The sequence below is a fragment of the Cricetulus griseus genome, chromosome 4 (assembly GCF_003668045.3).
Source record: "Cricetulus griseus strain 17A/GY chromosome 4, alternate assembly CriGri-PICRH-1.0, whole genome shotgun sequence".
Lineage (NCBI taxonomy): Eukaryota > Metazoa > Chordata > Mammalia > Rodentia > Cricetidae > Cricetulus > Cricetulus griseus.
This window is the reverse complement of record NC_048597.1, coordinates 33,392,887-33,464,975: the sequence shown is the minus strand read 5'-3', so window position 1 is coordinate 33,464,975 and position 72,089 is coordinate 33,392,887. Positions and strand designations below refer to the sequence as shown.

General features: G+C 37.4%; 6 protein-coding genes and 1 pseudogene across 6 annotated transcripts; 3 read left to right on the top strand and 4 right to left on the bottom strand.

Moving 5' to 3' along the window:
• The first annotated feature begins 7,666 nt into the window (after positions 1 to 7,666).
• Positions 7,667 to 8,431, top strand: LOC103162058 (annotated as a pseudogene).
• Positions 8,432 to 16,807: 8,376 nt separating this feature from the next.
• LOC100751637 (olfactory receptor 183) lies at positions 16,808 to 17,737 on the top strand. The gene has a single exon (XM_027413348.1). The coding sequence runs from the start codon at positions 16,808 to 16,810 to the stop codon at positions 17,735 to 17,737; it is 930 nt and encodes a 309-aa protein (XP_027269149.1).
• Positions 17,738 to 36,001: 18,264 nt separating this feature from the next.
• Positions 36,002 to 36,949, top strand: LOC100767927 (olfactory receptor 183-like). The gene has a single exon (XM_027413347.2). It carries the CDS (start codon positions 36,020 to 36,022, stop codon positions 36,947 to 36,949), a length of 930 nt encoding a protein of 309 aa, XP_027269148.1. The 5' UTR covers positions 36,002 to 36,019.
• A 4,736-nt stretch (positions 36,950 to 41,685) lies between these two features.
• On the bottom strand, positions 41,686 to 42,615 carry LOC100767642 (olfactory receptor 5H2-like). Its single transcript, XM_027413346.1, has one exon. It carries the CDS (start codon positions 42,613 to 42,615, stop codon positions 41,686 to 41,688), a length of 930 nt encoding a protein of 309 aa, XP_027269147.1.
• Positions 42,616 to 47,880: 5,265 nt separating this feature from the next.
• LOC100768217 (olfactory receptor 5H8-like) lies at positions 47,881 to 48,834 on the bottom strand. The gene has a single exon (XM_027413345.1). The coding sequence runs from the start codon at positions 48,808 to 48,810 to the stop codon at positions 47,881 to 47,883; it is 930 nt and encodes a 309-aa protein (XP_027269146.1). The 5' UTR covers positions 48,811 to 48,834.
• A 4,130-nt stretch (positions 48,835 to 52,964) lies between these two features.
• LOC100767352 (olfactory receptor 186) lies at positions 52,965 to 53,948 on the bottom strand. Its single transcript, XM_027413344.1, has one exon. The coding sequence runs from the start codon at positions 53,946 to 53,948 to the stop codon at positions 52,965 to 52,967; it is 984 nt and encodes a 327-aa protein (XP_027269145.1).
• Positions 53,949 to 65,898: 11,950 nt separating this feature from the next.
• Positions 65,899 to 66,828, bottom strand: LOC100767071 (olfactory receptor 187). Its single transcript, XM_027413343.1, has one exon. It carries the CDS (start codon positions 66,826 to 66,828, stop codon positions 65,899 to 65,901), a length of 930 nt encoding a protein of 309 aa, XP_027269144.1.
• Positions 66,829 to 72,089: the final 5,261 nt, after the last annotated feature.

Genomic DNA, 72,089 nt, shown 5'->3' with positions numbered 1-72,089 from the left:
AAATCTGGCACTAGGAGATTCCCAGAGATCTATAAAGATGACACCAACTGGCAATCTAAGCAATAGTGGAGAGGCTACCTTAAATGCCCTTCCCTAATAATGAGATTGATGACGATCTTATATGCCATCCTATAGCCTTCATCCTGTGGCTGCTGGAAGCAGAGGCAGATGCTAAACAGTTCAGAGCTAAACACTGAACTGAAATTCCGGAACCCAGTTAGAGAGAGAGAAAGGAGTGATCAGCAAAGGGGTCAAGACCCGGGCTGGTGAAACCCACAGAAACAGCTGACCTGAACAAGGGGGAGCTTATCATCCCAGAATAATGTCTGAGAGGCCAGCATGGGACTGATCCAGACCCCCCTGAATGTGGGTCTCGGTGAGGAGGCCTCGGCAATCTATGGGGCAATCTATGGATAGAAGATCAGTGTTTATCCCTGGCGTGTGAATGGACTTTGGGAGCCCATTCCACATGGAGGGATGCTCCCAGCCTGAACACATGGGGGAGGGCCTAGTCCCTTCCTGGGATGATATGACAGACTTTGGAGATCCTCCATGGAGGGCCTCAACCTCCCTGGTAAGTGGAGGGAGGATGGGATGGGGATTTGGGAGGGCTGTGGGGACAGGGGAGCAGGTGAGGGAGAGGGAGCTAGGTTTAACATGTGAAGCAATCTTGTTACTAATTTAAATAAAAAATAAATCATAAAAGAGTATTTATTTAAACTGTAAACTAAAATAAATCCCTCCTTCCATATGCTGCATCTGGTAGGTAAGTAAGTGATGTACATTCCCCCTCCACAGTGATCAATGTCACCATTGACTAAAGCAATGGGGAATTGAACATGTGATAGCTCTAATTTGCTAAACATTCATGTGAATATGCAATGTGTGTGTGAGTGTGTGTGTGCATGTACAGGAGTGCACACATGCATGTGATTACAAATATGCACATGTATTCTCTCTTTTGGGTTTCTAGCTTGCCACCATGCTTGGCTTTCTGTGTATTCTAGGGAAATCAATCTAAGTATTACCTAGCAAGTACTTTGCCAACAGAGCCCCTCCACCCAGACAACTTCAAAGTTTGAGCTGAAGTAAACCCATCTTTTGATGTTGAATTTAAATAATGTCAGTTGAAATTTGATTAACAAAATAATTCACAATTTTTTCATAATTTTTATTAAAGAAAGAAATCGAACATCTTATTTAAAAATTTCTGTATGATGCCAGAGTCTATCTGGAGATTGTCCCAACTCATCCTGAGCACCTAGGTTTGCCCATAGGAATTTTCTTTGAGTGAGGCAACATGGGGTTCTGTCCAGTGCAGAGTTCAGTTGTAGTAGCCCTAATATTGGCATACAATGCAAAGTTCTCTGTTACTTCTCTTTTCATCTCTCAAGAGAGTATTATTTCTTTCTTGATATGCCATCTACAATGAATGAAGGGGACACAAGTAATATGAAATCTCTTACCTGCTTCATTTTTTGATTATGCTATAACCAGGGACTATAATCCTTGACTTGTTTCCTTGGTTCCTAGGAAGATGTTTTCACTTGTTTAAAAAAAAGTGTCCCTGTTGAATTTTTTTCAGGAGGATGATTGCTGAGTCCAGTCTGCCATTTTATTTCAATTACCTCATGGAATCCAGAATCTTTTATTGTCCCTTTCTCAATCGTTCATATCTTTTCAGTGCCTGATTTTTTTCTCTATTGTTTGATACCATTTAAATTAAAATTTTTGTTTTCTGATTAAGATTTTGATTATTTTAATTACATGAAAAAATAAGAAAAGTGGGCAGGGCATGGTGGACACACTTCTAATCACAGCAGTCAGGAGGCAGAGGAATGCAGATATCTGTGAATTTGAGGCTACCCTGGTCTACATAGTGAGTTCCAGGACAACCAGAGTTATACATAGGAACCTTACCTAGAAATCAACACAAAACATAAAAACTGTGGTATTAAATAGTCATCTAATAACACAAACATAAACTGGACTACAACAAAGCTTATCAGTCAATGCAAATAACATCACAGGAAAATCACAAGTCAATTACTCAAATTACTGGGCGTTGGTGGTACACGTCTTTAATCCCAGCACTGGGGAGGCTGAGGCAGGCAGGTCTCTGTGAGTTTGAGGCCAGCCTGGTCTACATAGCGAGTGCCAGGATAGGCTCCAAAGATACACAGAGAAACCCTGTCTCGAAAACAACAACAAAAGACTACCCATATTGGTATATTCAATGTAGACTTTTGACATCAAAAAAAGGTAAAAAACATAAGACAAAATTTATGTAAATTTACACAAGGGTTTTTGGTCATAGTAATAGTTATCTAGGTGACAGAAGTTTTCAACTGTCACCATGACCAGTAGCTAGAAACAGAGCATTGAAACCACTGGCAAAATTGTTTCACTCTGTCCTCTAGTCCTTGAAACAACAACATTTCTTCCCTCATAGCCACTGTAACAGTAAGCACACAAGGCATGGAACCATGGACCTAATTGACATCCCTTCTAGGTTGGAGGTTATCTTCGGATGGGTCCTCACTTTCACCTAGTTTGCAAACACACAAGCACCTTTAAGCCCTGTAGATATTTCTTCTTCTTTGGAAGCCCACTTTCAGATCCTTACTCTGTTGCCAAGAGCTTTACCTTACTCTTAATAAATCTGCCTTGCCAGCCCACACCAACTCCACATCTGATAGAGGGCTGATCCCAAAATATACAAAGAACTCAAGAAGCTAGTCTCCAAAACACCAACTAATCCCATTAAAAAGTGGGGTACAGAACTATATAGACAATTCTCAATAGAGGAATCTAAAATGGCTGAAAGACACTTAAGAAAGTGTTCAATATCCTCAACCATCAGGGAAATGCAAATCAAAACAACTCTGAGATACCATCTTACTCCTGTTAGAATGGCTAAAATGAAAAACACCCATCAAACTTTATGCTGGAGCGTATGTGGAGAAAGGCACTCCTCCACTGCTCGTGGGAGTGCCAACTTGTACAGCACTTTGGAAATCAGTATGGTGACTCCTCAGGAAAATGGGAATCAATCTACTGTGAGATCCAGTAATTCCACTCTTAGGCATATACCCAAAAGAAGCACATTCATACAACATGGACATCTGTTCAATGATGTTCATAGAAGCATTATTTGTAATAGACAGAACTTGGAAGCAACCTAGATGCTCTTCAACTGAAGAATGGATAGAGAAAAATGGATGGAACTAGAAGAAACCATTCTGAGCAAGGTAACCCAATCACAAAAAGACAAATGTGGTATGTATTCTGTCATATATGGATTTTAGACATAGAGTAAAGGAATACCTGCCTACAATCCACACTGCCAGAAAAGCTAGTAAACAAGGAGGACCCTAAAAGAGACATACATGGTATCCTGGAGAAGGGGAAAGGGACAATATCTCCTGAGCAAATTGGGAGCAAGAGAGGAGCGGGGAGGGAGCTAGGAGAATGAGAAGGGAAGAAGAAGAGGGCTGAGGAGGACATGAGGGAGCAGAAAGGTTGAGTCAAGGGAAGAATAGAAGAAAACAAGAAAGGAGATACCATAATAGAGGGAGACATTGTAGATTTACAGATAAATCAGGCACTAGGGAAATGTCCTGGAATATACAAAGATGACACCAACTAACAATCTAAGCAACAGAGGAGAGACTACCCTAAATGCCTTCCTGTAATAATGAGATTGATGGCTGTCTTATATGCCATCCTATACCCTTCATCCAGCAGCTGATGGAAGTAGAAGCAGACACCCACAACTAATCATTGAATTGAACTGGAATCCAGTTGCAGAGAAGAACGAGTGATGAGCAAAGGAGTCCAGACCAGGCTGGTGAAACCCACAGAAACAGCTAACTTGAACAACAGAGAGCTCTTGGTCCCCAGACTGATAGCTGGGAAACCAGCATGTGACTGATCCAGACCCCAGGAATGTGGTTTCAGTGAGGAAACCTCAGAAATCTACAGGACCTCCTGTAGTAGCTCAGTACTTACCCCTAGCATAGGTGTGGACTTTGGGAGCCCAATCCACATACAGGGATACTCCATGAACCAAGACACTCGGGGTGAGCCTAGGCCCTATCCCAAAGGATATGATAGACTGATGACCACCTATGGAAGGCCTCACCCTCCCTGGGAGCAGAAAGGATTTGTGATAGGTAGAGTTTTAGTTAGGGGAGGGTGGCAGGGGAGGAGGGGAGGAAGTGGGAACTGGGATTGACATGCAAAACAATATTGTTTCTAATTCAAATTTAAAAAAGTAGAAAAAAATAAAAAAATAAATCTGCCTTATTTCACTTACTCTGTAGTCTGTGTACCTCATCTTTCTTGGTCATAAGATAACAGCCTCGTGGAGAAGAATGTAACATAGTCATCTTATGTCATACATATTTTACACCAACTCTTATCTGCATTATTTTTTGCATAATTGTTCTCTGCTTGAAAAGTTGCTTCAAGCCAACTGATTGATTATTGAGTGTTCCAAAAATATAGGCCATGTTTTGCATCCTATTTTTGTAGTTGTGGGCTGAGCAGGGATGAACATTTATATACACAAGATGGATTTACTCTGAAGACAATTAAAATCAGTTTTCAGTGGTCAAATCTTAATGTTGTTTATAGGAATGTTTGGGTTTTTTGAGTAAATATTTGTCTTTGAGATGATTTATATTACTAGTTATGGAATTTGAGTATGTAGTCAACTTGTTTATAGTATTAGGAAGAAAGTCTCAGGGCTGCAGATAGGGCTCAGAAGGACACATATTGCTCTTTAGAGGGACCAAGATCAGTCCTCAACACCCCCAACTGATGGTTTACTGGTTCCTGCAATTGTAGCTCCAGCGGAGTAAACATCCTGTTAAGATCTAAGGGCACAAGAGTTATGCACTAACTCAGACATATATACACATAGATTTTAAAGAAATAAAAAATTTACAAAAAAGAAGAAACTTTCTGACTCAACTCCCAAGAGCCAAGGCAATCACTAAAATTCTGAACTCTTAGTCTCTAGCGTATGATACAGCCTATAGACTTATGAGCCCACATTCTAAGACTCTAGTAGAACAACTTTACTTTGTCCTGCAGGGAGCTATCTAGTCCTCAAGGGGATGTCACATTTCCACTCCCTCTGTCTTTGGATAAGGAGAGTGATACAGCTGTTGTTTTTTGTACTTCAAGCTTATATAAGCCACATTTACTGAGACTTGGAAATAAAGCCTCTAAAATGAAAGATTGCGGGAAAAGATTGCTACCTTTATTGCTGTCAGTCCTCTGAATTTATAGTTTTTTTGTGTGTTTTATGAGGACTATTATTTGTAAAATTATTATTGAAAACATTCTTTTTACTTTTTAAATTAAAGCACAGTTATCTTGTGTTTCCCTTTTCTTTCCTTCCTCCAACTCATCCTGAGCATCCACTTGTTCTCTTTCAAATTCCTGAAGGCTAATACTTTAAAGGATCTTCACAATCCCTTTTGGTGTTTGAGTAAGATAGAAATGATTACTATACTTAAAATCCTTAGATAAAGTATATATATACATATATATATATATATATATATATAGTATTAATGACAGTAAATTAATACCAATGAACCAGGTAAAAATGAGAAAATACTGACTAGATTCTCTTTCTTGCTTTTTAAATTCTAAATAAAATCAATGCTATGATAGTGACTGGTTGCTTGAGTGACCTGTCTCTTATTGACCTAATCATAATGACACTATTTGATGAGGTAGAATAAAAAAAAGAGAAAAACTTTAAAATCAGGTTTAAATAACAAAGCCTTGACTTTTACATGAGAAATATCCCCCATTATTTTGATTAATGACCCACTGTGTCTAGTTAATCATGTATTCTGATTACATTTTTGACTTGACTAAAAATTAGTTTTATATTTTTCCTGCACATGACAATAGTTTGACAAATGTATTTAAAAAAGATACATAACTCATATAAATGTACATTTGTCAGAAAAAACTAGGAAATGTTTGGCTGTTCTTTCCAGAACTTAAAACTTAACAAACCCACCTATGAAATGAAGTGAATTAATGTCACATGTTCACTGCTCAGAATTGTATAGAAGGGAACAGCACTCCAAGTGAAACATACTGACAGTGGAATTATTGCTGATGGTCATTTATATTACCTTCATTATGTTTCTGTTGAGGAAAACACTTTTGTGTAATCCCACTTTAAGATTAAATCTACTTCAACCATTGTCACAAAACCATAATTAAATATAAATATTTGTTCCATAAATACAAAACTGACCTCATGACTGTTGGTATGTAGTGTATGTATGAACAATGACATATTACCAAAGTTGAGGAAGTTCATATCCCATTGTCTGTTCTTCAGTTTTTATTAGTGGTGGCATAGTATTTGAAATTTATGATTTTCACAAATCCAATGTTATATATTATCCAGTATTCATGCTACCTTCATGTCCATGATTAAACAACCTTAAGTATTGGCTGGAAAGGATAGCCAGCCAATACCATATATTTATGAACAACATAATTTATAAAGCAAAATTTTAAATCTCTCTCTCTTGTACTCAGAATTCATGGGAAAACCATAGCTAATAGAGGAAATGAACTGACTGTCAATTTTGATCAACTTTAGGGTTAAGATAAACATACACTCCCCACTGCCAATGCCTTTCTTTTTCCACATATTTAGAATATCCTGGACACTTTGATTTGTTCCTTTGGCCTTTACGAACTCACCCACACACCCCTGTTCTTCCCTGTCTATTTTATTACTTCCCTTGCTTTTCTTCAACTCATTGCAAATTGCCTTCCATGTTTTCTTGTCCCATTATCATTTCTATTATCTCTCCTCTGCAACTCTAATAAAAATGGTCTGGAGTAACATGAGTTATTTGAAACTCAGGCAGAAAGCAAATTCTTATTGCTCCCCATATTAGAGTACATTCTTCACTAGGCTATACTAAATTTGGCTTTGGCTTCTGCAAAGGAATATTTTAAGAATGTTATTCCTAATGCATTCTTGTGTACTGACTCTATTACCAAAGAACTACTTCATCATCTATATTTTATATAAAACATCCTTCTGGGCCACCAATAAGGTAAATATGTTTGGGAATCTTAGGACAGTAAGTTGTGTCTTGATTAGGACCCTTCAGCCCAATATTTTTCCTTAAAGACTGCTTTTGTAACTTGCAAATATTTACTTAAAAGTGTATATGTAAAAATCATCCCATATTGTGTAAATCCTATTAGAAGCCTATTCCTAAGGGATAAAGTACAAATTCCTTTACAAGGCACTCAATGTTGTTTAAAATCCAGTGTATTTACACAGCTTTTCTTATGTTCATTCATCACATCCAAGACACAAATTTCCAGTGTCAGTGTTTTTCCCAATTCATGTATCACAAGCTTTGAAGGTCTCCCATTCATTAGTCTGTAACTGCTTACTCATTACCATGGGGAATCAATTGAAAGAAATGTCATTCTTAATTTGTAGAGTATTACTTCTGTTATAGTATTATGTAGACTATGAGAAAATTACAATATATTATCTCATCAGTCATCAGTAGAAGCCCCTTCAATATTCACATAAATCCCTCCCAGTGACACCTTTCTTATATTTATTAAATATATTTTCAGGAGATATTCAATGAACATGGAAAAGCAGAATGAAACATTATGGACAGAGTTTGTTCTCACAGGTCTCACATGCCAACCACAGTGGAAAATTCCTCTGTTCCTAGTGTTCTCGGTAATATACCTCATGACTATTATGGGGAATCTTGGTCTAATCACTCTTATCTGGAATGACCCCTGACTTCACATCCTCATGTACTTATTCCTTGGTAACTTAGCTTTTGTGGATACTTGGTTATTATCCACAGTGACACCACAGATGCTAATCAATCTTTTGGACAAGGGCAAGGTGATTTCTGCCTCTGTTTTTTTTTTTTTTTCTTTTGTAGTGTGACCACAGAATGTTTTCTCTTGGCAGCAATGGCTTATGATCGCTATGCAGCTATATGCAATCCTGTGCTTTACCCAGTAATTATGACTAATAGACTATTGGCTTTGTCATTTTTAGGTGGTTTTCTTCATGCTGTAATTCATGAAAACTTTTTACTCAGATTAACCTTCTGCAATTCCAACATACTTTATCACTTTTACTGTGATGTTATACCAATGTTAAAAATTTCCTGTACTGATCCTTCTTTGAATTATCTGATGCTTTTTATTTTCTCTGGTTCAATACAAGTGTTTAGCATTATGACTATACTTATCTCTTACACTTTTGTGTAAAGATATGATCTTTTCTCTGTTTTACACAGTTATAATCCCAGTATTAAATCCAATTATTTACGGCCCCAGAAATAAGCAAGTCATAGATTCTTTGAAAAAACTGTTAAAAATAATAGTTTAGGTCTCAATGATATCTGTTAATGTTATTGAGAATAGTAGTTTGTGGACAAATTTTTGATTTAATGTTTCCACTTCTTTCCCCACAATTTTCTTACTGGAACATATTTTATTCCCATGATGAGAACATTTGAGGATGTAATTTCACTGTGTCTAGTAAATGGTTTGCCTTCTACTACTGTTTGTCAGCACCAAATCCCACCTTCTCCATCTGTCCCATCTTCACTTACAGTGGTAATGGTCTGCTTTCTTTGAGGTTTATCTCAAATATTACAACTTCCATGATATATTTCAGATTTCCACAAGAGTATATACTTGTTCTGTAATTCATAACATCTAATAAAGTCATCCTTAGGTAAACAATTTCAGGTACAATAGGCCTTTTATAGTAATATTTGTTTTATATTATATTTATATCATAATTGAGGAATTTTACTGTTAGCATCTATCCTCTATATATCCCATGGTTTATGTGCATCATACCTGAAATAAATATTTGTGAACTCTGTTATACCAAAAGTGCATCATGTACAAGTATCCATGTTCTTTTTTTAGTTTCATGTGAAACCAGACAAATTTCTGGGCCTGCAATGCTGCTTGGTGTCATCTCTTCTTAGGATTCTTTAATAAAGACAGTGTTCAACTGGTCCACATGGGTCTGCACCAGGTTCTCTGTGTATATAACATGGCTTTTTGTTTGGTGTTTTTATAGGATTCATGAGTGTGCATAAAAGTGGGTCTCTGATTCTTGTGCTTTTTCCTTATGTTTGTTTGTCTTGTCCAACTCAAGTGTGATAGTTTGTGTTTTATCTTTTCATATTTTATTATTATATTATATTCCTTCTTTTTGTTCATTTTTTTCATACAATGCATCCTCACCATAGCCTTCATTCCATGAACTCTTTTCAGACAACCCAACCTCTTCACCAGATCTACTGTTTCTGCATTTCTCTTCTGGTAGGAACTGACCTGCCAGGGATATCAATTGAACATGGTTTATCATCATGAAACAAGAATAGTTACACCCTTATATCAAGGCTGGACAAAGCAACTTATTAGGAAGAAAAGGGTCCCAAGAGCAGTCAGAAGAGTCAAAGGCAACCCCTACTTCCACTGTTAGGATTACCACAGAACACCAAACTATACAACTGTAACATATATGCTAAGGACCTAGTGCAGACACAAAGGTGCTCTCTGATTGTCCCTTAGTCTTTGTGAGCCCTGTTTAGTTGTTTTATGGGCTGTGTTTTCCCAGTCTCCTTGACTCACCTGGCTCCACAATCCTTTCTCCCCCTCTTCCACAGGGGTTCCCCCAGATCTGCCTAATGCTTATCTGTGAGTCTCTGCTTCTTATTCCTTAGAAGTCTGATCTTCTCTAACAAGAGGCAGAAAGGGAGTAGATCCATTTTGGAGACAGGTGGGGAGAACCTTGAATGAGCAGAAAGAAGGGAAACCCTAATCAGGCTATGTCATGTGAGAAAAGTGTCTGTTTTCAAAAGAAATGAAAAAATGTTTTAAACAAAAAAGAGCAACATACATGTAAAGTACATATACTCTTATCACAAGGTTTGAGTTTTTGAATATACTATGGCAAAATACTAGAAATGGTTATATTTTTGATTAAAACACAAAACAATACATATTTAAAGCGATTCTCATCATTCCTTATTTCTGAAAATCTGCCTAGCTCGCAGGACTGCAGTGCAATATCTGACCACTCTCTGTTCCTTAAGAGGGAAGCTGCAATATCCCGGAGATGGAGGGAAAATTATTCTTTCTTCCTAAAGAACCCATTTTATTACATGTGTGTAGTTTGTTCATTTCTACTGTTGTATAATGTTCACATTGTATTGATGGTTTTCTGTCAAGTACTACAGTTTTCACTTGTTCATTCATTGTTATAATACAAAGACAAAACTGATAACATAGCAAAGTAAAATCTATTTCTTCTTCTATTAAGATCTATGCATGTTCAGAAAAAAATAAGAGCTAAGGGACAAGATCAGTTGAATCATTGTCCTGTCTAGAGCAGTGGCTTCCAACCTTCCTAATGCTGTATCCTTTAGGACAGTGCCTCATGTTGTGGTGACCCCAACGATAAAATTATTTTTGTTGCCAATTCATGGCTGTAATTATGCTACTCTTCTGAATCATAACATAAATATCTAATATGCAGGGGAGAGTCATTTGACCCCCCAAATGTATCACTACTAACATTTGAGAACTGCTGGCCTATAGGAAGCATTTCTTCCTTAGAAGTTAAGACTCTAGACAAACATGACAAAAGTTGCTGTGAAAAAGAAATAATTTTTGTTAGTGTGTCGATTTCTTAACTTGGCCCAATGAATTTGTGTTACTGATTAAATAACTACACATGTAAGCATTGTTATGTAACACATGCAAAAAATGCTGCCACTCCTTTCACTGGTGCTACAATTCCAAAAATAATGACACACAGATTTATTACTAATTATGAAAGCTTTTGATTAAACCAACCAGAAGATGTCTTTTACACAGTGTGATCAAATACCCCACAAAATAGGGCAGACAACTATAGAAAATTCTTAATCGGTGTGGTTGAGGCACAGTCACCATAACACTTTAGCCAAGAAAAAAAATTACCATATCACAGGGCTACTGTAGGAATTTCACTAGTAGATGAATGTCCAGCAGGATTATGGAGATGAAATCAGAATTGGCACCCACAAATGTTAGAGTCAGTGCTGTATGATTTATGCGTGTTGAAGTCATCACACCTGAATAAAAAGTTTGGAGAATTATGACCAACAGATCTTGGAATCCAGAAACACTTGCTTAACCTCTGCAACACTGTGTCAAGAAGCAAGGCATGCTATATAAAAGGAGTAGTGTTTATGAGATTTTATTGAAATAATTTGTGTTTTATTTTAAAAAATCATTTTTCATTTTATATGCCAATCCCAGTTCCCCTTCCCTCCCCTTCTCCCACCCCTGCACTTTACCCCCTTCCTACCCCAATCCGCTCCTCAGAGGAGATAAGGCCTTCCTTGGGGAGTCCACAAAGAGCAGGACCAAGCCCCTCCCTACTGTATTAAGGCAGAGCAAGTTCTCCCACCATAGAGAATGGGTCCCAAAAAGCCAGTTCATGTCCCTGCATTAGGTCCTGGTGCCACTACCAGCAACCCTCCCACCCCAACACACACACACACACACACACACACACACACACACACACACACACACACACACAGAGAGAGAGAGAGAGAGAGAGAGAGGAGAGAGAGAGAGAGAGAGAGAGAGAGAGAGAGAGATAAGGTCAGATAACTGTCACCCAAATACAGAGGATCTAGCTTGGTTCCATGCAGGATCTTCAATTGTCCATAGTCTGTGATCTCCCAGCAGTTTGGGTCAGCTCTCTTTGTGGTTTTCTCCATCATGGTCTTGACAGGCTCTTGTTTGTATGACCCCTCCACCCTGTCTTCAACTGAACTCCAGGAGCTCAGCCCTGTGCTTGGCTGAGGATCTCTGAATCTGTTTCCATCAGTTTTGGATGTAGGTTCTATGATCACAATTAGGGCAGTCACTAATCTGATTAAAGAAGGTCCATGCTCACTATTATTGCTAGAAGTCTTATCTGGGGTCATCTTTGTGCATTCCTGAGACTTTCTGGTAGAATTCTGCACTGAAGCCATCTGGCCCTGGGCTTTTTTTTTTTTTTTTTTTTTTTTTTGGTTGAGAGACTTTTGATGACTGTTTGTATTTCCTTAGTGCTAAATATAGGAAACTTATCTTGAAAATTAAAGCAAAACATAAAAATGTGCTATTAAATACTCATTAATAACACAAACATAAACTGGACTACAGCAAATTGTATCAGTAAATGCAAATAAAATCACAATAGGAAAATAACAACTAACTTACAAATATTAAAAAGACTACCTATATTGGTGTAGTCAGTGTAGGTTTCTGCCATCACAGACAGGTAAAGAAAGCCAAAATTTATCTTCATTTGTATTGCTTTAATTCTAATTGGTCTTAAAAAGGAAAAATCTGGAGTTAGTTATGGGGTAAATGCTGGAAGATCAGAGAAGTAAAGGAGCCAGGCACTAGAGAGACGTTTTACATGTATCTAATTCTCCACCTTCCTATTGCTGAGATTAAAGGTATGTGAGTCCCACATACTGGGAGTAAAGGTGTGAGCCATCACTACCTGGCCCTGTTTGTCTTTTAGACTGTATCAATCTTGTGAATTCCAGGATGGCCTTGAACTCACAAAGATTTGCCTGCCTTTGCCTGCATTGGGATTAAAGTTGTGTGCCACCACAGCTTGGCTTCTATGGCTAACTAGTAGCTTGGCTCTGTACACTGATCTTCAGGCAAGTTTTATTGGTTAGATCACAAATTATATATCACCATATATTTAATTCAGGGTTTGGTCACAGTAAGATGTATCTATGTGACAGAAGTTTTCAACTGTCACCATGACCACTGGGTAGACAGTGCATGGAAACCACTGACAAATGTTTCACTCTGTCCTCCAGCATTTGAAACAAAGACATTTCTTTCCTCATACCCACTGTAACAACAAGCCTGGACAGGCATAGAACCATGGACCTAACTAACATCCCTTCTAGGTTGGGGGGTTATTCTCTGATGGGTCCTCACTTTCACCCAGTTTGCATACATACATACATGCACCTTTAAACCCTGGAGATACTGCTTTTTCCATGGCAGCCTACTTTCATATCCATTCTCTGTTGCCAAGAGCTTTACCTTACTCTTAATAAATCTGCCTTGCTTCACTTACTCTGTGGTCTGTGTGCCTCATCCTTCTTGGTCTTAAGATAGCAACCTTGTGGAGACGAATGTCAGTAACATAGCTCATGCCATACTGATATATTTTACCCTGACTCTTAACTGCACTTTTCTGCATATTTGTTCTCTGATAGAAAAGTTATTTCAAGTCAACTGATTGACTATTGAGTGTTCCAAGAATATAGTCCTTTGGTTTGGATCCTATTTTGGTAGTTGTGTGCTAAGCAGGGATTAACTTTCTTTTCTCTCTCTCTTTTTTGTTTTTTTTGAGACAGGGTTTCTCTGTGCAGCTTTGGAGCCTATCCTGGCACTCGCTCTGGAGACCAGGCTGGCCTCGAACTCACAGAGATCCACCTGCCTCTGCCTCCCGAGTGATGGGATTAAAGGCGTGCACCACCAACACCCGACTGGGGATTAACTTTTATATTCAGAAGATGTGTTTATCCTGAAGATAATTACAATCAGTTTTCAGTGGCCAAATCTTAATTTTTTTATAGATATGTTTGGGTTTTTGAGTAAATATCTGTCTTTAAGCTGATTTATTTTACTCGTAAAGTAATTTGATTATGTAGCCACCATGTTTACAGTGTTAATAAGAAAGTCTCAGGGCTGAAGATATGGCTCAGAAGGACACATACTGCTCTTTCAGAGGGACCAAGTTCAGTCCTCAACACCTGCATCTGATGGTTTGTTAGTTCCTGCAACTCTAGTTCCAGGGCACTCAACATCCTGTTAAAGTCTAGAGGCACCACAGTTGTGCATAAACTCAAACATAAACATATATACACATATACACATAATTTTCAAAAGAAATAAAATATTTACAAAGAAGAACTTTCCTAACCTGACTTTCCAGAGCCTGTGCAAATCCCTCAAATTCTGAACTCTTAGGTCACTGGCGTATGATACAGCCTATACTCTTATGTGCCCAAATTCTCAGTCTCTAGTAGAACAGCTTTACATTGTCCTGCAGGGAGTGTCCTGCAGGGAGCCACCGGTCCTCAAGGGGATGCCACATTTCCACTCCCTCAGTCTTTGGAATAAGGAGAGAGTGACACAGCTGTTGGTTCTTGTACTTCAAGTTTATATAAGCCACATTTACTGAGACTTGGAAATGAAGCCTCTGAAATGAAAGATTGTGGGGAAAGATCGCTCGCTAACTTTATTGCTGTCAGTCCTCTGAATTTATAGTTTTTGTGTGTTTTATGAGGACTATTACTTGAAAAATAATTATTATTGTAAACATTCTTTTTACTTTTTGAAATTAAAACACACTCTTCTTGTGTTTCCCTTTCCTTTCCTTCCTCCCATCCATCCTGAGCATCCACTGAAATTCCATTCAGGAATTTCAAATTCCTGAAGGCTAATACTTTAAAGGATCACCACAATCCATTTTGGTGTTTGGGTAAGATAGAAATGATTACTATACTTGAAATTCTTAGATAAATTAAAAATAATATATATATATATATATGTGTGTGTGTGTGTGTGTGTGTGTGTGTGTGTGTGTGTGTGTATTAATGACAGTAAATTAATACCAAAGAACCACGTAAAACTGAGAAAGTACTGACTGGAATCTCTTTCCTGTTTTCCTAAATTCTGAATAAAATCAATGCTGTGATAGTGACTTGTTTGCTTGTGTGACATGTCTCTTATCCAATTGACCTAATCATAATGATGCTATTTGATGAAGTAGAATTGTCAAAGGAGAGAAAAACTTTAAAATCAGGATTAAATAATAAAGCCTCGACTTTTACATGAGAAATATCCCCATTATTTTGATTGACCCACTCTGTTTAGTTAATCATGTTTTCTGATTAAATTTTTGATTTGACTAAAAATTAGGTTTATATTTTCCTCCACATGACAATAGTTTGACAAATGTATGTAAACAAGATACATAACTCATATGGATGTACATGTGTCAGGAAAAACTAGGAAATGGTTGGCTGTTCTTTCCAGAACTTAAAATTTAACAAGACCCACCTATGAAATGAAGTGAATTAATGTCACATGTTCACTGCTCAGAATTGTATAGAAGGGAACAGCACTCCAAGTGAAACATACTGACAGTGGAATTATTGCTGATGGTCATTTATATTACCTTCATCATGTATCTGTTGAAGAAAATACTTTTTGTGTAATCCCACTTTAAGATTAAATCTACTTCAACCATTGTCACAAAACCATAATTAAATATAAATATTGGTTGCATTTAAACTCACCTCATGAACTTTGGTATGTAGTACATGCATGAAAATGACACATTACCAAAGTTGAGGAAGTTCACATCCCATTGTCTGTTCTTCAATTTTTATTAGTGGTGTCACAGTGTTTCAAACATATGGTTTTCACCAATCCAGTGTTATATATTATCCATATTAGTATTCATGCTTCCTTCATATCCATGAATAAACAACCTTAAGTATGGAAAGGACAGCCAGCCTATGCTGTATGTTTATGAACAACATGATTTATCAAGCAACATTTTAAATTGCTCTGTCTTGTACTCAGAATTAATGGGAAAACCATAACTAATGAAAGAGATGAACTTGGCTGACAATTTTGATGTACTCTAGGGTTAAGAGAAACATGCATACCACACCTCCAATGCCTTTCTTTTTCCACATATTTAGAATATCCTGGACACTTTGATTTGTTCCTTTGGCCTTTACGAACTCACCCACACACCCCTGTTCTTCCCTGTCTATTTTATTACTTCCCTTGCTTTTCTTCAACTCATTGCAAATTGCCTTCCATGTTTTCTTGTCCCATTATCATTTCTATTATCTCTCCTCTGCAACTCTTATAAAAATGGTCTGGAGTAACATGAGTTATTTGAAACTCAGGCAGAAAGCAAATTCTTATTGCTCCCCATTCTTCACTAGGCTATACTAAATTTGGCTTTGGCTTCTGCAAAGGAATATTTCAAGAATGTTATTCCTAATGCATTCTTGTGTACTGACTCTATTACCAAAGAACTACTTCATCATCTATATTTTATATAAAACATCCTTCTGGGCCACCAATAAGGTAAATATGTTTGGGAATCTTAGGACAGTAAGTTGTGTCTTGATTAGGACCCTTCAGCCCAATATTTTTCCTTAAAGACTGCTTTTGTAACTTGCAAATATTTACTTAAAAGTGTATATGTAAAAATCATCCCATATTGTGTAAATCCTATTAGAAGCCTATTCCTAAGGGATAAAGTACAAATTCCTTTACAAGGCACTCAATGTTGTTTAAAATCCAGTGTATTTACACAGCTTTTCTTATGTTCATTCATCACATCCAAGACACAAATTTCCAGTGTCAGTGTGTTTCCCAATTCTTGTATCACAAGCTTAGAGCATCCTACGTTCAGACTTAGTCTGTTACTGCTTACTCATTACCATGGGAAATCAATTGAAAAAATTGCCATTCTTAATTTGTAGAGTAGTCCTTCTGTTATAGCGTTATACAGACTATGAAAAATGTGAAATATATTATTTCATCAGTAGAAGCCCCTTCAATATTCACATAAATCCCTCCCAGTAACACCTGTCTTACATTTATTAAATCTAATTTCAGGAAACATTCAAGGAACATGGAACAGGAGAATGAAACATTATGGACAGAGTTTGTTCTCACAGGTCTCACATGCCAACCACAGTGGAAAATTCCTCTGTTCCTAGTGTTCTCGGTAATATACCTCATGACTATTATGGGGAATCTTGGTCTAATCACTCTTATCTGGAATGACCCCCGACTTCACATCCCCATGTACTTATTTCTTGGTAACTTAGCTTTTGTGGATACTTGGTTATCATCCACAGTGACACCAAAGATGCTAATCAATCTTTTGGACAAGGGCAAGGTGATTTCTGTCTCTGAATGCATGGTACAGTTTTTTTCCTTTGCAATCAGTGTGACTGCAGAATGTTTTCTCTTGGCAGCAATGGCTTATGATCGCTATGCAGCTATATGCAATCCTTTGCTTTACCCAGTAATTATGAACAATAGACTATGCATTCGCCTATTGACTTTGTCATTTTTAGGTGGCTTTCTTCATGCTGTAATTCATGAAAGCTTTTTATTTAGATTAACTTTCTGCAATTCCAACATAATATATCACTTTTACTGTGATGTTATACCAATGTTGAAAATTTCCTGTACTGATCCTTCTTTGAATTATCTGATAATTTTCATTTTCTCTGGTTCAATACAAGTGTTTAGCATTATGACTATTCTTATCTCTTACACTTTTGTTCTCTTTACAATTTTAAAAAAGAAGTCTGACCAGGGTGTAAGAAAAGCCTTCTCCACTTGTGGAGCCCACCTCTTATCTGTGTCTTTGTACTATGGGCCTCTTCTCTTCATGTATGTGCACCCGGCATCTTCAGAAGTAGATGATCAAGACATGATCCTTTCTCTGTTTTACACAGTTATAATCCCTGTATTAAATCCAATTATCTACAGCCTCAGAAATAAGCAAGTCAAAGATTCTTTGAAAAAAATGCTGAAAATGACAGCTTAGGTGTCATTAATATTTGTTAACTTTATTAAAAATAATATTGTGTAGAAATTTTGATTTAATGCTTCAATTTCTTTCCCCACAATTTTGTTACTGAATCCTATTTTATGTATGTGATGAGAAGCTTTGAGGATGTAATTTCACCGTGTCTAGTAAATGCTTTTGCTTCTACTACTTTTCTCAACACCAAATCCCACTTTTTTCATTTACAGTGGTAATGGTCTGCTTTCTTTGAGGTTTAACTCAAATATTATAGCATCCATGATACATTTTCTTATTTCCCCAAAGAGGATAAAGTTTTTCATAACATCTAGCAAATTCAACCTTAGATAGTACTCCATTTCAGTTACAAAACACCTTTTATATTAATATTTATGTTATATTATATTTATATTATAATTGACAAATTTCACTATTCTTAGCATCTATTCTCTATGTACCCCCATCATTTATGGGCGTCAGACCTGAAATATTTCTGAACTATATTACACCAAAATAAACTTGCTGGCACTAGTGCATCATGTACAAGTATCCATGTTCCTTTTATAGTTTGATGTTAAACCAGACAAACTTCTGGGCCTGCAATGGCTGCTTGGTGTCATCCCTCCTTAATTTTGTGTTTTACAAAGATCCTGACAATAACCTTCATTTCCTGAACTCTTCTCAGTCACCTCAACCCTCCACCAGATCCACCATTTCTCTATTTTTCTTCAGGTAAGAGCAGCCCTTCCACGGATATCAACTAAACATGGTATAACACCATGCAATAAGAGTAGTTACAATCCCTCATATCAAGGCTGGACAAGGCAACCTAGTAGGAGGAAATGGGTTCCAAAGAGCAGTCAAAAGAGTCAGAGGCAACCCCTACTTTCACTGTTAGAAATTCCACAGAACACCAAGCTATACAACTGTAATATACATATGCCCAGGTCCTAGTGCAGAACCAACAGTGCTCTCTGATTGTTTCTTTAGTATTTGTTTCCATGGGCTGTGTTTCCCCAGTCTCCTTGACCCAACTGGCTCCACTCTCCTTTTTCTTCCACATCTGTTACCACACTCTGCCTAATGCTTATCTGTGGGTCTTTGTTTCACATACCGTAGAAGCCTATTCTTTTCCTACAAAAGTCAGAGAGTGTATCCAGTTAGGAGAGAGAGGGGGAGAAACTTGACGGAGCAGAGGGAGGTGAAACCCTAATCAGGATATGTTACGTGAGAAAAATATCTCTTTCAAAAAAATGAAAAAATGCTTTAAACAAAAGACAGCATCACACATCTAAAGTAAAATAATGTACACTTACCACAAGGTTTGAGTTCCTGAATATACTATGACAAAATACTAGAAATTGTTATATTTTTGATTAAAGCACAGAACAATATATATTTAAAGCAAATCTCATCATTTCCTATTTCTGAAAGTCTGCCTAGCTCCCAAGACTGCAGTGTAATATCTGACCACTCTCTATTCCTTGAGAGGGAAGCTGCAATATCCCAGAGATGTAGGGAAAATTAGTCTTTCTTCCCATAGAACCCACTTTATTACACGCGTGTAGTGTGTTAATTTCTATTGCTGTATAATGTTCACATTGTATTGATGGTTTTCTGCCAATTGCTACAATTTTTGCTTGTTCATTCATTGTATAATACAAAGACAAAACTGATAATATAACCAACTAGAATCTATTTCTTCTGGCATTAAGATCTACACATGTGATTTTTCCTTTGCTTGAGATGGTAAACATTAAAATATAAGCATATCAACAGTCAATGTAATCTATTAACAATTTACTTTGGTTGTATATGGAACTAGAGGTTGGGGCACATTCAGAAACCCCATGTCCTTTATATTCTTGTCTTATATGTGTTAGTTTTATAGATTTCAGAACTCTGGTTTTTCTTCAGCTCAATTCCCCTACTTTACACACTCATCCTCAGGTACAAGCCCTTCTTCCATTCTTTCCCTCCCTCCTACTCCCTCCTCTCTCTCTCACTCTCCCCCCCTCTCTCTCTCTCTATATATAATATATATATTATATATATATGCAGATTTTGTTATTTCAGTTGACAAATAAAAACAATGTTCTGTCTTAGAGATAAAAAGATCCCCACCTGTCTGAAGTGTGGTCAAGATTAAATAAGAGAGCATACATGGAAACTTTTATGTCATGGTTCTTTTATAGGTAATTGAATAAATGGTTCTCAGAATGTATCTAGAAATTAGCATAGTACTCAGATGAGATGTGTAGAGGTTTGTCAGTTGCACACTCAAGTTTCATTGTATCTCTATTATTATTATTATTATTATTATTATTATTATTATTATTTTAATTTTTTATTTAAAATTAGAAGCAAGCTTCTTTTACCTGTCAATCTCCATTCCCTCTCCCTCCCCTCCTCCTCTGGCCCCCACCAACCCCTAAATCCCAACCCCTTTCTGCTCCCCAGAGAGATGAGACCTTTCATGGGGATCTTGAAAGTCTGTCATATCATTTGGAGCAGGGCCTAGACCTTCCCCAGTGTGTCTAAGCTGAGAGAGTATCCCTCTATGAGGAGGGGGCTCCCAAAGTTCATTTGTGTACTAGGGGTAAATACTGATCTACCAGTGGCCCCATAAATTGCCCAGACCTCCAAACTGACTTCCTCTTTCAGGGGGTCTGGAAAAGTCCTATGCTGGTTTCCCAGCTATCACTATGGGGTCCATGAGCTCCCCCTTGTTCAGGTCAGCTGTTTCTGTGGGTTTCTCCAGCCTGGTCTTGACCCCTTTACTCATCACTCCTCCCTCTCTGAAACTGGATTCCAGACTTCAGCTCAGTGTTTAGCTGTGTCTGTGTCTGCTTCCATCGCCTACTGGATGAAGGCACTAGGATGGCATATAAGGTAGTCATCAATCTCATTACCAAAGAAGGGTTTTTAAGGTAGCCTCTCAACTATTGCTTAGATTGTTAGTTGTGATTGACCTTGTAGTTCTCTGGACATTTCCTTAGTGTCAGAATTCTCTTTAAAACTATAATGGTGTGAGTTCCAGGCCAGCCTGGTCTCCAGATCGAGTGTCAGGATAGGCTCCAAAGCTACACAGAGAAACCCTGTCTCGAAAAACAAACAAAAAACTATAATGGCTCCCTCTATGATGGTATTTCTTTTCTTGCTCTCCTCCATTCCACCTTTGGCTAGATCCTCCTGCTCCCTCCTGTCCTCCTCTCCTCTCCCCTTCTTTCCTTCTCTTTCTTATAACTCCCTCTCCCCTTCCCCACGATCCCCATTAGCTTAGGAGATCTTGTCTCTTTCCCTTTCTCTGGGGGACCATTTGTGTCTTTCTTAGGGTTCTCTTTCTTTCCTAGCTTCTCTGGAGGTGTGGATTGTAGGCCGCTACATTTTGCTCTAGATCTAAAATACATATATGTGTGAGTACATACTATTTTTGTCTTTTTGGGACTGAGTTACCTCACTCAAGATGGTTTCTTCTAGTTCCACCCATTTGCCTTCGAATTTCAAGATTTCATTTTTTTTCCTACTGAGCAGTACTCCATTGTGTAAATGTACCACATTTTCTCCATCCATTCCTCAGTTGAGGGACATCTAGGTTGCTTCCAGTTTCTGGCTATTACACATAATGCTGATATGAACATGGTTGAGCAGATGTCCTTGTTGTATGAATGTGCATCTTTTGGGTATATGCCTAAGAATGGAATTGCTGGATCTCATGGTAGATTGATTCCCATTTTCCTGAGGAACCACCATACTGATTTCCAAAGTGGCTGTACAAGTTGGCACTCCCACCAGCAATGGAGAAGTATTCCCCTTTCTCCACATCCTTTCCAGCATAAACTGTCATTGTTGTTTTTGATTTTAGCCTTTCTGACAGGAATGAGATGGTATCTCAGAGTTGTTTTGATTTGCATTTCTCTGATGGCTAAGGATGTTGAGCACTTTCTTATGTTTCTTTCTATCATTTTGAATTCCTCTATTGAGAATTCCCTATTTAGTTCTGTACTGCACTTTTTAATGGGATTAGTTGGTGTTTTGGAGACTAGCTTCTTGAGTTCTTTGTATATTTTGGAAATCAGCCCTCTGTCAGATGTGGGGTTGATGAATAACTTTTCCCAGTCTGTGGGCTGTCGTTTTGTCTTGCTGACTGTGTCCTTTGACTTATAGAAGCTTCTCATTTTCAGGAGGTCCCATTAATTAATTATTGATCTCAATGTCTGTGCTACTGGTGTATTGTTCAGGAGGCAGTATCCTGTACCTGTTCATTCAAGGGTACTTCCCACTTTTTCTTCTAAGAGGTTCAGTGTGGCTGAATTTATGTTGAGGGTTTTGATCCACTTAGACTTAAGTTTTGTGTGTGGTGATAGATATGGATCTATCTCTGGTCTTCTACATGTCATCATCCAGTTATGCCAGCACCATTTGTTGAAGATGCTTTCTTTTTTCTATTGTATAATTTTAGCTTCTTTGTCAAAAATCAAGCGTTCATAGGTGTGTGGGTTAATGTCAGGATTTTTCAGTTCCATTCCATTGGTCTACCTGCCTATTTTTGTGCCAATATCAAGCTGTTTTCAGGACTATAGCTCTATAATAGACCTTGAAGTCAGGGATGGTGATGCCTCCTGACATTCTTTTATTATACAGGGTTGTTTTGGCTATCCTGGGTCTTTTCTTTTTCCATTTAAGTTGAGAATTGCTCTTTCAAGGTCTATGAAGAATTGTGCTGGGATTTTGATGGGGATTGCACTGAATCTGTAGATTGCTTTTCACAGGATTGCCATTTTATTATGTTGATCCTATCTATCCAAAAACACGGGAGATCCTTCCATTTTCTGGTATCTTCTTTGATTTATTTAGAGACTCAAAATTCTTATGATACAGGTCTATCACTTTCTTGGTAAGCCTCATCCCAAGGTATTTTCTGTTGTTTGTGGCAATTGTAAATGGTGATGTTTCTCTGATTTCTTTCTCAGTGAATTTATCATCTGTATATAGTAGGGCTACAGATTTTTTTGAGTTAATCTTATATCCTGCCACTTTGCTGAAGGTGTTTATCAGTTGTAGGAGTTCCCTGGTAGAGTTTTTTTTGGGGGTCACTTATGTAGACTATTATATCATCTGCAAATAGTGAAAGTATGACTTCTTCCTTTCCAATTTGTATCCTCTTGATCTCCTTGTCCAATTGCTCTAGCTAGAACTTCAGGCACAATATTGAAGAGGTATGTAGCGAGTGGCCAACCTTTTCTTGTCCCTCATTTTAGAGGAATTGCATTGAGTTTTTCTCCATTTAGTTTGATGTTGGCTGTCAGCTTCCTGTATATTGCTTTTATCATGTTAAGCTTTGTTCTTGTTATCCCTGATCTCTCCAAGACCTTCATCATGAAGGGGTGTTGGATTTTGTCAAAGGCTTTTCCAGCATCTAGTGAGATGATCATGTGGGTTTTCTTTCTCAGTCTGTTTATATGGTGGATGACATTGATGGATTTTTCATATGTTGAACCATCCCTGCATCCTTGATATGAAGCCTACTTGATCATGGTGGATGATTTCTTTGATATTTTCTTGGATTCCATTTGCCAGTATTTTATTTTCATCAATTTTTGCATCAATATTCATGAGGGATATTAGTCTGTAGTTCTCAATCTTAGTTGTGTCTTTGTGTGGTTTGGGTACCAAGGTTATTGTAACTTTGTAAAAAGGAGTTTGGCAATAACCCTTCTGCTTTTATTGTTTTGCAATACTTTGAGGATGGTAGTGTTAGCTGTTCTTTGAATGTCTGTTACAATTCTGCACTGAAGCCATTTGGCCCCTGGCTTTTTTTGATTGGGAGAATTTTGATGAGGGCTTCTATTTCTTTAGGGGTTATAGGTCTATTTAAATTGCTTATCTGATCTTGACTTAATTTTGGTAAGTGATATGTATCCAGAAAATTGTCTACTTCCTTTAGATTTTTGAATTTTGAGGAATACAGATTTTCAAAGTATGACCTGATGATTCTCTGGATTTTTTTTAGTGTCTGTTGTTATGTTCCCCTTTTCATTTGTGATTTTATTTATTTGCATGTTAACTCTCTGCTGTTTGGTAAGTTTGGATAAAGGTTTGTCTAACTTGTTGATTTATTCAAAGAACCAACTCTTTGTTACATTGATTGTTTGTATTGTTTTCCTAGCTTCTATTTTATTGATTTCAGCCCTAAATTTGATTATTTCTTGGCATCTACTCCTCCAGGGTGCATTGGCTTCTTTGTGTTCTCTAGAGCTTTCAGTTGAGGTGATAGTTCTCCAGTGTGACTATTCTCCAGTTTCTTCATGTGGGCAGTTAGTGCTATGAACTTTCCTCTTAGCACTGCTTTCAAAATATCCCCTAAGTTTGGGTATGTTGTGCCCTCATTCTCATTGAATTCTAGGATGTCTTTAATATTTTTTATTCTTCCTGGACCCAGGGATGTTGCAATTGGACATCATTCATTTCCCATGAGTTTGTAGCTTTTCTGCAATTTGTGTTGTTGTTGAATTCTATCTTTAAAGCATGGTGGTCTAGTAAGATACTCAGGATTATTTTATTGTTTTTGTACCTGTTGCGTTTTCTATGTTGCCAAGTATGTGGATGATTTTAGAGAAGGTTCCATGTGGCACTGAGAAGAAGGTACATTATTTTGTGTTTGGGTGGACTGTTCTATAGTTGTTTGTTAAACCCAATTGGGCCATGACTTCTCTTGGTTCCTTTTTTTTGTTTGTTAAGTTTATGTCTGGTGTTCCTGTTTAGTGGTGAGAGTGGGGTGCTGAAGTCTCCCACTGTCAGTGTGTGAGGTTTTATATATGATTTGAGTTTTAGTAATGTTTCTTTTATGAATGTGGATGCCTTTGTATTTGGGACATAGATGTTCAGAAGTGAGACTTCATCTTGATGGATTTCTCCTGTGATGAATATAAAATGATCTCCTTCATCTCTTTTGATTGATTTTAGTTTAAAGTCTAATTTGTTAGATATTAGGATTGCTACCCCAGCTTGTTTCTTGGTCCATTTGATTGGAAAATCTTTTCCTAACCCTTTACTCTGAGGTACTGTCTGTCTTTGAAGTTGAGGTGTGTTTCTTGTATGCTGCAGAAGGATTTATTCAGTCTTCTTATCCATCATGCTAGCCTGTGTCTTTTTATTGGCCAGTTAAGACCATTAATAAATATTGAGGTATATTAATGACCATTGGTTGTTCATTCTTATTTGTTTTGGATTTCTGGGTGTGGAATTGTGTATGGATTTCCACCCCATTTTTCTTTTGGCTGTTGGTAAAGTGGGTTTACCTATTGCCTATGTTTTTCTGGTTGTAGTTAACTTTCTTGGGTTGGAGTTTTCCTTCCAGAACTTTCTGTAGGGCTGGATTGGTGGATATGTATTGCTTAAATCTGGTTTTGTCATGGAATATCTTGTTTTCTCCATATATAATGATTGAAAGTGTTGCTGGGTATAGTAGTCTTGGCTGGCATCCATGGTCTCTTAGTGTAGGTAGAACATCTATCCAGGACCTTTTGACTTTCAGAGTTTCCATGGAAAAGTCTGGTGTAATTCTGATAGGTTTGCCTTTATATGTTACTTGACCTTTTTCCTTTACTCCTCTTAATATTCTTTCTTTATTCTGCATGTTTGGGGGTTTTGATTACTATGTGGTGAGGAGACTTTTTTGTGGTCCACTCTATTTGGTGTTCTGTAGGCTTCTTGTACTTTCATTGGCATGTCTTTCTTTAGGTTGGGAAAGTTTTCTTCTATGATTTTGTTGAATATGTTTTCTGCACCTTTGAGTTGGGTTTCTTCACCTTCTTCCATACCTATTATTCTTAGGTTTGGTCTTTTAACAGTGTCCCATATTTCCTGGATATTTTGTGTTAGAGATTTGTTGGACTTAAGATTTTCTTTGGTCGATGAGTCTATTTCTCCTAGTGGATCTTCAACTCCTGAGATTCTCTCTTCCATTTCTTGTAATCTGTTGGTTATGCTTTTATCTGTAGTTCCTGATCATTTACTCAGCTCTTCTGTTTCCAGCATTCCCTCAGTTTGTGTTTTCTGTATTGTCTCTATTTCAGTTTTCAGGTTTTGAACTATCTGAATTGTTACCCTCAGATGTTTGCTTTATTTTCTTGGCTTTCCTTAAGAGATTTGTTGATTTCTAGTACTTTTTGTTTTTTTTTCTTCCATTTCTTTAAGGGATTTTTCTCATAACCTCTTTGAGACCCTTTATCATTTTCATGAAGATGTTTTTAAGGTCATTCTTTTCTGCTTCATCTGCATTGTGATGTTCAGGTCATGCTGGTGTAGAGTCCCTAGACTCTTGTTGTGTCATATTAGTTTTTCTGTTGTTAAATGTGTTTTTATATTGTCTTCTTCTCCTGGTGGGTACGGGACCAAGGTTCTATTTTGGTGGGTGCAAACAGGTCCAATACTCTGGTATCTTTACCCATAGATGGAATCAGGACTGGTACCTGGGCCTAGTTGTCTCTGGGTGGGCTGGATCCTATGGGGGTGTGTGATTCACCACATGAGCAGTCCCCAGGCCTCAGATGTCTCCAAGCAGGGCAGAGGAAGGCTGGCCAGAAACAGGCACAAGCTTATCTAGTCCTGAGGATGGAGGCCGGACTGGTACAGGGCCTAGGCAGTCTCTGTGTGGGCTGGATCCCACTGGGATGGAATTCGCCGGGGCCTCAGTTGTCTCCTAACAAGGCAGAGGAAGTTCCTTTATTATTTTTAACCTCTCTTTACTCAGAAGGTCCCGAAATAAGAAGAATTAACTACTAAATGAGAATGATTCATAGTTTTATTTTTATTTCCTGTCAGTTATGGTGTAGAAAATTTGCCATAATGGATGTTACTTTTACCTACTATTCCAAAAATGTTCAATAAAGTCAATGCTTAAAAAAAAGAATAATGTTAAAAGTGCATTTTTGCTAGGGATGGAGAGATATCTCAGTGCTTAAGAGCACTGATTACTCTTCCAGAAGACCCAGGTTCAATTCCCAGGACCCACATGGCAGCTCACAACTGTCTGTAACTTCAGCATTTGCTTTATTTTTAATGTGATATGCATAATTGTTTGAAAAGCTTGCATTAGGTAACAACTCCGGAGAATTATGACCAATAGATCTGGGAATCCAGAAACACTTGCTTAACCTCTGCAACAGAGCATCAGGAAGCAAAGCATGCTGTATAAAAGGAATAGCATTTGTGAGTTTTTATTGAAAAAAATCTTTTGTATTTAAAACATTCATATTTTATTTTATATGACAACTCCAGTTCCTCCTCCATTCCCTTCTCCCACCCTCTACTTTTCCCCCTTCCTACTCCCTATCTACTCCTCAAAGGGGATAAGGCCTTGCCTGGGGTGTCCACAAAGAGCAGGACCAAGCCCCTCCCTACTGTTTCAAGGCTGAGCAAGGATTCCACCATAGGGAATGGGCTCCAAAATGTGAGTTCATGCATTAGGTCTTGGTACCACTGCCAGCACTGACACCCCCCCACACACTTGCAGATCAGGTCAGATAACTGTCATCCAAATTCAGAACATCTAGTTTGGTTCAATGCATATTTTCCAACTGTTTGTCCATAGTCCATGAGCTCCCACTAACTCAGGTCAACTGTCTCTGTGGTTTTCCCCATCATGATCTTGACACTCCCCTGTTTGTATGATTCCTCCTCCTTGTCTTCAACTGAACTCCAGGAGCTCAGCCTGGTGCTTGGCTTGGGTCACTTCATCTTCTTCCACTAGTTTTGGATGTAGATTCTATGTTCACAATCAGGGCAGTCAATAATCTGATTAAAGGAGAAGTCCCATTCACACAGCCTCACTATTGCTCTATTGCTACGAATCTTAGCTGGTGTCATCCTTGTGGATTCCTAAGACTTTCTGGTAGAATTCTGCACTGAAGCCATCTGGCCCTGAGCTTTTTTTTTTTTTTTTTTTTTTTTTTTTTTTGGTTGGGAGACTTTTAATGACTGTATTTCCTTAGGGCTAAATATAGGAAACTTATATTTTTTGGTTATGAGCCTAGCCTTTACTACTCAGCAGGGAAAAAAAATGGAATCTTGAAATTCTCAGGCAAATGGATGGAACTAGAAGAAACCATTCTGAGTAAAGTAACCCAGTCCCCAAAAGACAAACATAGTATGTACTCACTCATATGTGGATTTTAGACATAGAGTAAAGGATTACCAGCCTATAATCCACAGTGCCAGAGAAGCTAGTAAACAAGGAGGACCCTAAGAGAGACATATATGGTCCCCTGGAGAAGAGGAAAGGGAGCATGGGGGGAGGGGACAGGGAACTAGGAGAATGAGAAGGGGAGAAGAGGAGGGGTGATGAAGATATGAAGGGACAGGGAGTTTGAGTTGGGGAAGAACAGAAGAGAGCACGATAAGAGATAATATAATATAATAGAGGGAGACATTATAGGTTTTTTTTATTAGTTCAAATTAGGAACAAGCTTGTTTCTCATGTCAATCCCCTCTCCCTTTCCCTCCCTTCACCCGCATACCTCCTCCTGTACTCCTGTCCTACCCTCCAACCCATCCACCCTCCACTCCCCAGCCAGGGTAGGACCCTCTACAGAGCCTCAGCAAAGTCCACCACATCTTCCTGGGCTGGGTCTGGGCCCTTCCCCATGTGTCCAAGGCAAGAGTGCATCCCTTCATGTGGGATGGGCTCTCAAAGTCCCTTCTTACACCAGGGAAAAATACTAATCCACTGCTAGGGGCCCCCTGGAGTGCAGAGGCCTCCTCATTGACATCCATGTTCAGGGGTCTGGATCAGTTCTGTACTTGCCTCCCAGACAGCATCTGGGGTCGATGTGCTCCCCCTTGTTCAGGCCAAATGTTTCTGTGGGTTTCTCCAACCTGGTACCAACCCCTTCGATCTTCATTCCTCCCTCTCTTCAACTAAGTTCCAGAGTTCAGTTCAGTGTATAGCTGTGGATGTCTGTCTCTGCTTCCATCAGCCACTGGATGAGGGCTCTAGGATGGCATAAAAAGTAGTCATCAATCTCATTTTAGGGGAAGGGCATTTAGGATATCCTCTCCACCATTATCTGGATTGTCAGCTCGTGTCATCTTTGTAGGTCTCTGGAAATCTCCCTAGTGCCAGATCTTTCCTCAGACCTATAATGGCTCCCTCTAATATGGTATCTCTCATCCTTCTTGCTCTCCTCTATTCTTCTCCCAACTCAATATTTCTGCTCCTCCATTTCCTCTCCTCCACTCGTCTTCTCCTGCTCTCATTCTGGCAGCTCCCTCTCCCCTACTCTCATGCTCCCAATTAGCTCAGGAGTTCCTGCCCCTTCCCATTCCTGGGGTCCATTCATTTATTCTTTAGAGTCCTTCATGTTTCCTAGTTTCTTTGGTGAAGAGAATTATAGTCACCAAAACACCAAACACTGAAATTAAAAAGTGGGGTGCAGAACTAAATAGAGAATTCTCAACAAAGGAATCTGAAATGGCTGAAAGACACTTAAGAAAGTGCTCAAAATACTTGGCCATCAAAGAAATGCAACTCAAAACAGCTCTGAGATACCACCTCATACCTGTCAGAATGGCTAAAGTCAAAAATACCAATGACAATCTATGCTGGAGAGGATGTGGAGGAAAAGGAACATTCATCCATTGCTGGTGGGAGTGCGAACTTGTAAGACCACTCTGGAAATAAGTATGGTGGTTGCTAAGAAAAATGGGAATCAGTCTACCTCAAGATGCAGCCATTCCTCTCTTGGGTATATACCCAAATGATGCACATTCATACAACAAGGACATATGTTCAACCATGTTCATAGCAGCATTGTTTGTAATAGCCAGAACCTGGAAGCAACTTAGATGCCCCTCAACTGAAGAATGGATAGAGAAAATGAATTTTAGACTTAGAGCAAAGGATTACCAGCCTATAATGCTCTTCTACATTATAAGTTTAAAGAGAAATCAGGCACTAGGGAAATGTCTGGAGAGCTACAAAGATGCCACCAACTAACAATCTAAGCAACAGAGGAGAGGCTACTTTAAATGACCTCCCCGATAATGAGATTGGTGACTGACTTATATGCCATCCTATAGCCTTCATCCAGCAGCTGGTGGAAGTAGAAGCAGACACTCACAGCTAAACCTTGAACTGAACTGAAATCTAGTTGCAGAGAAGGAGGACTGATAAACAAAGGGGTCCATAACAGCCTGGTGAAACCCACAGAAACAGCTAACCTGAACAAGGAAGAGCTCTTGGTTCCCAAGACTGATATCTGGGAAACTAGCATGGAACTGATCCAGACCCCCTGAATGTGGGTGTCAGTGAGATCTCAGGAATCTATGGGGCCTATTGTAGTGGATCAGTACTTATCCCTAGAATAGGAATGGACTTTGGGAGCCCATCCCACATGGAAGGATACTCCCTCAGCCCAGTCAAAAGGGAGTGGCCCTAGGCCCTATCCCAAAGGATACAACAGACTCTGAAGACCCCCTATGGAAGACCTCACCCTCCCTGGGGAGCAGAAATGGTATGGGATAGGTAGGGTGTTAGTTGGATGCAGTGGTAGGGGAGGAAGGGAGAGAGAGGGACCTGGGATTGACATGTAAAATAATCTTTTTTCTAGTTAAAATTTAAAAAGTAATAAATAAATAAATATATGAAACATCTCAAAAATCAACCCAAAACATTAAAAAATGTGCAGTTAAATACTCATCTAATAACACAAACATAAAATGGACTACAGCAAATTGTATCAGTAAATTCAAATAAAATACAATAGGAAAATCACAACTAAATTGCTTAAATTAAAAAGATTAAAAAGACTACCTATTTTGGTATATTCAGGCAAAAAAATAAAGCCAAAATTTATATTCATTTATGTAACTTGAATCCTAATTGGTCTTAACAAGGAAAACCCTGGAATTAGTTATGGGGTAAATGCTGGAAGATCAGAGAAGTAAAGGAACCAGCTACTAAAAAGACTTTTTACCTGTTCCTAATCCTCAGACCAAAGGGGCCAAGATCCTATCTCTAGGAATTTACAGACTAAATGTCCTGGTCTCCTGTCTCCTCCTACCTTATATTCTTCTCTCCACTCAGCCTTATCCCTTCCTGTCACCACCTTCTAGTGCTAAGATTAAAGTCACATGAGTCCCACTTACTGGGATTAAAGCCATCACCGCCTGCCTCTGCTTCTCTTTTAGACAGCATCAATCTTGTGAAGCCCAGGGTGGCCTTGAACTCACAAAGATCTGCCTGCCTTTGCCTCTTGAGCACTGGGATTAAAGGTGTGTGCCACCATGCCTGGCTTCTATGGCTAACTAGTCACTTTGCTCTGCATTGTGGTCTTCAGGCAGGTTTTATTGGTTAGATTACAAACTATATATCACCACATATTTAAGACAGGCTTTGGTCATAGTAACATTTATCTACATGACAGAAGTTTCCAACTGTTACCATGACCATTAGCTAGAACAGAGCATGGAAACCACTTGCAAAATTGTTTCACTCTGTTCTCCAGACCTTGAAAAAAAGACGTCTTCCCTCATGCTCACTGTAACAGTAAGCATGGACAGGCATGAAACCATGAACCTAATTGACAAACCTTGTGGGTTGAGAGTTTCTCCTCAGATGGGTCCTTACTTTCACCTACTTTTCATACATACAAGTCCCTTTAAACCCTGTAAATCCTATAGACATTGTCTTTTCCTTGGCATTTCACTTTCAGATCCATTCTCTGTTTCCAAGAGCTTTACCTTACTCTTAATAAATCTGCCTTGCTTCACTTACTCTGTGGTCTGTGTGCCTCATCCTTCTTGGTCATAAGATAACAGCCTTGTGGAGAAGAATGTCTGTAACATAGTCTAGCTCCAAGGGACTCACCATCCTGTTAAGGTCTAGGGCCACCACAGTTGTGCATAGGCTCACACAGACATATATACACCTGTATACACAATTTTCAAAAGAAATAAAGAATTTACAAAGAAGAAATTTCCTAACCTAACTTCCCAGAGCCTGTGCAATCCCTCAAACTCTGAACTCTTAGGTCACTGGCGTATATGCCCAAATTCTCAGTCTCAAGTAGAACAACTTTATTTTGTTCTGCAGGGACTCATCTGGTCCTCAAGGGGATGCCACATTTCCACTCCCTCTGTCTTTGGAATAAGGAGAGAGTGACACAGCTGTTGATCTTGTACTTCAAACTTATATAAGCCATGTTTACTGAGACTTGGAAATGAAGCCTCTGAAATGATTGTGGGAAAAGCTTGCTACCTTTATTGCTGTCAGTCCTCTGAATTTATAGGTTTTTTGTGTGTTTTATGAGGACTAATATTTTTTAAAATATTGTTATTAATTTTTTTTTTACTTTTTGAAATTAAAACACAGATTCCTTGTGTTTCCCTTTCCTTTCTTTCCTCCAACCCATCCTGAGCATCCACTTCTTCTCTTTCAAATTCCCACAGGCTAATACTTTAAAGGATCATCACAATCCCTTTTGGTGTTTGGGTAAGATAGAAACGATAACTATACTTGAAATTTTTAGATAAAGTAAATTTGTTGTATATATGTATTAATGAGAGTAAATTAATACCCCAAAAAACGAGGTAAAAATTGAAAAATTAGTGACTGGATCTTGTTTTCCTTCTTTGTTAAATTTGGAATAAAATCAATGCTGTGATAGTGACTGGTTTGCTGGAGTGACATGTCTCTTATCTTATTGACCTAATCATAATGATGCTATTTGATTAGGTAGAACTGTAAAAAAAAATAAAAACATGATCAGTTAACTAGGCCACACTCCTTCATGATAAATACCCCTCATTGTTTTGATTAAATTACCCACTGTGTTTAGTTAATCATGTATTCTTATTAAATTTTTGTTTTTGATTAAAGAGTAGCTTCATATTTTTACTGCACATGACAATATTTTGATAAATGCATATAAGCAAGATACATATTTCATGTGGTTGTGCATGTCTCAGGAAAAGCTAGGAAATGTTTGGCTGTTCTTTCCAGAACTTAAGACTTGACAAGAACCCACTTATGAAATGAAGTTGATTAATGTCACATGTTCACTGCTCAGAATTGTTTAGAGAGGAACAGCACTCTAAATGAAACAGACTGACAGAGGAATTAGTGCTGAGGGTCATTTATATTAACTTCATTATGTTTCTGTTGAGGAAAACAGTTTTGATGTAAGCACACTTTAAGATTTACTCTACTTCAATCATTCTCACAAAACCATAATTAAATTTAAATATTTGTTGTATAAATATGAAATGTACCACATGACCTCTGTGTATAGTATATTTATGAACAATGACATACTACCAAATTTGAGGAAGTTCACATCCCATTGTCTGTTCTTCACTTTTTATTAGTGGTGGCATAGTGTTTGAAACATATGGCTTTCACAAATCCAGTGTTATATATTATCAAAATTAGTATTCATGCTTCCTTCATATCCAAGAGTAAACAACCTTAAGTATGGAAAGGACAGCCAGCCTATGCTATATATTTATGAACAATATGATTTATAAAGCAAATTTTAAGTCAGTGCTCTCTCTTGTACTCAGAACTCATGGAGAAACCGTAACTAATAAAGGAGATGAACTTGAGAGACACTTTTGATGAATTTTAGGATTAAGATAAACATGTACAACCCACATCCTTTCTCTTTCCACATATTCATTCTACCCCACATTTTGACCTTTACACAATTACCTACACATCCCTGTTCTTTCCTGCCTATTTTATTACTTCCCCTTGCTTTTCTTCAACTCATTGCAGATTATCTTCCAAATTTTTCTGTTCCATTATCATTTCCCTTATCTCTCCTCTGCGACTCTTATAAAAATGGTCTTCAGTAAAATTTGTTATATTAACTCTAGGAAGAATGTAAATTCATATTGCTCCCAACATTAGAGTGCATTCTTCCACTCTCTATGATATCATGATATTTGTCTTTGAATTCTGTCACAAGAGAGTTGTTCCCAAAAAAGTTATTAAAATTTTCTGAATGCTTCACACTCAATTAGTTCCATTAATTTCTTGTCCTACTAGAGCATTTATTTTGGTGTTTGGAACCAATCCTTGATTTTTAAAATATTTATTATTTATTTAGGATCCATCTTTTCTTTATAACCACAAATGTTAGATTTTGAGCTCCAAAACTACTTGCAGGATGTTGATGCTCAGTATATTTTTTCTAAAATAATTTTTATTTCTTTTCCTTAATCCAGGATCTTAGGTTAGGATAGTGGTCAGTGCAATTAAATAGAAACACTGTTGAGGAATGAAATTGAAAAACAATGAATAGAAACAGGAAAGCAAGGCAGCTTAATAGCATATGAAACCATGTTTCAAGTCTATGGAAATAAGAACATTTGCTGCTACTGCTGAATCTTGATATAGTTGGTTTGTTTGCCTCAAGAGCTCAATTTCTTTGTCTCTGTCATTTTTCTCACTAAGTATCCAAAAACCTGTATATGAGGCTTGACTGAGATAACATCCATCATATCTCCTCATTCTCTTTCTAGATAGGAAAGGCAAAAGGAAGTGAGTTTGTAGCCTTTTCACTTCTTGATGGAAGTTGATGGAAGCTCCTGATTAGCATATATTCATGAATTAGGAAGTGATTCATATGTCTCTGTCTGAAAAATGAAATTTAACTGCACTACAGTATCTTTAATATAACCTGCTCAGAGTTCTTTTTCTCCACATTTTTCTCTTATGCTCTCAAAGGAGTAGGTTGCCCATAACTCTGCTTCCAACTGCTCTAATTGCACCAAGTCATTGATATTTTAGGGTTTAGTAGAGATATAGTCTTAACTATATTCTACTTGGATGTTGAGAGATGGTCCTTCCTGGAATTTTTTCATTTATTTTTCCTTTTATTAGAGACAAATTCTTTTCACATATAATACGCTCTGATTATGATTCCCTTCCCTCTACTTCTCTCCCACTTCCCTTCAAATTCATATTCTCCCATTTTTGTCTCTCATTAGACAAGAAGAGTCTTCTAGGAGATAACTACAAAGCATAGCAAGATAAAATATAATAAGATAAAGCAAATTCTATCATATTAAATTCAGACATGGCAAACTAACAGAAGGAAAACAATCTAAGAGAAGGTGTCAGAATCAGAAAACCACCCAGAATGTGCCATTAATTCTCACTCTCAGGAATACCATAAAAACATTGAACTGGAAGCTATAATATATTTGCAGAAGACCTGGTGCAGATCAGTGAAGGCTGTCTGCATGCTGTTTTCAGTTTTTGTGACTTCATATGAACTTTGATCATGTTGATTTAGAAAGCCCTGTTTCTTGGTGTCTTCCAACCTCTCTGGTTCTTGCACTCTTTCTGCCTCCTTTTCTAAAGGGTTCCCTTATTTCTAAAGGGAAGGATTTTATGAAGACACTCCATGTAGAGCTGAGTGTTCCCAGAAGTTCTAATTTTCTTTTTATGGCCACTGACCCAGCCATCAAGTGATTTATCTCTCCTTTGCAAACATTCTTTGATTCCTATCATGTAACCGAATCTTAGTTATCATATATACCAAATGCCTTCGAATCTGTGCAATCATCAGCCCATCAGGGCAACTGCCTTTTAATGGCAGTATGGACTAGGCCACTTTTCACTGGCTTCAGCAAAGGAATATTTTTTAGAGTATAAATTCCTAGTGTATTCTTGTGTACTGACTCTATTGAGACAGTAGTTCTTAATCACCTATATTTTATATAAAAAATCCTTCTCTGCCACCCATAATGTAAATTATTTTAATCTAAGGTTAGTAGTTGTGTCTTTGTTAGGGTAGCTCAGTTCAAAATTTTTTAAAGATCTTTTTGTGCCTTGCAAATATTCATTTTAAAGTGTATATGGTAAAATCATCCCACAATGTGTGAATCTTGTTAGAGACCTATTCCTAAGGGATAAAATACAAATTCCTTTACAAGGCAGTCAATGTTGTTTAAAATCCAGTGTATTTACACAGCTTTACTTATGTTCATTCATCACATCCAAGACATAAATTTCCAGTGTCAGTGTGTTTCCCAATTCATGTATCACAAGCTTAGAAGGTCTCCCATTCACTCTTAGTCTGTTACTGTTTACTCATTACCATGTGGAATCAATTGAAAAAAATGTCATTCTTAATTTGTAGAGTATTATTTCTGTTGTAGTATTATGCAGACAATGAGGAAATTGCAATATATTATCTCAGTAGAAGATCCTTCAATATTCACATAAATCCCTCACAGTAACACCTGTCTTACATTTATTAAATCTAATTTCAGGAGACATTCAATGACGACATGGAAAAGGAGAATGAAACATTATGGACAGAGTTTGTTCTCACAGGTCTCACATGCCAACCACAGTGGAAAATTCCTCTGTTCCTAGTGTTCTTGGTAATATACCTCATGACTATTATGGGGAACCTTGGTCTAATCACTCTTATCTGGAATGACCCCCGACTTCACATACCCATGTATTTATTCCTTAGTAACTTAGCTTTTGTGGATACTTGGTTATCATCCACAGTGACACCAAAGATGCTATTAAATCTTTTGGATATGGGCAAGGTGATTTCTGCCTCTGAATGCATGGTACAGTTTTTTTCCTTTGCAATCAGTGTGACCACAGAATGTTTTCTCTTGGCAGCAATGGCTTATGATCGCTATGTAGCTATATGCAATCCTTTGCTTTATCCAGTAATTATGAACAATAGACTATGCATTCGCCTATTGGCTTTGTCATTTTTAGGTGGCTTTCTTCATGCTGTAATTCATGAAAGCTTTTTATTTAGATTAACCTTCTGCAATTCCAACATACTATATCACTTTTACTGTGATGCTATACCAATGTTAAAAATTTCCTGTACTGATCCTTCTTTGAATTATCTGATGATTTTCATTTTCTCTGGCTCAATACAAGTGTTTACCATTATGACTGTTTTTATCTCTTATACTTTTGTTCTCTTTACAATTTTAAAAAAGAAGTCTGACCAGGGTGTAAGGAAAGCCTTCTCCACCTGTGGAGCCCACCTCTTTTCTGTGTCTGTGTACTATGGTCCTCTTCTCTTCATGTATGTGCACCCAGCATCTTCAGAAGTAGATGATCAAGAAATGATCCCCTCTCTGTTTTACACAGTTATAATCCCTGTATTAAATCCAATTATCTACAGCCTCAGAAATAAGCAAGTCATAGATTCTTTGAAAAAAATGCTGAAAATAACAGTTTAGGTTTCAATGATATCTGTTAATTTTACTAAAAATAGTAACATGGAGAAATTTCTGATTTAATGATTCAATTTCTTTCCCTACAATGTTGAAAATAACAGTTTAGATTTCATTAATACCTTTTAGCTTTATTAAAGTTCACAATATTGTGGAGGTAAATGTGGATTTTGAAACTATAAATGTGGAAGACATTATTGAATTGAATTTACATATGTAATTATCTCCTTAATACATTGGTAAATGCATCTGTATTCATTGATCATATGTGTATATTAAAAGTTTTAATGAAATGTTCTTATAATAAAGCAGAAAGGAAATAATTTATAGTTTCATGTTATTATATTATGCATATCGCCAATATTATGATTATTTTATTTCTCTCAAAAGCACCTGAGTGTGATAGAGAATAAATTCTGTTATTACACCTGAAAATCATGAGGTATTTGCTCTATGTTGTTGGTAGATGTGTTTGTGAATTCATTAAAGAACCTTCTGGAATACTGATGGCCATCAAATGTCTTCTTAACATATTTGATGTGAAATGGTGAATTTCAGTTTCTGCTGAAGAAATTGCTGAAGAAATCCAACACATGAACAGACAGATATTTGAACATAATCAAAGCACTAATGAAAATGCAGTCAAAGCCACAGAGTTAGAGCCAACCAGTATGAAGACAGCCTTAGCTTGTTGCACTTCTTGAATTAAGTCAAGAAGTGATTTATTTCTCAGAGAAAAATCCACAGGTTGATGCATTAAAAATGCAAGTAGATTCAAGAACCAAATAAATAAACCTAGAAAAAAAGAAAGGAAAGTGATATAAGGGGAGAAAATATTTTCATTCTTCCCCCCCAACCAAAACAAAAAGCTAATCCCTGAGCTTACAAAGAACAAACTATATTTTTAAGTAACCTCTAATAAATTTATTGATCTGACTTATACACAGGAAACTTTAAACAAAGATGACTTAAATGTAAGAAATGGTGAGGGTATTTGATAACAGATGCTGTGTGCTCATAATTGATGGAATTTTCTCTTCCAACACAACGGATACTAGTCACGAAGAAAGCTACCAGCTCATTTCCAGCATGATTTCTCTGTGTCACATTTGCATAGTTTATTGTGTTTTTATGACTAGATTCTGACCCTTTTGTTTTGGTGGATTATCAAGAACAATAGTGATAGCCTGTGGATTCAGAGAAGGTCAAAGGACAGTTTTTGGGAGTTGGCTTTTCCCAACATGTGGATCCCAGGGATTGAAGTCAAGTCATGTTTGGTGGCAATCACCTTATCCACTGAGTTATCTTGCTGTCCCTGAATCTTATCTTTTGAGGGTCAGATTAGAAAAAATAACAGGTGAAGGAAGAATAAATTTATACTTGGATTCATTATAGAATAAATACTATTTCTTTTAGCACTTATTGTTCTAAAAACCTTTGAACTTTGACTGTAATGTATATAGTTGACTCTGTGTCAGACACTGAAGTACATTGCATGTTTTCTCAGATTAGTTGGATATAATCTATGTATCATAGAACTTCTCAGGTTTCATAATCAGATGAAAGACACTCAGAGGCAGGTCTAGGTTGAAAGTATCCACAGGTCTATCTGGTGCCTTGTGATACCAGGCAGGTAGGTGTCATTAACATGAGCAAATGTATAATGGAGAAATGGGAGAGAAAGGGAAGCCAAATGGCTCACGTGCTATGGAAAGAGGTGGAATGGAAGAACTGAAGGATGTGAAGAGTAGGCAGATGTGGGCAGTCAGGGTGATATCCAGGGACAGGATGATGTCTGGACCCAGGTTATGGCCAAAAGCCATGTCTTGGGTCCATGGTCCTACCTCAGCCAGGGTCTATGTTGATATCCAAGGCCTATGTTGTCATCAAATCCCACACTTGGGGTCTGGGCTGCCACCTGTGGCCATGTTAGTGTCTGAGAGCTATGCTGGTGTTCAAAAACCATGCTGGCACTGGAGCCATGCTGACCTGAATGCACTGTGCTATATATCCCAGGGCCCTGGGGAAATCCAGCCAAGGGTCATTTCTGTGTTGTGGCCTTGTAGCAGTCAGGGTCTGTGTTGATGTCCATGGCTCCTATTGCCACTGAAAGCCTTGCAAAGACCTGGGTCTGGGCTGCCACCTTAGGCCAGGTGGGTGTCAAGGGTCATGCTGCAGCTGAGCCCATATAGATCTGGGTGGCCTGCACTGCCACAAGGTGACATCAGGCTCAGTCTGCAACAGAGGGCCATGTCTGGATCTGTTGCCCTTCAGTAGCCAGAGACTAGGTTGATGTCCGTGGTTCATGTTACCACCATAAACCACATGGATCCCTGTGATCTAGGCCACAGCCTGTGCCATGTTGGTGTCTGCCACCAGGGCCATAACAATCTGGGTGACCTGCACTACCACCAGTGTAATGGTGACATCTGGGACCAAGCTGTTGCCAAGGTCCATATCTGGATTGGCGGTTCTGCTGCATCTTGGGTCTGTGTTGATGTCCATCATGTCCTGTCATCATCACAGGTAGCCATAGGAACCATATGTGTTGAAGTCAGAGAGCCTTGCTGAGCTAGCCCCGCCATCACTGGTCCTAAGATAGCTGGTCTTGCCCAATGCTAGATTGCAGCAGAACTGGTCTTGCCCTTCATTAGAGAGTTAGCCCCTGCATTTAAGAAAGAGGATCTCACCCCTCACCATGGGAATGGAAGAGCTAGCCCTGATGTCACGGGTCTAGGAGAACTGACTCTGTCACTCATCTAAAAGGGGTGGACCCAGTGGGCTTTACTGACCATGTTCAGCTTTGGGTTGGCCCACTCTAATATCTATCCTATCAATGAACTGCTGGAGAGTGTGAAGGGTCAGGTACTTTGGAATGGTAGCCACAGGATTCCCCCAACTTGGGGCAACATCAGGATATCTGAGAGGATGGCATGATAAGAGGCCACAGGCCTTGAACCAATGACTCATTGAAATTAACTTTTGCCGATGGGGCTGATTGGACAAAAGAATATGTTGCATGACACACTGCAGCTCCCAAGGCCACTAGGATGAATAAAGAGGTGTTAGAGAGGTGGAAGAAAACAAGGAGTGAGGTAGGTTTTGTTTGTTTGTTTTATTTATTTTTAGTTAATTTCTGTCAGGATAGGAGTTATTTTGGAGAGATGCTGCAGGGGTGAGGCACAGATATGGTGGGACTGGCAGGTAATCAGGATTGGAATGTATGATGTGAAATTCCCAAAGAATCAATAAAGAATTATGTTATATATAAAAATAGATAGAAATATACTGTCACTATTATTTGTTTCTTTTAAATATAGGCCATATGCAAGGTACCTTTTCAGAGGAAGTAAATATCTTCAGTAGAGCAAATAAACATTTTGTATGGATTTTACTTGAAAATCATGTTATCATATTCCATACTTTAAATTAAATATTCCATTAAGTAATATATGTGCTTTTAAGTATTTTCTTTTAAACTGAAAACATCATCTTCAAATGTCAGCTGTAGAGGGTATATTTCCAAATATTTCAGGAAACTTTTATAACAAGCATAAGAATGGAATCATGTTAATGGACCAGATAATTTGGTAAATTTCTAGGAGGTTTAAGTACTGGTTGTTTGGAGGATGAATCCAAACAGAGAAATGTCTAGATCAGGAATGTATAAGGCTAGACTGTAGAGGGCTGTGGATTACTGAGAGGACTCAAAGCTTTCCCAGTCTCTCAAGGACATAACAGCGAGAACTTTGCTTATTTTCTTGTATTCCCCAAATGACCCTTACACAGTATGACATTGTTTCATCATATCATTGCTTGAAAATTTTAAAATGAGTTTAAAGATCCCTCATTGTAAATGACACATATCAATAACTTTTAAATATCACTGATTTCTTCATCTTCATGGCTCTTTATAGTTTCACACTTTTCCTTTTAATTCTAGAGATGTTAAAATAACCCCCTTCCAGCTGTGCCACTGTCTCTTCCATACTAACCCACACCATATGGTTCCTTTAGAGTAGCTTGATGTCTTTTCATTAATGAAGACCATCAGATTTCCCAAGAAAAATGAAATAAAACTTGACAGGCTCTCAGAGGCTCTGGGGTCTGTGAAAGGCACTGGCTTCTCCTTATTCAAGAATGCCTTAAATAAAAACACATTCTGCTAGTTAGCCTGTGGTCATATTTAGTTTTGGTTAGATTCATTCCACCTTTCCATTTCTGTCTCTTTTCATGATTGATGTGTGAGTCCAATCCCTACACAAACAGACTTTACTATTTGCCTCATCAAGCGGAATAAAATATTATCAAATAAGTTAATTCAAGAAATCACCTGTGCTCAGCTACAGAAGTTTACTGCTGCTATGTAGTGAATGAGATAGTTCTTAGTCTCAGGCTATGAAAGTTATATCAACAAAAAGGCATAATATTTAACACTTAATTGCAGACAGAGAGTCTACATTATTTGCATTTAATATATTCAGAATACTAAATCAAAGATCATGCAAACATATAAAATATCCTCACTTAGTTTCCTATTTAATTATCATAGTATACATGGGATATTGAATTAAATTCTGCTATAAGTATTTGCAGAGTATGTAGAAATAAAAGAATTGGCTAGTTACTAATGATGAGCCAGAAAAGTGAGGACTGTTTTATGGAAAAAAATATATCAGAAAATATCCAAATTTAACCTTCCTGAATGAGTCCATTTTGTTAAAAAGAAATTTTTATGAAATCTAAACATTTCTCTTGAATTTTTTTCTAACAGAATCTATGACTTGCTTATTTCTTAGACTGTAGATAATTGGGTTCAGCACAGGAATTATGACCGTGTAAAATAGGGAGTCAATCATATTCTCATCGTCTGCTTGCCTAGAGGCAGGGCGTACATACATGAAGAGAAGGGGGCCATAATACAAAGACACAGACAGGAGGTGGGCTCCACAGGTGGAGAAGGCTTTCTTTATGCCCTTGAAAGACTTACTCTGTAAGATTGTAAAGAGAATACACGTGTAAGACACTAGAACAGTCACCATGGTGGATACCTGTACGGTACCAGCTAAGGCGAACACCAACAGAAAGCTAATGGAAGTATCAGAACAGGAAATCTTTAAAAAAGGCATAACATCACAATAAAAGTGATGTATTACATTGGAATTACAGAAAGTCAGTCTGACTAAAAATACTTCATGAATGAAGGCATGAAGAAAACCACCTACAAATGACAAAATTACTAGCTGGAAACATAGTCTATTGGTCATAATCATTGGATAAAGCAAAGGTTTGCATATAGCTACATAGCGATCATAAGCCATTGAAGTCAAGAGAAAGCACTCTACACTTGCACTGAAGGCAAAGGAAAAAAATTGCACCAGGCATTCAGGAAGAGAGATCTTTGTGATCTCGAATGACAAGGTGATTAATAATTTAGGTGTCACTGTAGATGATAACCAACTATCCACCAAGGCTAAGTTGCTGAGGAATAAGTACATGGGGATGTGAAGGTGAGGGTCACTCCAGATGAGAGTGATCAGACTAAAGTTCCCCACAATGGTGATGATGTAGACCATCAAAAACGCCAGGAACAGGGGGACTTTCCACCGGGGTTGATGTGTGAGTCCTTCTAGGACAAACTCTGTCAGTAGCGTTACATTCTCCACTTCCATGTCCTTCAGGGATGTTTCCTGAAGCAGATATAAAAGAGATTGAAGATTGTCGGAGGAGGCTTGACATAAAACTATGCATTTATGTGAATACCCTCTCTATTTAGCATATGATAACTTTTAGAAATTAGGGAAAATTGAGTGACTACCCTATCTCCATAGGTTAAAACAAAATATTTTTTCTTTTAGGTGCACTCAACAGTTTCCATAAATCTAGCACATACTAAGAATGACTTTTCCTTCTCCAGTGGATTTCTACATATTCCCTGAATGAGATAATTTCAATTTTTTCTCCAATAGTTTTCTTTTAGAAAATTACTGAGTAATTTTGTGAAGCCAAGGAAACAAGCTGTCTAAATAACCAGTAACTGTAGTGACTAAGTATGTTTTAGTTGGGTTGGGCTGTGTTCTGTGCAATAACAAATCACAATATAATTTAAAGTTCTAAATTTCATTTTTGGTTATAAATGGTAGAAACAGCAGCAGAGACTTTTTCTGTGTATTTTCTGATACATAGGTACACGTATGTGTTTGTGTGACTTAATTGCTATCAGAAGTAGTTGAAAATTTAAGAGATAACTTTGACTTACACAGTAAGTTTGTATTTGAATATGCATTTGATCTTTCAATCAGAATCAACGAAGAGGTATATTTTATAAGAAAATTATGAGTTTTAAGTTAATATTCTGGTTATCTCATGAAGTCATTACAGATACGTTCACAAATAATTAAAAACCATTTATGGAATGTGAATCTTCCAGATACCTATTTTTCTTTTCTGGAGGCACACATAGAATTCTCAAAAGAGCTTCACACTCCTACTTATCTATTTGGACATCTTTTCATCACAATTTTAAATTATGAATTAAGCAAACATTTTTACTTTCTTCATAAACAATATGAATAATACAAAATCATTTTTCTTACTCATATATCTTGAAAGATCTCAGAAAGAATGTCTAAGGTCTTAGGTTACATACAGTAGAAAAGTCCAATGCTAGCACAGAAGTGAGGGGAGTGTGGGCAACAACGCTTCACTTCCATTCTTACTTCATCTTGGAGACCGTGCATCTCAAACTGAGGAAATATCGGGTATATAAAATGTCTCCAAGACAAGAGCTCACCAATTGGACAAGTACATGCCCTTGTTGAAAGACAAAGGCACAGAAAAGTAAATTATCCAAGGGAGCGGGAAAAGTCCCTCTAGGACAGTGACTGTTCTCCTGGGTATTGTAGAGTTGAACCAACCACAGAGAAGTTCAAACAGTTCCATTGGGTTTTATAGCCTCAGAATCAAAGACATCAGGTAGTTTTATATTTAAAAAATGATATTGTATTATACCATCCTATCAAAAAATCAAAAAATAAATAAAAAACATCCTATCTTCTAATTCAAGTGATACCTCTCATATGTTTAGGCAATATATAAAATACTTTCTTTGTACTTCAAGTTCAATAGCTGTGTCTGAGCTACTCAAAACATAATTTTAGTAAGACCAAAGATCTAGACTCTTTTCAGGAGCCAATTATAACTGAATTGGTCATGTAAACTGTGACAGGACTGGATGTAGCGCCACCAGTTTAAACTGAAACGGGAAATTAAATAAGGTGACTGTCATAGAGAAGGAGAAAAGCCAAAAATCCATTCCACGTAGAGGGATACTCTCTCAGCCTAGACACATGGGGGAGGCCTAGGGCCTAGGCCCTGCCCCAAATGATATGACAGACTTTGATGATCTCCCATGGAAGGCCTCACCCCTTCTATGGAGCAGAAGAGAGATGGGATGAGGGTCAGTGGGGAGCACAAGAGGATGGGAGGGAGACGGAACTGCGATTGATAGATAAAATAAGATTGTTTCTAATTTATATAATGTGGAGTGTAATTTAACTCTGCTTCCATTTTTGTGTGCACCGTGTGTGTGTGTGTGTGTGTGTATATGTGTGTGTGTGTGTGTGTGTGTGTGTGTGTGTGCCTCTGTGCTCTGTGTGTGTTTGTGTGTGTAAAACATAAACATTGCTAAAAGAAATGTGGCCAAGTCAGTCACTATTATGGTTGTAGGGCCCATTTATCACTTCATGTCAGTAGTATTTATTTTATTTAGTGTAGATATTTCTACTTTGCTTGGATTCTACTTTCTTGGGTATAGCTTGCTTTCATTTTATTTCTGGTCTGAATATATCTGTTTATGTGATATGAGTTTCTTACTGAGAGCAATTTATTGGGATTGTTGACTGTTCGATCAACTGGTGCATGTCTTTGAAGTGAGAGCCAAGACCATTATCTTTATTTAGAAGGAATTTACTAATTCCCTTTATATTGTTTTCCTTCTGGTTGTCTGCCATAATTTCTTTTATATTTTCTGCCCCTCTCATCTCTTTCTCCTCACTCATCTCAGAGGTGTAATAGTGTAGTGATTAATCATGGCTGTTTCTTTCTTAATTTTCTTTATCTCTTCTTCTAGTAAGATTTTTGTTTCTTTCGTGTATTCTTGTTATCAAATCTGTAATGCTTCCTTATTTATCCCTATGTAGACTGCTTTAATATCTTCTGTAATACTGGCTTCACAGTCACAAATCTCTTCAATTTATGTTTGTAGTAGAAACATTTTATTTCTCAATCTTTAGAATAAATCTTTTGGATATGTTTATCTAGGTCAGCAGTTGCTTTTTTCTGTTATTGATGTTTATTCTTTCACAATTTGATGGATATATAGAATGTATTATGACCACTCCCTCTCCTACATCCTCCTCTATTCCCATCCCCACTATTCCCTTTCCTTTTGGTTTTCTTTTCTGACTGTTTAACCAGGGCCATCTTTGTGATCATTGGCTTAGAGCTATCACTGGAGCCTCCTAGGCTCACCAGTGGCTGCACAGTTGAAGGAAATGATTGCTTTCTCTTCTTTAATCTGTTTCTTTATGACATGAAACACATTGTGCCACACCATAACAACCTTTACAGCTCATACTGAAAAAAAAAATGCTGGCATTCTTGTGGATTTGCCAGAGAATATACTTTCATCCTCTTTTAACTGGTCTGTGGATGCCACTCAGCAGTACCTCATGAAGGCATGGCACTGAGGCAGTTGACTACTAGTGTCACTTCTCCTTCAACAAGGTCATACTTCCTAGTCCTTCCCAAACAATTCTACCAACTGTGGGACTGAGTATCCAAATATATGAGTCTATGGGGTTCATTCTCATTCAAACCTCCGCATCTTTGTCAAATGTGGTATGTGGGCCTGATGGCCAGCTCTATTCAGATAGAAGGAAACAAACAACGGTATTGACTAAAATACTATTAAAAATTCAGATGTTGAAATATGATCTTAGTCATAATACTGTTAACAAAAGAACAAGGGGGGCATAAACATAGAATAAAGATAATTGTTAAAACTAAAGGAATTATTGAATGCCAATTATCTTGGCATATGCAGTGGTGAACAATAATTATACACAGTGTGGGGCTGAGGGGATGGTTCAGCAGTTAAGCCCTTGCTGCACAAGCATAAGGGCCAGAGTGTGGATCTCCAGAAAACCATAAAAGTTCCTAGTGTTGTGATAGCTCACCTGTGATTCCAGTCTTCAAAGGCAGAAAATTTCAGAGCAAGCTGACTAGCAAGACTCACCATGCCAAACAACTCTGGTTTTATTGACTTTGCTTCAGTGAATACAATATAAGAACAATATAGAATGATTCCTAACATCAGTCTTGGGCATACACATCCTCAGTCCCATTTGTGTTCCTGCATACACATAAACATACATATACACACATACCTCATTCACACACATTTGCAAACTGTGGTGCTGGGGGACTTAGAGGTTCTTGCACTCACAGAAAAGCACCAGGGAAACCAGAAATAGTAAACATGCAGGGTTGTTTCTTCAAAAAAGAGATGAATAACCTGTTTTCTGTCCAGAATGCTAGGAATGGAGGTGGCTAATAGCCTAGAAGACTCTGTGCTATGGGTAGGACCAGGGCCACATCTGGCTCTCCTAGGCTTCCAGTAACAGGACCAGAGATGGTTAATAATCTAGGTTACTTCGGGGTTCTGTGTGGCCAGGGTCTCTGCCATGCTAACAAGAGGAAGATGGTTGATAGCCTAAGTTACCTAGAGATCAATGTTTCCTTTTTATAAAACCTTTAGTATATGGGGTTGAGAAGCAAAAACATTTTATACAATGTATTCTGATCATGGCTTTCTCTTCCCCAACTCCTTCCAGGTCCTTCCTATCTCCCCTACCCGCCCCCCCATCTCCATAACTCTACTATCATGACTCTATCTGGAATTCATGTAGTTGAACTTCTTTCAGTGGTAGCCATGATGCATAGTACTTTTTGCCTGGGCAATATACATCTTAGTAAAATCAGGATTCTCTATGGTGAGCCTCACTGTACCAGAAAAAAGTCCCTACAATGGATTTATGTGTGCCAGTTTTCTGATAAAGCTGTATGTGAATTCTTTGAAATCTATGTAGAGTTGAAATCCCCAGAAGATTTTTAGCTTATCCTCATAGCTTTTCCATGGAGCACATGCATTCTGTAATGGGAAATGGGCAGAGACATGAAATTCTTCTTCCCTGAAGGTTATTGGATTCTGGGCCTCTAATGGGAAGGAAATTCTGCCCACATTTTCTGAGATCTGTTTAGATAACTGAATATTTAATTGCCTTTGGGATTGGTGTTTGGATATGCCCCAGTTACAATAACCCTAACCCAAACCCTATTGCACTCTGATGAATGCTCTTCTTCCCCACAAAGTTTAATATGTACAAGCTAAACAGAATTTACTAATTTTTTGTGTCTACTATGCACATTTAGAGAAAGTCTTACTGTGCTTTTAAACTTCTCTGAGAAATTTGTCACACAAATACTTCAGTTCTTTGTTCAAAATATCTTCGTTTTACAAACATTACAACACAAACATAACTGATCCTAGATCTTCCGGCTCTAACAGAGGTTAAATAGCAGAGGTAAACTAGATCATAGGAATCAGGCATGCACAACAACAGGAGTCCCCAAAGACCTTCCCCATACTCACTCAAACAAACATGAAACTTGGCAGGTTGTGTATACTAGTCACATACTCATTGCTTAATGTCCAATTTCTCAATCAGGAAAAGAGTCATTTAGGGAAGCAAAACTGGCAGAAATCCAAACCAATTGCTTTTACTACCAGTGTAGTAATAGTTTGGATTATAACAACTTCACAATCATGGATACTTTGACACTCATCCAAAAGATAATAAAAGCCATTATCAGATCTAAACATTTCCTTTTAATGCTTTTATCACTGAGTCTTTGACTTGCTTATTTCTCAGACTGTAGATAACTGGATTTAACACAGGTATGATAACTGTGTAAAATAGAGAGTCCATCATGTCTTGATCATCTGCTTGTGGAGATGCAGGGCGTACATACATGAAAAGAAGAGGACCATAGTATAAAGACACAGATAGGAGATGGGCGCCACAGGTGGAGAAGGCTTTCTTTATTCCCTTGAAAGACCTGCTTTGTAAGATTGTAAAGATGATACATGTGTAAGAGACTAGAACTGTTACCATGGTGACTACTTGAATGGAACCAGCCAAGATAAACACCAATAGGAAATTAATGGAAGGATCAGAGCATGAAATCTTCAACAACGGCATAATATCACAATAAAAGTGATGTATTATGTTGGAATCACAGAAATTTAACCTCAATAAAAAAATCTCATGAATTAATGCATGAAGAAAGCCACCAACGAATGACAAAATGATTAGCCAGAAACACAGCCTATTGGTCATGATTGCCGGATAAAGTAGAGGTCTGCAGATAGCCACATAACGATCATAGGCCATTGCAGTCAAGAGAAAACATTCTGTGGTTGCGCTGATTGCAAAGGAAAAGAATTGTGTCAGGCATTCTGAGAGGGAGATCTTCATGTTATGGAATAACAAAGTGACCAGTATTTTGGGTGACACAGTAGATGATACCCAAGTATCCACAAAAGCTAAACTACTGAGGAATATGTACATGGGGATGTGAAGGTGAGGGTCTTTCCAGATAAGAGTGATCAAACCGAAGTTTCCCATGATGGTAATGAGATACATTGCCAAGAAAACACAAAAGAGAGGGAATTCCCACTGAGTTTGGTGTGTCAGTCCTACTAGGACAAACTCTGTCAACAGCGTTACATTCTTCCTTTCCATGGCCTCACTGGATGTCCCCTGAAAAGAAAGGTAGTGAGCATAAAGACATTTCCTAAGTGACAGAAAGACTAAAAAAAATTGTGAAAAGGAAAGGGCCAGAGGCTTTATATGAAGATGTTTTGTAATCATGTAGTTCATTTAGAGACGCAAAGTTAGCTGTGAGCTAAATTCAAATATTAGTTTCCTATATAACTTGTGTAGTGAAACAAATTTGGATTTTAAGTTTTAATTGCAAACTTTGTGTTGTTCATAAATGCAACTAGCCAAATGCTCTTTTCATATTTTGATTTTTTCCTCCTTTTGATTGTTATAGAAATTAGGACGAATTTACTAAAAATATTCTGTGAATTTTGGAAACATAGAGGTCAAGTAGCTGGTCAATTGGCCAAAGAGAGAAAACATTTTATGAACCTTACAGATTTGGTTGATCAGTTGCCTCAAACAAACACAACTCAGAAACATAATTACAAATGGAATAATTTCCCAGCACTCTGTAGGACTTAAGAGATTTCAGAATGTGCAGTTTTCTATTTACCTGGACTTCTACAGGGATTTACAGATAACTCTAATCTAAGCCATTTCCCAGCTAGCCCGGGTCACTGTATCCTGCTTATCTTCAAAAATTTCTTCAGCTAAACATGCCTCTCCTGTGTATTCCTTCCCTTGCCTGTATTCAGCTATTCACTTGTTTATTTATGCTGACACAGGGTTTTGCCACGTAGTCCCGACTGCCCTTAAACACATAACAATCCATCAGCCTTCACCTCTCTACCGAGTGCTGGGATTAAAGGCATGTACCACTGTGCTGCGCCCTCTTTTCCTTGATATTTAAACAGAATGTGTGTCTTCCAATCTAGAAATCTAATCTACCCAATTAAAGCTGCCTTTACATCTTTTGAAAACATACTTTTTGTTTTCTTGCTATATGGGAATTACTTGAAAATATCTTCATCTCCAATATTTCTTTTGGAAGAATAATGTCAAGTCAAATGTAAAAGCCCAAACTGGCTGTATAACTAACCATTGATTTGAATTTGAGTCTGGATGGGTTTAGTTCTATGAAAGTTCAAGTCACAAAGTAATTTTGGATTCTAAAATACTTTAATGCATGCATACTTTTTAAAGTTATAGATGATGAGAAGAACAGTTAAGATGCATTTCCTGTATGATTTCTTGTGTGTGTGTGTGTGTGTGTGTGTGTGTGTGTGTGTGTGTGTAATATACAATGAAATTGTTACAAGAAGTATGCAAAAACCCAAGAGCTTATATTTTACTGCCACATCAAATATTAATTAAAATATATATTTAATTAAAGAGTGTGATCTTTGTATCATAAGACTCATTGTATGTACATTTTTTCAAATGAATTATAGTCTATAATTTATCAAAGGTTAATATAGTTAGGTTCACAGGTAATAAATGCCAATTAAAGAACAACTCAATCATCTAGATACCTATTTTGCTATCCTAGTCTTTACCCATAAAGTAAAATATATAATATTCTAATATTTACTTTCCTTTTTGAACAATTTATAAATATACTCTTAAGTTATGACATATTAAACAAATTTTTAACTTTTGCATAAATAGTATAACTATTATAAACACTATTTCTTTCTTACCCATATCTTAAATGAAATCAAGGAGAAGTAAAAGTCCTAGTTTCATAAAGTAAGAAAGCCCAATCTCAACACAGAAGTGAGAAGAGGATAGGCAATAGTGCTTGACACTGATTTGTTTAGAGGCTGCATTTCTCAAGCTGAGGAGATGTTCCACGTATAAATATATCTTCAAAACCTGACCTCACCACTATGTGCTCTTACCAAAAGACAAAGGCATGAAGAAATTGATTCCCCAAGAGACTCTATAGGGAAGTCCCTCTAGGACAGTGGATGCTCTCCTAGGCATTGTAGAGTTGGACCATCCACAGAGAAGCTCCAGGAGTTCCACTGGGTTTTGCAGGCTTTGGAGTCATAAACATGACATGACTGCATACCATTCTGCTTTTAAAATGTATAATACATTTTTCTTGATTTCTACTTCAGGGTAGAATTTAAAAGAAGACATGACAAATTTTTACACTTTCTACCTTAAGTAGAAAATGTTTAGACAAATTTTCATTTATACATAAAGTGTGTTCTTTCCGCTTTGACTTGTTGTATATCTCTGGCCTAGTTTAACTGTGATTTTAGTAAGGTCCTTCTGGTTCTAGATGCCCTTCTGGTGTCAACCTCAGATGGAGTTGGCAGGAAACACTAGTTCAAACCAGCTTACCCCACCAGTTGAAGCTTACATCTAATGGGAAAGTGTACTTATGAATGTCAAGAGAAAGGAGAAGGTCAAGAAAAAAGACAAAGTACCTCGGCAGTCAGTACCTAGAACTCTGCCTCCCAAACATGAAACGCACCAAGCTTCTAAGACAGCCTATTAAAATATGCAGATTCCTATTGAGTAGAAGGGTTGGGCTCAGAAACCCCTTTGTGATAAGGTGATCTTGTGGATACTGGCCAGGCACATTAAAAAGAAAAAAAAAGCCTTGAACACTGAGTAAACCATTTGCCAATGATTAAACCAGTTGCAAATGCAAATGTAAATCAGTTACATTTCCCAGTAAGAGAGACATGGGCAGCTGCACAAGATTTTCAGGGTAGGTCAGTAACTGTGTGGCTCCCATGAGGAGGAAGGTTTGGCAAAATTTTACGTGATAGTAAAAGGTGCAGAATTTCTCTTGAGTATTGGCAGAGTTTTCCATGAACATTCAATGAAAATAAATGACTCAATTTATTATTGCTGCATTTATTTACATTTGAAATTTGTATAGTGGTCTGTAACTCCTTAAAATATTTGTTTAATGTAACTAACATTTTTTTAAGAAAGCAAAAAGCCAAAAGGCTTTTGTTTGTTTGTTTGTTTTTGTTTTTTGAGACAGGGTTTCTCTGTGTAGCTTTGGAGCCTATCCTGGCACTCACTCTGGAGACCAGGCTAGCCTCGATCTCACAGAGATCCGCCTGCCTCTGCCTTCCGAGTGCTGGGATTAAAGGCATGTGCCACCAATACCTGGCTCAAAGGGCTTTATTTTTAAAGATTGATTTTTTTAATGCCAAATCAAAACCATTTCCTGTGTATTGTGCCACTTATATTTCAAGCCATACAAACTTAACTCTTCTATTGTATCCTTTAAATTTCTGACTTATAGAGTCATATTCACTGCCTACTAACATACAAAGACCTAGTCAAGAAAATATGATATAATTGAAAAAATGTATTCAGTGTGAAGCCCGGGATTATATACGACAAATACGGGGGAATTTAGAGGGAGAAATTGGAGGTACATATCAACATATGGTATTGTATTCTAGTGTAAAATTTTTGAGAATAATGAAAAAATTAAATAATTAATAATATATAAAATCATATATATACATATATATATATATATATATCAATAAAGAAATTGTAACAAAACAAAGATAATTCTTCCTCCAAAAAGAGGCCTTTCAAGACATCATAAACATAGAAAAGATAGACATTTCTCCTCATGGATAGAAACAGGGGAAGTTACGAGAATTTGGCCTTGCCTTCTATGGATTTTTCCCATGATATGTGGTGTGAATTTATATAAGTGCTAAAAGTCAAAGAAGTAACTTTGGAAAAAAGAAGTTTAAAGAACTGGTAGATTTACTGCTTTTTGTTTTGTTTTGTCTTTCAAGTGCTTAAACAATCAGGAAGCTAAGCATACAATGGATAAGCACACTTAAAGATTTCAACCTAGATGTCCCCATCTGTGGTGTATGTATCCCAGTAAGTCACCTGGAAAGAAGCAGCATGGCTTTTAATAACTACTGAATTAGTAAAGCACATGTAAGAACACATACACAAGTGGAATGTTTTCGTTGTATTTTATTTAACATGACATGAAACCTTAATGAGATTCTTCAACATTTTCAGACTAGAAATACTAACATTTTAATGATTTTATTAGATATGCTGCCTTATCATTGTTAAAATACTTAAAGGATTGAGTTAATCAGAGTATAAAAGAAATGTGATAGTTATAATTGCAAAAATCTTTGAACATTTTTTAAAACAAAAATATACCATGCTGGAAACGTCTGTGGCTGTTTTATAGTGAATAAACATGAGACTCTGGAGACCTAAATATGCCTCTCTAATCTTTTTCTTAGTGAATCTGTGACTTGCTTGTTTCTCAGGCTGTAGATAATTGGGTTCAGCACAGGAATTATGACCGTGTAAAATAGAGAGTCCATCATACCTTGATCATCTGTTTGTTGAGATGCAGGGAGCACATACATGAAAAGAAGAGGTCCATAGTATAAAGACACAGATAAGAGATGGGCACCACAGGTGGAGAAAGCCTTCTTTATGCCTTGTACAGACTTCCTTTTTAAAATTGTGAACAAAACTAGTGTATATGAAACTAGGACAGTCATAATAGTGAATACCTGTATTGAGCCAGACAAAATAAATACTAATAGAAGATTAAGAGTAGGATCGGTGCAGGAAATATTATACAATGGTATAATATCACAATAAAAGTGATGGATTATATTAGAATTACAGAAGGTTAATCTGAATAAAAACAATACATGAAACAAGGAATGAAGAAAGCCGCCTACAAATACTGAAACTAGTAGTCGGATACATAGTCTATTGGTCATAATAACTGGATAAAGTAATGGTTTGCATATAGCTACATAGCGATCATAGGCCATTGTACCTAAAAGAAAGCATTCTGTGGTTCCACCAAATGCAAAGGCAAAAAATTGTATCATGCATTCAGAAAGTGATATCATGTTCTTCTTAGATAACAACTCAACCAGCATCTTAGGAGTCACTGTGGATGATATCCAAGCATCTACAAAAGCCAAACTCCCAAGGAAAAAGTACATAGGGATATGGAGCTGGGGGTCACTCCAAATGAGAGCAATCAGACCAAGGTTTCCCACAATAGTGACAAGATATACCACCAAGAACAGCAGGAACAAGGGCACTTGCAGTCCTTGATGATACGTGAGTCCTGTGAGAACAAACTCTGTCAGCAATGTTGCATTCTCTTTTTCCATGTGTTGCTCACTGGACATTGCCTGAAAAGAAATAAAATAAATATAATGGAACATTACTAATATTTTAAGGTCAATATGGGGGCAGTATTTGATATGAAATCACATCTTTACCAGAAGTCTTTTAATTTTCCAGATCTTCTGGAGATAGTGTTACAAGTGGTTGTGAGCCAGCATGTGGGCACTAGGAACTGAACCTGGAACCTCTCTGCAAGAGTGACAAGTGCTCCTAACTGCCAAACCATCTGTCCAGCCCCAGTTCCTCTGTTTGCTCTTTTAGCACCAACTTCCATTCAATAAACTCATTTCTTATGTTAAACCTAAGGCACACATCCAAAGGAGAGAAAAGAGAGGCAAGGAAAGCATATTGGTCAAAGAAGAGAGCAAGAGTGAACCAGAAGGCTGAGTGTTGTGGACACTTGGAAATGAATAACAATAAAAATAGCACAGAAATACAGTGCCAAGTCAAAAACAAATGCCTATGGAGAGAGAGAAAGTGAAGAGAAATTACTTAGAGGGGAAATACAGAAATTGTCAGTGGCTTCAACAAGAGCAGTTTCCTTTATTGAATGGAATTAAAGTCATGGAGTAGCAAGTTAGTGGGAAAGGAGTGGCATGAGAATAAAGAACGTGATGATACAGCACCTTCATCAAACACAGAGGAAAGCTGATGTTTGTCTATGTTTCGTCTATGTTTCATGGATCCATCTAACTCCTTCTGTAAAATGCCTTAAGCACATTCTCAAAAGAAAGAGAGGGCAACTGAGAAGAAAGGGATAAGAAAGAGTGGATAATCAGAGAAGAAAAGAGAGAAGAGAGATGAAAACACTGAACTTACATGGAAGAAAATAAGCTAAAAGGTCATACATAATAGCCAAAAGTAGCAGTCATAAATTGATAAGTAAAGGCAAGTCACAGAGACAAGAGGAAGCATAAGACATGCCCAGAGCAAAATAATGGGAAAAGCCCAGATGTCTCGGTAGAACATTTGTCCTAACCCTGGTGTTCATTACAGCTATATTATCATTACCACTTCAAGTTAAGAATTCAAGTTCATTTTATTGTGAAATCTATATATGATTAAGAGGAGGCTTCAACTTTAAATTTGTATTGTTATAAGTATAGTGACAGTGATTGAAGGTTTATTCCACATAAAAGTGATACTTTATCTCATTTTAGTGACTAACAGGAACCAAATAATGAGTGGATACAGGCTGTGTGAAGAATCAATGCCAATAATTGTGCAGATAAAGTAATATCTTATGCTGAATGAGTTTGCTTACTCGATATCCCTAAGCACAGAGTCATTGAAAATCCTCAAATACAATGTATGCAGGCATCTTTCAAATAACAAATGTTGATTATATATGTACATACATTTGGATGCATTATCCTATGAATATCATATGTAATATTATTATATACAGTCTTAATTACATTTATATGTATTTATACAAGTGTTCCATTGTTCATATATTTATACATGTATATATGATTATAATGATAAACATTTATTTGTACATATTTTATATCTATATCATATAGCTAAGACATTCAGTAGAACTATTGTCACATGAGGAGGCATAAAGGAATTACTGTTCAACTTTTAGACCTTCAGTTTTAATCAAAAATGTAATTTCCTTGGATAAGTCTTTATATCAGAATTGCATAATTATTTCTTATACAAGAATAATGTCATCAATCTGAGAACTGAGTTTTGAAGTAGTCATATTTTATCTCAGCACAACTGAAAATGTCCTTATAATTCTGGTGGAATGACAATAAATATTTTTTCAGGGAATAGTTAAATTTATAGCTATGTTCCTTGCTCAGATTTTAGTCACAAAAAATAAAGCATGTAGATTTTTCAATCTTTACTTTTTAAAAATACCCCCTAGCTATTTTTGCATTTTGTACATAAATTTTGAAATTACTGTAAGTTCATAGACTTTAAACCTTGTAAATTTTAAATTGCTTTTTACAAGGATTAATATTAAGAAATATTTTCAATGTTACCAATACCTTCTAAGGAATTGTAGAGATTCTTCAAAAGCAGAAATAACACATGACAGCACTGATGTGAAGACCATGTAGGTCACTGACTCACTTGGATGGCTTCACTTACAAAGTTAAGGGAAATGCTGTTTATATAATTCATCTTTGGACACAGTGTCAACCAATTGCACATGCGAAGTTTTCTACCTGGGGAAGAGGATGTGAAGAACTGGAATTCCCCTTAGAATGCTTTAGGGTTCCCTGTAGTATAAAATGCAGATCATCAACTGGGCATTGCTGATGGAGGTGTGTTCAAAATCAGGTCTTCCCAAAGGATTGATAAACATCAAATCTCAATGAGCAAGTTAGCTTAGTGAATAAAAATTACACTTAATATCATTCTATTTCATCATAGTGACATGCCTGTTGGCTTTATGTCAATTTTGGCTTAGAAATGAAATTGGATTCAGTGAGTACTTTGATGTCACAATGTCTATATTAATCAAAACATAATTTTAAAAAAGCAACTGTCTACATTTCCTACAAGAGAAAATCCAAAAATAGTAGTCCTGATAATGCAAATAACATATTTCATTTGAACATTTCTAAACTCCCTTAGTTTAATAATAAATCTGATACAAAATTTATAGTAAGTAGGCATAAGTTGTGGGGGAAGAATAGAGGAAAAACAAAAATAGATGTAGGATAGAGGCCAATAGCCATGCTTTGTCCATGGATTTGAAGAGTTGAGGATCAGCCAATCACTCACTTCTTAGTGATTCCACCCAACATCCTAAAAAATTTTATTTCAGTACGTTAGCCTTTTAGTAGACATGTATATTCAAAACATAACAATGTGTGAGGGTTCGTGTCTTAATGTGTATGCACACATAATTTTATACAAATACAGATGTTTTTTATAATAGAAGAATTTCATAGCAATAATATCTTTATTTCATTAACTGACCATATGGTCAAAACCTGTATTCTAGTGATAGGTATGTTTCCACATAACGTTTTCAGAAAGCCATTTATTTTAATTTATCCCTCTTTATGCTCCCTCCAATACTCTACCTTCCCTTCTTCTACTCTAATTTAACCACTCCTGTTTCATAATATAAAAAAACTTACAATCTCCTGGATCTATAGAATTTATATTGTGAAAATGGCCATCCTACCAAAAGGAATCTACATATTCAACCCAGTTTCCATCAAAATTCCATGCAGTTCCTCACAGAAATTGAAAAATGTTAAATTTCATAGGGAAATACAAAGTAACCTGGCTATCCCAAACAATCAGAAACAAAAAAGAAAGACAGAAAAAGAAAGAGAGAGAGAGAGAGAGAGAGAGAGAGAGAGAGAGAGAGAGAAAGAAAGGAAAGGAACGGAAAGGAAAGGAAACGGCTGGAGGTATCACCATCCAAGATTTCAAATTATACACAAAGCTACAATAAGAAATCACGGTGTTTCCATGTAAAACAGTCCCTCCATGGGTCAATGGAATAGAATTCGGGACCTCCATATAAATTCACACTCCAAATTCCATATGAAATTTTACAAGGCAACCACAAGTACTCATTGGAGAAATACAGAATCAGCAAATGCAGCTAGTCGAACTTGGTAGTGACATGTAGAAAAATGAAACTAGACACAATAGAATATAACAACAGCAAAATACATGCAATAACAAGGGGGTGTCTAGGAAGAAAGCATAACAGTAGCTGGACTGATGACCTTCCAGTGTTTCTGAAGCTCTAGCTGTGCCCCTCAGGGGACTTCTGAGGACATAGTGATCTTCAAGCATATTGGGATGTGGGTCTCTGGAATTATACAGTAGTAATGTTGGTTTTAAATACTTACAGGTTTCGATCCTTGGAATTGTTTACCTATAATATTTTGTCACAGTCTATCCAAGCTAATGAAACTATCAATTTAGTTGTAGGATATCTATGACTACCAAGAACAAACAATGGTAACATTAGTTTGCATTTGTGTTCAGCAACAATTCTAAGCAAAGGAATATGTTTGAGCTCATTATTTATATTTGTTTGCTTGTTTATGTACTGTGTGTTTGTGTGTGTGTGTGTGTGTGTGTGTGTGTGTGTGTGTGTGTGTGTGTGTGTGTGTGTGTGTCTACCATAGAACATCTGTGGTATCTGGGAAGGACAACCTATGGGAGTCAGTTTTCTCTTTCAACCATGTGACTTCTGGGGTATTTATATTTCAGGTCTCAAGTCTTAAGGCTTGATAAAAAGCTATACCAGAAAAGACGTCTCACCAACCATGGGCTGAGTTTCATTAAAAAAGAGTGACATACTCATTGCATTTTTTGTATTTGTGAAGACCAATTTGCTCTAATTTCACAGGCATTTATGTAAGGTCTCCTATATTTCAGATACTGTGAAAAAACAACAAAAGACACAGAGCAGTAAGAATTTAGATTGCAATCTATAAACCAAATCTATGTGTCACATAAGGTCAAGTTTGGCCCAAGAAGTGTTAAATTATTAAATTCTTCTAATGAGTAACACTTCCTGTCCTGGTTGAGGTCATGTGAAAGCCTTATAATGGTCACAATTTAGTCACACCTAGAAAAAAAACATACTGTTTCAATGTAAACTAAGATGGGGTAATAATGGCAGGGGTGGGGCCAGAAGTCTCTCAATGATACATTTTGGATATAATTTTTCTTTTTTTCCTAGCTGTCATAGGAGACCTGCCCATTTCTGAAAGGAGATGGAGGAAGAGTGGATATGGGGGACTAGATGGGAGGCAGGGGGAGGGAACTGTGGTTGTATGTAAGAATGAAATATTTAATAATTTTTTTTCCATTTGGAGAATGGCAGAAGAGACTTGAGAGAGAAGGTTTCACTGGAAGGACCATATATATATATATATATATATATATATTATATATATATATATATGCTGATATCAGTATATAGATCTATACATGAATGATATATATGAAAATACTATTAGATCTTGTAGTTATGAAAATACTTTAAAATATTAAAGTGGGTTTGATTGTATGAGTTTTGGTTATGAATAATTACCTAGCTGCAGCTTTACTGGAAGAAGAGCGTGTCTGCAGGTTGTAGGATATCAAAACTAGTTTTCCATGAACAGAGGTGAGATTTTAGAGTGAGTGCCTCTGCTGCATCAATACGTATGGCATTTCATGGATGATAGAAGAAGGCAACATGGAACAGTAGATAGAGATCTCAGGAGGTATAAAGTTGTACAATGTGTAAAAGGCCAACAAGAAACTTGTCACACACACACACACACACACACACACACACACACACACACACTTACTTTAAGTTTTAAGTATAATTTTTTATTTAAATTAGAAACAAACTTGTTTTACATGTCAATCTTAGTTCCCTCTCCCCCCTCCTCCTCCTCCCATGCCCCCCATCCCATCCCCTTCCTGCTCCCCAGGGAGGGTGATGCCTTCCATGGAGGATCTTGAAAGTCCCTCATATCATTTGGAGCAAGGCCAAGACATCCATCCCCCCCCCAACCCCGTCTCCATACTGAGAGAGCATCGCTCTATGTGGAGTGGGCTCCCAAAAGTCCATTTATGTACTAGGGATAAATACTGATTCACTAACAGAGGTGCCATAAATTAGCCAGAGCACCAACATCCTCGTTCAGGGGGTCTGGGTTGGTCCTATGCTGTTTTCCCAGCAATCAGTCTGGGGTCCATGAGTTCCCCCTTGTTCAGGTCAGCTGTTTCTGTGGGTTTCTCCAGACTGGTCTTGATCCCTTTGCTCATCACTCCTCCCTCTCTTCAATTAGATTCCAGAGTTCAGCTCAGTGTTTAGCTGTGGGTGTCTGCCTCTGCTTCCATCAGCTACTGGATGAAGGTTCTAGGATGGCATTTAAGGTATTCATCAATCTCATTTTCAGAGAGGGGCTGTTACGGTAAATCTTTCCACCAAAAGCTGCTGAGCCCCACCGCCACGTGTGAGCTTTACGCTAGCCGCCTGCCCGAGTTAGGCCCAAATAAATACACAGAAACTTGTAGGCTGGCTACAGCTTCCCTTACAAGGGGCATTTAAGGTAGCCTCTTGACTATTGCTTAGATTGTTAGTTGGTGTCAACTTGTAGATCTCTGAACATTTCCCTAGTGCCAGATTTCTCTTTAAACCTATAATGGCTCCCTCTATTATGGTATCTCTTTTCTTGCTCTCTCCTATTCTTCCCCTGATTCGATCTTCCTGCTCTCTCATGTCCTCCTCTTCCCTCCACCTCTCCTTCTCTTTCTCCTAACTCCCTCTCCCCTCCCCCATGCTCAGAAGATCTTGTCCCTTTCCCCTTTTCTGGAGGACCATGCACGTCTCTCTTAGGGTCCTCATTGTCTCCTAGCATCTCTGGTGCACACACTCAGTTATGTGTGTTCCCATTTTCATTTCTTCCCCAAATCCTCTTTGTTCAATAGTACCATAGTGTGTTACTATTATTTAATCTTTGATAATATGCACTTCAAGCTTCCCTTTTTCAAATAGATATTCCAATAATTGTGGGTTACTGGAGGCTTTAACTAGATAATTTCTTTGGCAATTTAAGAAAAGCAGCTCTCGAGAGAAAAATGACATGAGCCATGGTTCATGCACAGGAATTTTTTTCGGTCACTTATGTAGACCATTATATCATCTGCAAATAGTGAGAGTTTGACTTCTTCCTTTCTGATTTGTATTCCCTTGATCTCCTTTGTTGTTTTATTGCTCTAGCTAGAACTTCAAGGGCAATATTGAATAGGTATGGAGAGAGTGGACAGCCTTGTCTTGTACCTGATTTTAGAGGAATTGCATTGAGTTTCTCCCCATTTAATTTGATGTTGGCTGTTGGCTGTTTGCTTGTTGTATATTGCTTTTATTATGTTGATGTATGTTCCTGTTATCCCTGATTTCTCCAGCACCTTTATCATGAAGGGATGTTGGATTTTTCAAAGGCTTTTTTGGCATCTAGTGACATGATCATGTGATTTTTTTCCTCAGTCTGTTTATATGGTGGATTACATTGATGGATTTTCATATGTTGAACCATCCTTGCATCCCTGGGATGAAGCCTCCTTGATCAGGATGGATGATTTCTCTGATGTGTTTTTGGATTTGATTCGTCAATATTTTATTGAGAATTTTTGCATTAATGTTCATGAGGGTATTGGTCTGTAGTTCTCTTTCTTAGTTGTGTCTTTGTGTGGCTTGGGTATCAAGGTTATGGCGGCCTCATAAAAAGAGTTTGGTAATGACTCTTCTGCTTCTATTGTGTGGAATACTTTGAGGAGAATTGGTATTAGCTGTAACTTTGAATTTCTGGTAGAATTCTGCCTTGAAGCCTCTGGCCCTGGGCTTTTTTTGGTTGGGAGACTTCTAATGACTGCTTCAATTTCATTAGAGGTTATAGGATTATTTAAGCTGCTTATCTGTTCTTGATTTAATTTTGGAAAGTGAATTCTGTCCAGAAAATTGTCCATTTCCTTTAGATTTTCAAAATTTGAGGAATATAGGTTTTCAAAGTATGACCTGATGATTCTCTGGATTTCCTCTGTGTCTGTTGTTATGACCCCCCTTTTCATTCCTGATTTTATTAATTTGCATGTTCACTTTTTGTTGTTTGGAAGTTTGGATAAAGGTTTGTCTATCTTGTTGATTTTCTCTAAGAACCAACGTTTTGTTATATTGATTCTTTGTATTGTTCTCCTAGTTTCCATTTTATTGATTTCAGCCCTCAATTTGATTATTTCCTGGCTTCTACTCCTCCAGGGTATATTGGCTTCTTTGTTTTCTAAAGCTTTCAGTTGTGCTGTTAATTCTCTAGTGTGATTATTCTGTTTCTTCATGTGGGCATTTAGCACTATGAACTTTCCTCTTAGCATTGCTTTCAGAGTATCCCATAGGTTTGGATATGTTGTGTCCGCATTCACATTGAATTCTAGGAAATCTTTAATTTCTTTTTTTACTTCTTCCTGGACCCATGAATTGTGCAATTTGAATTACTTAATTTCCATGAGTTTGTAGGTTTTCTGAGTTCTTGTTGTTGTTGAATTCTAATTTTAAAGCATTTTGGTCTGATAAGACACAGGGGGTTATTTCAATTTTTTTGTACTTGTTGAGGTTTGCTATGTTGCCAAGTATGTGGTCGATTTTAGAGAAGGTTCCATGTGGCGCTGAGAAGAAAGTAAATTGTTTTGTATTTGGGTGGAATGTTCTATAGATATCTGTTAAGTCCCATTGCGCCATAACTTCTATTAGTTCTTTTGTTTCTTTGTTAAGTTTCTGTCTGGTGTTCCTGTCCAGTGGTGAGAGTGGGGTGTTGAAATCTCCCACTATAAGTGTGTTTGGTTTTATGTGTGATTTGAGTTTTAGTAAAGTTTCTTTTTCAAACGTGGATGCCTTTGTATTTGGAGCATAAATGTTCAGAATTAAGACTTCATCCTGATGGATTTCTCCTGTGATGAGTAGGAAATGACCTTCTTCATCTCTTTTGACTGATTTTAGTTTAAAGTTCAATTTGTTGGATATTACGATTGCTACCCCCGCTTGTTTCTTGGGTCCATTTGATTGGAAGATCTTTCCCCAACCTTTAGTTCTTAGGTACCGTCTGTCTTTGAGGTTGAGGTGAGTTTCTTGTATGCAGCAGAAGGAAGGATTCTATCTTATCAATTCTGCTAATCTGTGTCTTTTGATAGGGGAGTTAAGACCATTAATGTTAATGGATATTAATGACCATTGATTATTGTTCATTCTTGTTTGTTTTTGATTTGGTGATGGTGGCAAGATTATGTGTGGGATTCTATCCCTTTTTTCTTTTGACTGTTGGTAAGTTGGGATTATCTATTGCCTATGTTTTCTGGTTGTAGTTAACTTCCCTGAGTTGCAGTTTACCTTCCCATACTTTCTGTAGTGCTGGATTGGTGGATATGTATTGTTTGAATCTGGTTTTGTCATGGAATATCTTGTTTTCTCCATCTATAATGATTGAAAGCTTTGCTGGGTATAGTAATCTGGGCTGGCATTCATGGTCTCTTAGTGTAGGTAGAATATCGATCCAGGACCTTCTGGCTTTCAGAGTTTCCAAGGAAAAGTCAGGTGTGATTCTGATAGGTTTGCCTTTATAGGTTACTTGACCTTTTTCCTTTGCTGCTCTTAATATTTTCTCTTTGTTGTGTATGCTTGGTGTTTTGATTATTATGTCTCGATGTGACTTTTTTTTTTTGGTTCAGTCTATTTGGTGTTCTGTAGGCTTCTTGTATTTTCGTTGGTATGTCTTTCTTTAGGTTGGGAAAGTTTTCTTCTATGATTTTGCTGAGTATGTTTTCTGTGCCTTTGAGTTTGATTTCTTCACCTTCTTATATACCTATTATTCTTAGGTTTGGTCTTTTCACAGTATCCCATATTTCCTGCATATTTTGTGTTAGGGATTTGTTGGATTTGAGATTTGCTTTGGTTGATTAGTCTATTTCCGCTAGTGTGTCTTTAACTCCTGAGATTCTCTCTTCCATCTCTTGTATTCTGTTGGTTATGCTTACATCTGTAGTTCCTGATCATTTACCCAGCTTTTCTATTTCCAGCATTGCCTCAGATTGTGCTTTCTTTATTGTCTCTATTTCAGTTTTTAGGTCTTGAATTGTTTCTTGTATTTTTTGGTTTGTTTTGTCTTCAATTTCTTTAAGGGATTTTCTCATGACCTCTTTGAGGTCCTCTATCATTTTCCTGAACATATTTTTAAGGTCATTCTCTTCTGGTTCATCTTCATCGTGATGTTGAGGTCTTACTGGTGTATGGTTCCTAGTCTCCAGTGGTGTCATATTGGGTTTTCTGTTGTTGGATGTGCTTTTACCTTGTCCTCTTCTCATCCTTTCTTCTGGTGGGTGTAGCAAGTGTTTCTTGTTCTCCTGGTGGGTGTGAGACCACGGTTCCATTCTGGTAGATGCAAACAGATCCAATATTCTGATGTCGGTCTTCTTCTCATGGAGGGAGGTGTCACTGGTACCCAGGTGTTGGCAATGTCCGGGCGTGCTGGGTCTGCCCAGCCGACAGTTGAAAGCAGAGCTGTCACCTGGCCTCGGGGTGTGGGATCCTGCTGCCAAACTCCCTATGGTCACTTGTGTCAGATGACTCTGAGCAGCGATGATGAACTGGAACCGAAAACAGTTCCTGGCCTACCTTGGCCTGCAGATGGAGGCCAGGCTGCCTCTGGGTGTTCGGTATTCGGAACACACTGTTGCCGAACTGGGTCCAGCTCGCAGGTCGCTTGCGTCAGATGACAAATTTTTATTTTCAATGGAGGCATTTTATCATTAATAGAAGTTTGCATGCCATTGCGAACATACTGTATTATGTATCATAATTGTGCATGACTTTATTTATGAGCTAAATGAATGAAAAAAAAGAAGTTTGCCAAAATATGCATTTCTTATTTTGTCCATTCACATTTGATTCTTCATCACTATTCAAACTACCATCTAGAGCAGTATTATTTTTCACAATAGGCAAAGAACTATCTATTAGTCCTGTGACAGATTGTCTTCCACTGCTACTGGGAACTACTGTACCTTTCTCGATGTGGGGTCCTTCTTGAGGACCCCTCAGGGTTTCCCAGCCTTAACAGGTTTCCTTGCATGTCCCTGGTCAATCTACATTCATTGGTCCAGTGTCTGCCCTTACCACATCTTCTACACAATCCAGAAGGCAGTGGGAAATTACCAAAACAGAGCCAGGTAAAAATACAAGGGAATTTAATAAGGAAAAACTTTACTTATAGAGTGACCTAGCCAGCCGGCAGGGCAGCATTAACTACAGCGAGTGAAGATGAAAATGAAAGCAAGTCATCACATGAGGATCCCTTACTCTTAAACTTTCCTTATGTCACCCTGACCATGCCCTCATAGGAGTGGTCAGGCACACCTGCAGCCACCCCTTAAACAGGCATGGCTATCACATCCCCTACACTAACAGTTTTATTTTTACCTAAATTGAAAACAGTTGACACTCTTTCCTTCCTATTCTTCCTATTCCTCTCTTTGCTGCACATTTCTCTCAACTTGTCCAAAAAAAAATATTTCGATTAATGTAATGAAATCAATTTACATTTTTTTTGGTTTTGAGACAAGGTTTCTCTGTGGCTTTGGAGGCTGTCCTAGAACTAGTTCTTGTAGACCAGGCTGGTCTCAAACTCACAGACATCTGCCTGCCTCTGCCTCCTGAGTGCTGGGATTAAAGGTGTGCACCACCAATGCTCAGCTCAATCTAATTTTTAAAAGCTTTTGAACTACATAATGTCTCATGACTGAGGCCATTGGACAATGTAAAGCAGCACTGGAAAAGGCCTCAGAAGGTGCCCAAGACTACAGAAGTAGTAGCCTCTGTTCACTCAAGCAAGCACCCTGAGCTCAGAGCATCACCTTACAGCTGTTCCCAAAGTCCTAAGTACCTCATTGCACTTTCTTTTCTGATTTCTCTTGATATTTTTAGGTTGAGTTTCTCTAAGAAGCCAAAGTAACCATTTCTCTATGAAGTAAAATAGACTTGTTGATGTCTACCCATATTACTATAGATATGTTCAGTGAGATAAAAAGCTGCTTCCTCCACACAGGTGCATGTGGTATTTCTCCAAATTACATAGCAGTGTTGGTATGAAAGAAACAATTTTCAAGCATGCTTTGTAGGAATGGTATTATTTTTAATAGTTAATACACTTACATAGCCACACTGAAAAAATAAGCTTGGACATTTGGTTCATTCTGATGTAATTATTATCATCTGTAATAACATTTGTTAGAAAGTACTCTTATAACATTATATATATATATATATATATATATATATATATATATATATATTATATTAAGGAGATTTTAGGCACTTATATTATACATTAATTAATTACAGTTTTAGGTGAATTACAATAGTAAAAGTCTTTGGACAGTGAACACACAGCCACATTGAACCTTGACTGCTTTGTGATTATTTACCCAAACTGAACAGTTGTTAGAAATCTAAACATTTCTCTGTAATAATTTTGCCAATGAATCTATGACTTGCTTATTTCTGAAACTGTAAATAATTGGGTTCAGCACAGGAATTATGACAGTGTAAAACAGAGAATCTATCATATCCTTATCATCTACTTGTGGAGATGCTGGGTGCACATACATGAAGAGTAGAGGGCCATAGTATAAAGACACAGACAAAAGGTGGGCTCCACATGTGGAAAAGGCTTTCTTTATGCCTTTATCAGATTTCTTTTTTAAGATTGTAAATAAAATAGTAGCATAAGAGACAAGGATAGTTGAAATAGTGAAAACTTGGATTGAACCAGAGAAAATAAAAACAATTAGATAATTAAGAGAAGTGTCAGTACAGGAAATCTTCAACAATGATATAATGTCACAATAAAAGTGATGTATCATGTTGGAATTACAGAAGGTTAATCTCAATAAAAAACCTTCATGAATTAAGGCATGAATAATTCCACCTACAAAAGACAAGGCTATCAGACATACACACAGATCATTAGTCATAACTACTGGGTAAAGTAATGGTTTGCATATGGCAACATAGCGATCATAGGCCATGGCTGCCAAGAGGAAACATTCTGTGGTTGCACTGATATTAAATGAAAAAAATTGTAGCATACATTCAGATAGAGAAATCAGCTTGCTCTTATCAAAGACATTAAGAAGCATCTTTGGAATCACTATGGAAGATATAGATGCATCTACAAAAGCTAAACTTCCAAGGAACAAGTACATGGGAATGTGAAGATGAGGGTCAGTCCAGATGAGCGTGATTAAACCAACATTTCCCACAATGGTGATGAGATAAATCACCAAGAAAACCAGGAACAGAGGGATTTTCCACAGTGGCTGATGAATGAGTCCTGTGAGAACAAACTCTGTCAACAGTGTTGCATTCTCTTTTTCCATGTCTTCCCTGGATGGCTCTGAAATGAAAGGCAGTGAATGTGAAAGAGTATTTCCTAGAATTTATAAACTGAAAATTGGAGATGTGGACTTGACATGAATGCAAACCTTTATAAGAAGGTCCTTTAAATTGTATTTACCATTATATAATGAACAAATTATTTAGATTAATGTAACAAAATCAATTTAATTTTTAAAAGCATGAGTTACATACTATACTAAGGAGTTTTAATGACTTTAAAATTGTGTGTGTGTGTGTGTGTGTGTGTGTGTGTGTGTGTGTGTGTGTGTGTGTGTGTGCATAGGTACTCACAGGTCAGAAGTAAATGTAGTATCTATTGGAGCTTGAGTTACAGGCATTCATAAGCTTGTAAACTGCACAAGATGAGTTGAGCTCCAGTCTCTACAACACAGTCCTTGTCATTCTGTGCCTAGCCTCTTTCACACACAAGGTAGTATAGTTCAATTTTTAATATATAATATAGATTTGTCTATAAAGAATGTAGGTGTCAGTGAGGAGACCTCTATAATCTATGGGGCCTTTTGTAGTGGATCAGTACTTATCCCTAGCATAGGAATAGACTTTGGGAGCCCATTCCACATAGAGGGATACTCCCTGAGCCTACAAACACAGGGGAGGGCCTAGGCCCTATCCCAAAGGACATGACAGACTCTGAAGACCCCCCTATGGAAGGCCTCACCCTCCCTGGAGAGCAGAAAGGGTATGGGACAGGTAGGGTGTTATTTGGAGGGGGTGCAGGGGAGGAGTGGAGGCAGAGGGAACTGGGATTGAAATGTAAAATAATCTTGTTTCTAATTTAAATAAAAAATGGAGAAAAAGGAAAAAAAGAAATTTATAAGGATGTCCTATGTCCCTCTATTCCATTTCTACTATGCATCATTAAAAGTTTCAGAATTGTTGAAAAAAAGAGAGAAAATGACTTTTGCATTCTGACAGCAGAAAGGGATCTAAATGTAAGTTCACATACCTACATTTGGTTTAGAATAGGAAGAGGGAGAGACACCCAGATACAAACAGTAGTTTTAGTAGTGAAGGCAACACCACCTGGACTCAATTTGACACACAGTGCACTAAGTCCAGTGTCATTCCCAGCCCCAGTGAGCTGTATTCTGGCTTCTGATTCTAGCTATCTACTGACTAGTGACTACCTGCTGTTACTGATTTTTTTCTTGATGAATATTCAAATCCCCCTACATTGCCATTAGTGCCAAATTTCCACCTAATAACACAATTTTTTCTTGTCACCAAAAGCACAGTTAGCTCCAGTGAGGATCAAAAAAGACATGAATTGCTGGAAAACGGTGGCACATTTTTGTAACCCCTAACATGAAGAATCTGAGGAAGGGGATTTATTCTTTGGCCACAGAACAAGAATCTGCCTCAAGATAAATACAGAACAACAACAAAAATAAAGTTCAAGTAGTTAGCTGACAGTCATTAATAATAAAAAATCAAGCAAAATGTCAACAGTTGAATTTAAAATCCTGGTAGTATAAGTGAAGGAAATCTTTCAGTGCTGATTTAAGAAAATTTTAGGAGCTTTGCTCAGAACAGTTTTACTTATGTGACAGAGGAGGTGTCAAAGAAAAGGAAACAGAAGTCAGCAGGATCTTCAAGGCAAAGGAGGACACATTGGGGGAGCTGAAGAATGTGGACTGTCACCATGTGTCTAGTGCTCCTAACCTAACAGAAATTTTACCTATAGGATGTTTATGCATGTTTGAAATAAAAGGACTAATATGTCAAGGAGATAAGAGGGAAGTATTGAGAGGGCAAAAAGGACGGGAAAGGGATATTTGGGTAGGTAAAGCAGAAGAAAGGGGACGAAGAGAAATAGCAGAGGAGTGACATGTCACAAAACAGGGAGAGGAAGACTGGCAGAGGAAGAGGAGGCAAGTGTCAGGGGCTCAGGATAATGCACGGATTCTCACCTCAGTTCTTCCCTAGCCCATCCTGAGCATTTTTCATTTCCTTCCTAAGTCCAAATATAATTTCCTAGGGAATTGTGTTTTCATAAAACATCAGCTTTACAAGTTTCACTCTTTAAATGTGTCTTCTCTGTCTGCCATTTCTTTGCATATTTCCTTTTTTTACTTTTGTTACATCATCAATTCAAATTAAATTTCTCTAATAATATTTCCGATTTTATTTTTATTTTTTCCTAGCAAGGTAATATTTAATGTTTTACCCCTTGCAACCCCATATAAAAGAATTAGAAATTCTCAAATGAATTTGCATTTAAATTGTAACTATGGAAAGTAGAAAAAGTGTCATGCAATGAAGTTCTTTGCATATTTCCTGCCTATTTACACAGATATATGTGCATAAAATTTCATGAGATGTGATATATATCTGTATATGTATACACACTTTTCTGTATATGTATATACTCTTCAAGTAAATTATTAGATGAAGATGAGAGTATAGAGTAGTTAGGGCATGTTCTCAAATTGTCACTTTTTTAAAAACCTGAATCATCTTAGTTTGCTATGTTAGAGCAACTTAAAATTTTCCTCATTATAACTAAATGTTATAGTTCATTAAATAGGAAACACAATATCTCCAGCCATAAGACTTCAGGTTAAACTATTTTGCTTATTAATATTTAATCAGAATAACACATACAAACTTTTATTTCTCTTTTCTTTTGTAATGATCTAGAATCTGAAAAGGTAAATATAACATTATTATACAATTAACAGCATTTTTATTTCTTCATGGAGGGATGACTATTACAGAAGACATTTCTCTCTTACCTATATCCTGGAAGAAGCTTCCGAAATCTTTACCAATAGCTGGGCTTTCTAAAGTGGAGATGAACACAGTCCTACAGGAAGGCAGAGACATAGGGAGCAATTCTTGCCACAGTGGCTCCCAGTGGAGTGTTCATTATGTAAACACAGAAAACGTTTATATAATTTTGATTTCAATGTGTGAGTCAATCAGGTGTAATCCTTTCTGTGATTATCAAAAGAAGGAGAAACAAAGGGCCGAAATTCCCATCAGGAACTCAAGCATTCCCCAAGGAGAAAGTGCAGCTGCTGTGCCGGGCGTGTGGACTGGACGTGTGAGGAGTCCAAACAATTTGAGCGGGGCATTGCAGACATTTACACTATCAATATCTACTCACAGTGTCCAAATATAGCTTTGGACATAGAAACTGCACCACATGCCACCATTTCTTATTCCAGTTGACATTTCAGACAGGTTAGGCAAACTTTTATTTAAATTAATTTATAAGATTTGCATATGATGTTTCATCACGGTGTTCTCATAAGAATATTATTTTACTTTGTTCACACTCATTACCTTGCCCATTGTCCTCAGAATTCCTCCAGCGGGTATTCTTTCTTCTCTGGTTCCTCTCCACGTTAGTCTTCCTATGACATGGGTTCCATCTCCCTTTTTATTTCTCACCTTGCTTTAGATCTCCTCCTTCTTTCTAATAATCCCTATTTTTTCATGACCTACAAACACACATATATAAACATGCTCACATATATGTATACAGATAAATTTAAATTTAAGTTCTGTATATGAGAGGTAAATGCAGCATTCTCTTTCTGATTTGGCTTATTTCACTTGACATAATCATTTCTAGTTCAATACATTTTCATTTGAATATCACTATTTATTTTTCTTTGTAACTAAAAATGTTTCATTGTGTGTAAGTGTCACATATGTGCTTGTTGATGGACTCCTAAGTTTGATTAATTTTCTGGCTATTGTGAAAATTACAGCAACAAACTAAGAGGCAAAGGTTGCTCTCTGGCACAGGGATCCAGATTCCTTAGTGTATATTCCCAACCATTGTCTACCCAAGTCACACACTATTTCTGAGTTGTTTGAGGAACTCCCATTTATATTTCCATAGTGACTTCATAAGTTTGCACTGCCACCAGCAGGGATTAAGCCTTCCTTTTTCTGCATGTCTTCTTCAAGAGCTTTGGTGGTCATTTGGTCTCTGATGACAGTCATTATAGCTACAGTGACTCCGTCTCAACTTTAGTGTTAGTTAAGAATGCTAGTATTCATTGCCTGTTAGTATTTCTTCCTTGAAAAACTGTTTAGATCATGTGTTGAGTGGATGATTTGGTTTTATGGTAAATAATTTTGGAGAAACTTTGTGGATATGTACCTTGCTCTGAAAACTTTTCTTACATGGTTTTATTTGAAGTAAGCAAAACATGACTTGAGGGGGAGCCTACATCTCTAAATTACTTCAAACTCATGCCAAGTATTTCTGTTTTCATAAAAAACTACAGATTAAACTACAGACATGTCAAGATCCCTTAATCTATGATGAAGTCTTATCAAGAATCCTGGGAGTAAAGAAAAAGGAGAAAGAAAAATAAACACAGGTGAACTCCATTCATCACAGGGAGGTGATGGTGGAGCAGGAGGTTGGACTAGGCTATATAGTGAGAACATGTCTCAAAAAACTTGCAAGGTTTACAAATTGGCAATAACAATGTACAAAAGCAATGTGGCAATGAGGCAAATGTTTATTTTAATTAACATAAAACATAAATAGTAGATATTAATCTGAAAAGATAATATAAAATTGAGTTTCAATATGTGTCATGTTAAGTTAAAGATACTGCCTAAAGATATTTATCATTTCTTTATGTTAAAAGTTGAAATTCCCAGCCAGGCAATGGTGACCCATGCCTTTAAACTCAGCACCCAAAAGGCAGAGGAAGGTGGACCATTGTGAGTCTGAGTTTAGCCTAGTCTACAGAACTAGTTCTAGGATAGCCAAAGCTACACAAAGAAACCCTGTCTCAAAAACAAAAGAATTCAGATTCTCTTCCATATGCTGAAACTTAGAGTATATTATTGTTTTCTTTATCCATTCATTCTGCAATAACACAATAGAGCTCTTGAACCTATCTGATTGCAACTCATTGCCTGTTGATCTAATTTTACCCAACTATACCAAACTCCTACCATCCTCTGGTGACCCTTATTCTATTCTCACATCTGTGACATCATCTTCTTTGAATTCCACATGTGAAATCAACAGTCCTTGTCATCCTGTGCCTATCCTCTTTCTCACAGCAGGTAGTAGAGTTCCATTTTTAATACATAATATGTTTGTCTATAAAGAATTGCACATAAAATTTTTATCTCTAGTTGAGGTGATCAGGAATAAACTGGTAAGAATCATGGACTTGTTGACTGTGAACTGCACCTTACAGAAGCTTCTCAGTTTCAGGAGGTCCGATTTATTAATTGTCGA

Bases quoted from the DNA above. Each gene is read 5' to 3' on its own strand.
- LOC100751637 (XM_027413348.1), top strand. From the start codon at position 16,808: ATGGAACAGGAGAATGAAACATTATGGACAGAGTTTGTTCTCACAGGT.
- LOC100767927 (XM_027413347.2), top strand. From the start codon at position 36,020: ATGGAAAAGGAGAATGAAACATTATGGACAGAGTTTGTTCTCACAGGT.
- LOC100767642 (XM_027413346.1), bottom strand. From the start codon at position 42,615: ATGGAAGTGGAGAATGTAACGCTACTGACAGAGTTTGTCCTAGAAGGA.
- LOC100768217 (XM_027413345.1), bottom strand. From the start codon at position 48,810: ATGGAAAGGAAGAATGTAACGCTGTTGACAGAGTTTGTCCTAGTAGGA.
- LOC100767352 (XM_027413344.1), bottom strand. From the start codon at position 53,948: ATGTTCCATTATATTTATTTTATTTCTTTTCAGGCAATGTCCAGTGAG.
- LOC100767071 (XM_027413343.1), bottom strand. From the start codon at position 66,828: ATGGAAAAAGAGAATGCAACACTGTTGACAGAGTTTGTTCTCACAGGA.